The sequence below is a fragment of the Rhinatrema bivittatum genome, chromosome 1, assembly GCF_901001135.1.
Source record: "Rhinatrema bivittatum chromosome 1, aRhiBiv1.1, whole genome shotgun sequence".
Taxonomy (NCBI): domain Eukaryota; kingdom Metazoa; phylum Chordata; class Amphibia; order Gymnophiona; family Rhinatrematidae; genus Rhinatrema; species Rhinatrema bivittatum.
The window spans coordinates 324,566,647-324,638,735 of record NC_042615.1 but is presented as its reverse complement, the minus strand read 5'-3'; the positions used below and the strand labels follow the sequence as shown (position 1 = coordinate 324,638,735).

The 72,089-nt window shown below is 42.6% G+C and overlaps 1 protein-coding gene across 1 annotated transcript; it reads left to right on the top strand.

The window, feature by feature from the left end:
- Positions 1 to 26,259: 26,259 nt before the first annotated feature.
- On the top strand, positions 26,260 to 28,074 carry TIGD2 (tigger transposable element derived 2). The gene has a single exon (XM_029609464.1). The coding sequence runs from the start codon at positions 26,260 to 26,262 to the stop codon at positions 28,072 to 28,074; it is 1,815 nt and encodes a 604-aa protein (XP_029465324.1).
- The last annotated feature ends 44,015 nt before the right edge of the window (positions 28,075 to 72,089 follow it).

Sequence of the window (72,089 nt, the reverse complement as noted above, 5' to 3'; positions counted from 1 at the left end):
TTGCAGAGGCTGCAGTGTGAGGACTTGGACAGCAAGACATCTCATGATCAGGAGTTAGACAAGGTGAGCTTTCTTTGCATGGAATGAAGTTTCTTGCATATATCTACAACTTATCTATCTATACAAATTTTCTTATATACAGATTGTCTATGTTCCTTAAGTCTGGTAGGGCCTGCTGTAATGGACAACCCCTTGCCACACACCTCTAGTTTTTTAAGATCTAAATGTCTTAGCCTGTAACAGCAGCTTGTTTACAGAGAGACCCAATGGTGTTGGGATTCAAGGGAGATTTGTAGCAGGAGGGCTTTTGATGTAGCTCATTTGGCTACTGTAGTGGAGGTCCAGTGGAATATCATTGAAGCATGAAAAAAATAGTTGGTTTTCAGTTACATGCAAGCAAAGATTATGACCCTGACTCAGATGCACCAGGCCCCAGTTTTCAGACTCAGGTATGGTGCCAATCTTCAGTGTTGCCTGACAGTCCAGAGGCAGCAATTTATTCAGAAGAGGATAGTTCCTATCAGTCTGCTAATGTCAGACAGGAGGAAAAATGGAAGAAGAAGGACATGAGGGGTAGAAGTAGTCAGAGTTGGAGGATGAGAATGATCCCACTATAATGAGTCACATACGCCAGACCTTTTTTCACCAGAGGAGAGTTAGGAGGATGGATGTCCAGGAGAAGAAGAACAGACTAAAGCCCATGTCTGAATGTGAGATTGCTATACGTTTCTGCAGAGAACCATTTGCTTGTCCAAAATGATTGCATTACAGACCTCACTAGGGAGCTTACAGTAGGAAATACAAAGCATTAAAGTGTTGCAAGAAGAAATGTAGGGAATTAGACAGATATTGTGGGAGGCAATGCATGAAATTAACATTGTTTTAAAGATGCTTGAGCACTTGCCTCCATGGCAGCTATAGCCAGCATGGTCAAATTCCTGGCAATCACAGGCCTCTTGATTGTCACTTCTTTCATTTCCCCAATCAGCATAATTGTTATATCATCCTGCATCTTCATCACCAGCAGGGATGCCTCTTCCTCCAATAGTTCACCATCATCACCAAAAATTCCTCCTCCCCAGTATGATCCCAGGCATGTACAAGTCCACATGTCTCCACTGGCCCTGCTTTGTCTTGATTATCCATGCCCCCTGCTGTGCTCCCCCACATCAGAGCTAGCAGTCTTTTTTCCTCTGGCCCCCAAAACAGAAACTCAGGAGCCTGGCTTGCCTTTAGGGTCTCCTTATATCACTGTCTGTTGACACAACCTTCAGTGAATGTGGCCTCTAAGGCTACAATTTGTTGTGATTGTATTCCCCTTTGCAAAAGCCCTAGACTTGGTCAGTCTAAGCTGACAGAGGCCATTCCCCTCCCCCCACCAAAAAATAGGGGATATACCAGAAAAGAAAATTTCAATGTCCAATGTACATATAGCTCCCTTCAAGTCTAAATAAATGCACATTCCCCTTCAATTTATTTTTGTATCAAAGTATTCATTTTACACACATCCTGATGGTGATTCTAATGCTGTATCTCCTTCATTTCCTCCTCTTCAATGCCATTTGCCTCCTCCTCACCATCATTTTCATTAAGTACTGTAAGATGTGCAACTTCCTTCTCAGGAGTACACAGGCAATGGGTTTTGAAAGGTTATTCAGCATGCAGCAGACCAAAAATATTTCAAAGACTTTTGTGGAGTTGTAGAGAAGACACCCCCCTGACTTCTTAGGCAGCAGAAACATGTTTTGAGTTGCCCTTGTCTGCCTATGGGCTCACTTGTAGAGTTATTTGCTACAATGTAAATTTGTTCAAGAGGAATTATGAGCCAGCTATTGAGTGGATATGCTCTATCACCTGTGGGGCAAGGCAGAGAAGAAGAGATATCCCAAGCTGTTCTACTGGGTGGCTGGCCCATGGTAGTGGCCCTTCTTGGGCAAAGCAGCCAGACCATCTAGAGACAGAGAGAGAGAAAAGTGCAGAGGTTAATTAGAAAGTAGGTGTAGTGAGAGCTGCATCCATACCTAAAAGCCATCACCAGTGATGTAGCCAGCTTGGAACCAGTCATTAATTCCTGACAATGAAAGATCATGGAAGGACCTCAGAAACCTGGGCACTATATCAATAATAATAATACACTTGGCATTGTAAATCACTTGCATGCTTAGGGAGTGGAAGCCCTTGCAGTTGAGGGTTTAAAGGATAGGGTGAAGGGTCCAAGTCAAATGGGGATGTGTAGGATGAAAAACTTGAGAAGTCTTAAAGACATTGCTATTAACTGTACAAATTGGTGGACTAATTACAAAATGGGGAATATGCGTTGCGCGACCATGTTTTAAAATGTCTGACAAATGCATGAAGAAACCACCAAGGTCTTATGGAAGACACACACTTGCTAGCTGTGCTCAAGTAACCTCTTAAAACAAGAAGCATACTTATACGTGGATGGTGCATTTTAAAACATACATGCACAAGTGTGCGATCAATTAAAAATTCTAGCATAGGATCCAAGATGGAGGATCTAGCCAAATGTGCATGAGGCTGCTCCTTTCACTCCTTAATTAAACTCTTTCAATATGCCTTATACAGCGAGGAAGTGGCAAGCCAAAGAGTGAGAGACTCTAATCGCTTCCCCTGCCTTACCTCTTCAAGGCCCGATGGACGCCCATGTTATCTGGGAAGCCTTTATGCCGGGAGTTTGTTCACAGTGGGGTGAGCGGGAGGAAGCTGAACCCACCGCCCCACAGGAACTTCAGACAACTCTGTCCCCAGCAGATCAGAGACCTCCACTGAATCCGGCAGAGGCGCGATTTACCACCCTTCCACCTCCCAGGTGGGTGAATAAGCGGAGGAAGACAGTTTGGGCCTGGAGAACAGGAGTGATTATGGAGACCTGTTGTGACCACATATAGAACCAGCCAGCAATGGAAGCGCTGCAGCCAGCACACTCGTTTGTCTGAAAGAGAAGTACTTAAAATTTGTTTTCCTCCTAAAAAAGAACTGGAGAGCCTGAATAATAATGTCTCTTGATATTATTTGGGACGCTATTCAGGCCATGAATGATAATTTGTTTCTGCTTGTTTTGCTTCTCAAAAATATGGATTTCCTTTTTTAAAAAGTTGAAAAAGTGGTAGAAGAAAATAGAACGTTTTGTTTATCTGTGGAAGGAGAGCTTAAAGAAGCTTCTAAATTATAGCAAAATATATTAAAGAAAACCACATTTTGTTAAATCAGATGGAACACTTAGAAAATCAGATTAAAGGGAAAAATCTTAGATTTATAAATTTTCCTAAAGATCCTTTGGTAAGTCCTCGAGATATGTGGAAAAAATACATTGTTCAAGTTTTAAAAATTCCTGAATCTACTCTTCCTCTGATGTCTAGAGTATATTACATTCCACCCTTTAGGAAGAATACTAATATGAGTAAGGGTTTCCAAGTTCTTATGCCTACAACACCTGAATTGGATATCACAAACATCTTAGAAACTACTCAAAAAGATCGTTAAACCTGCAACATTGATCGCTTCATTCTTGTTGGAATCTGATAAAAAGTAGATCCTACGAATGTTTTTTCACCACTGCTCTGAGATGTTTCTAGATTTGAAAGTTGGTGCTTTTCCAAACCTAGCCAGGTCTATTCAAACAAGAAGAAAACAATTTCTGCAGATAAGGCCCAAAGTTTTACTTTTGGGAGCCTTATTTCTATTAAAATATCCTTGCAAATGTGTAATTAAACTCCAAAATGATACATTTTTCTTTTCTCTCCTTTACAGCTATCACATTTTCTGAAAGAGAAAGTGACAGTTATTTCTACTTCTTCCCCTTTAACCTCCAAGTGAGTGCATATTTGTCTGCAGTTTGACCTAATCATAAGTAATAGCTTCCTGTAATTCAGATCCTATTTTCCTTTGTGGTATAGGATACTTCTCTGAGTGTGACTGGATCCCCAAACTTGAGGACTTAATGTGCAGAATAATTAGTGATTTAAATTTGTTTTATTTCCTAATGTTTGTTTTCTTATATCTGCTTACAAATTCAAATATATTTCTTGAAGTGTATTGTGAAAATTCATAAAAAAATTTAAAAAATTCAAGCATATCCTTGCTTGCATACCGATACACGTGTATAGGCAAATGCGCACTCATTTTAAAATTGACCTCAGTATGTTTGCTCAAGTAAAGGTTTAAAATTAGGAGCACAGATAAGTGCAGTAGGCATATGTTAAATCATATGTGCACAGCTGTGTGCATGATTTAACATTTCAGCCTATGTCTACTCATGCTCATTTTGAAGTTACCATCTAAACCTAAGTCTTTAGAAGAACCATTTAAGAAGAAAACCTAGGGGTGGGTAGAAATAAATAACTCGTACAGGTAAAAAAGTTCCTTAATTTTTCCCTGGTATGGCGAGATGTGAATATTATAATTCTTGGTAGTTTTGATTATTGGGTATTATTTGATGTGTCTGTTTTGAAATTTTTTTGGGTGTTTAGAATATTTTTTTAAAAATTGCATATGAGTTTATAATTATTGGATATTCTATTGTTTCAGCTGTTTTATAATATTTATTCTTTTTATTAGTATGGTGTTACTATTATGATTGATGTTTTCTATTATCAGGTGTGTGGGAGTTCTATTCCTGGTGTTTAATTTGCAGTGTTGCCTTTTCATCGAAAGGATTGTTACTATTTGAGTGCTTGCAGTTAGTGCTATTTTGGAATGGAACATCTACTATATAGTAATTATAATTCAATTTACACATGGCTTTCTGAAGACCAAGCCCTTACCCAACCTGTGTTACAATAGGCTTAATACCATTTGAATTCCAAATGTCCTTTTTTTTGCAGGTTTTTCTGTTTGGTGCCACAGCAATACATGTAAATATAATGGAGGTAATTTTCAAAGGAGTTTCATGTATACATGTAACATACTATCGTGGCAATTTTCAAAAGTCATTTACTCACATAGGGGCTGATTCAATACCGTGCGCTAACTGCTGCACATGGCCTATCATGCGATTGGACATGTGTTTTGGGCATGCACCATAACCCCTGATCCCAATATGGGGATTAGCGCATCCAAAATGTGCGTCCAAATCTCCATGTAGCTAATAGCGCTCATCACATGGAAATCCATGTAGATGAGGCTATTAGCTAACCCCCGCAGTCCAATAAATTTTCCGCGCAGCCAATCACCATTGCAATGCAGCAAATCTTATGCTAACCCAGAGCTGGCATAAAGGTATGCCATGTTCAAGGGGGCATATAAAAAAAAAGTTAAATCCTGCTTTCTGAGATTACTCCTAATAGTATCATAACAATACTATGTAGAAGGAACCAAATAAAGCAGTATTTATTTTTAAACAAATTCTTAAAAAAAAAAAAAATTGGACTTCCAATATACACACAGGATACATGGTCCAGTCCATGAATCATGTGTTTGTATATGCAAGAGAAAACAAATGCTTGTAGATTTAATGTGTTTTCCCAAATGGCTTGACAGACCACTTGACAGCCACCTCTCCTGTGCACCCATTTCTGAGGAGATGCTATGAACATACATTTGTCCCTAGCATCTCCTTTTTAGCATGACCCCTCATTTTAATATTGGTTCAGTAGCCCAGGAGAGGTGGCTGGGCATGCGTTAGGAAAATGGGCGCTGAGCATTGAGAGCCCAATGTCTGCGTACATTTATTGCAATGGCCCCATAAAGTTTTACTCAAGTAAATAATTTTTAAAATCAGGCATTAATTAATTCCAGCACATTCATCCCAGCATACTCCATCATTTGGCATTGAAGAGCAAAAAAACAAAGTGACCAAGAAGAGCCACTTGGTCAAGGTCCTGGCATTGGGACCTGACCTCCAGGTTGGGTTGCAACGTCAGGCCTGGATCTGGGCCTAGACCCCGGCATTGGGACCTGGCCTCTGGGTCAGGTGGCAGCTTTGTGCTTGGGCTTGAGCTCCAGCCTATGCTGAGGCCCAAGCTTTGGGACTCAGCCTCTAGCCTAGGCTGAAGCTCCGGTGTCAAGATCGGCCTCCGGGTCGGGTTGTGGTGTTGAGCTTGATTCTGAGCTGAGGTCCTGACATCAGGACTCAGCTTCCCGGTTGAGTCACAGTGTCTAGCCTGGTTGTCAGGATCCAGTCTCCAGCCATGATCTAGGCACTATTGGAAATAGCTGGCTACCTTAAAATTAATCAGGTAGCTTTATCCTGCTAACTTGAGGACAGCTCTATGGCTCGACAGCCAGCTAACGTTTGAATATCAGAATTAACTGGATTACTCAACTCTTCCCAGTTTTGCCTCTGAAACACTTCTAACTAGGGTAGATTTATAAAAATGTGATTTTTATTGTGGGAGAGGGCCAATATTGAAGGGGGCATTCTTGCGATATTGAGGCCCTCCAACAAAATATCATGGCAATTTTGTGTCATAATTTTTTTATTCTTTGGACTGGGATGAGAGGGGACTGCTGAAGGGGGTCTTTGGAAGAGGGGATTGAAGGCAAGGAGAGGCAATACTTTTGCATACAAAGGGAGAGGTAAGGGAAGGGGTGGGTCATCTCTAGATGGTTTCACTTGTACTTTTTTGCATTTTTTGGAAAAGTGATGGACTGGGTGGGTGGGATCTCCAATGACCCCTGGAGAAGTTTTTGAGATTGGGAGGTATGTTTTGGGCTGCTTGGCCTTTAAGTTTACCCATGGGACTATCGGGGACCCATGTAAGCATCCCAATGTTACTGCCGGAAAACACCACCTCCTTCATACATGATAATATATTAAGGTTAATTATTTTCAAAGACAGCCAGTTTTTTATTAGCGTAGGATTAAATAAGCATGAGCTACTTTAGATAAATTTGCAAAATTAATGTATGAAAATGCTATACAAAACAGCTCATTGTAATAGGTTCGGGTTTCAAGCCCTAATATTTTTATGTTCAGGCTTGTGAACCCTTGGGCCAACGGGAGGATGGTATACCTTAGGAGGAATATCCGTAGGTTCTCTCATCGGGTGGCAAGGCAGAACAGAAGATGCGACCAGCTGACCCTCGGCACTGGAGACTGAGGTGACTGTGGAAGCAGATGAAGAGTCGTGACATCAAGAAGAAGAACGGAGTCTTCTCCACTGGAAGTCCGCGGTCCCCCCAAGAGGAGCCCATAGGGATCTGGACTGCTGGGACTTAGGTGGACCTTTGAGAGGTAAAGGAGTCGAGAGTTCGGTGCAAGGGCTAACTGGAGCTTCACCCCTGGAAGTCCCCCCGGGAGGAGCCCATAGGGATCCAGGTCACTGGGACTTAGGTGGGCCCTTGGAGACGATGGTCCAGAAGAAGTCCGAGGTCAAGGGCCAGGGGGTCATCGCTTACCAGTCCGAGGTCTTATACCAAGGGATTGCCGCTTGCCAGTCCGAAGTCACACACCAGGAATCACCGCTTGCCAGTCCAAAGTCACACACCAGGAATCACCGCTAGTCAATCCGAAGTCAGGAACCAGGAACACCAAGACAAGACAGGAACAAGGATCTGAAGGACAAGAACTCACCGAAGCAAGCAGACCTGACTACGTGGGACATTGCCAAGCCAAGGAATGAGCAGAGGAAGTCTCCTTATATACTTCCTCTGCTTTGGCTCATTGGAATCAGCTGCAGGTAATTAAAGGGACGAGGTCCCTTTAAATCTCAGAAGGAGGCGCGGCCTCGCGCCTAAGATGGTGGCGGCCATCTTGGATTGGGCCGTGGAGGAGAGCTGCCTGATGCCACGTGGGAAGAGCAGGGACGGCTCCTGCCCCGGCGGCCAACTCGGAGGCCCGCACCAGTGCGCGGGGACAAAAGGGACCGACAGCAGGTGTCTCCCCTGATGCTGTTGCGGCGGGTCACTGTCACGGTGAGGTAGGGGATGCGGCCGCGGGCACCTGCGGCCACAGAACACAACAAATATTGCATGTGTTATACAATATTTATCATTCATTAATTGCTGTTTAATGTGTGTTGTAGCTATAACACAGATTAGTGAATCTAGGCCTTAGCCAGCTACATTCTAGCTGGTTAAAATATTATCCAGTTAGAATTTAGCTAGATAAGTCTCTAAATCTTCATTTAGCTGAATAAGTTCCAAGTTATCCAGCTAAAAGCTGTTGAATATGGACCTCATTAATTGTTAGTGTGAGTTTGATTTGAAAGAAAATGCTAAATCAATTACAGTGTGTGTTGATTTAAAAAAAATGCTAGGTTAATTCTTATAGGTTTTTTTTGTTGAAGGGACCCCTAGGCCGAGGTGGAGTTGGCGCAGCCTCTAGGGAAGAGCCCTGAAAGTCCCTACTGCCAGCAGGCAGAGCTGGCTGGAACAGAGACTCAACTGTAGCTTCAACAGTACCAGCCCTTGTTCCCCTTAGGTTGAGCCGTTGGGCTGCCAGGACCAGCTGGCAGGCCACTGTGGTGGTGGAGATCCATCAAGTAGAAGAGGTTTCAGGCTAGCATGGTCAAGAAAGCAGAATCAGGACAAGCAATGGAACAACAGAGACAGTTTCAGGCTGTGGTCAGAGGAAGGTGGAGTTCACTCAGTGCCATGGTTCAGGCAGTAGTTAGGGCAAGCAGAGTTCAAGCACTAATGGTAAGCAGGCAATGTTCAGAGGCAGTGAAGGTGAAGCAGCATTGAGGTCCAATCCAAAGTCAAAGCCAGAAGTCCAATCCGATAAGTTGAGGAACAAAGAGGAGGAAAGAGGATGAGAAACCTTGGGAGCAAGACGAAATGCTGAAAACAGGCAAAGGGAAATCTGACAATGAAGACACAGATGCAAAAGAAAAACCAGACAGCCAGGAACCAGGAACTGGACACAGGAACTCAGGAACAACACACAGCAGAATCGGGAACCAGGAAGCAAAGATAAGAAACCAGGAACGCAGAGGCAAAGCACTTCTCCAAAGGAATCAACCTATTGGCGAGGTACTGGAGGGGGCGTCCAAGCAGGGACATCATCAGAAGGCAGCCGTAGTCCATTCCCATCAATGGTCCTTTAAACATGAGGCAATTTGGTGTGCGCAAGCCTTAGGAGCATTTGGGAAGGCAGTGGTGCAGCAGGCAGGTTGGGTCCAGTGTCTTGTTGTGGCTACATCGGGTTGTGGTAGATGGCCGCGTCATAGAGAGAGGGACCAGGCCCAGCGTCGGAAGGTAGGTGGACTGCCAAGTTTAAACCTTTTCCCTTCCTCACTCACCCTAATCCCGTTCTTTGATTTAAAGACAATTATCACAATTAAGAGGACATGAGGATTGTTTTTCATGAAAAGAATCAAGACAGGGAATTACATAAAACAATGGAGTAATCCAGCCCTTATTATGAGATTAATTGTGGTCTCCTTGCATGTAGGTCATTACCAAACTAACATTAACGGGTGGATTTTAAATGCCCTGCTCGCGTAAATCCGGGCGGATTTACGCGAGCAGGGCCCTCGCACGCCGGCGCGCCTATTTTGCATAGGCCGCTGGCGTGCGCAGAGCCCCGGGACACACGTAAGTCCCGGGGTTTTTTTAAGGGGGCGTGTCGGGGCATGTTGGGGGCGGGGTCGAATGACGCGGCGTTTCGGGGGCGGGACGCAACATTTCAGTGGCGGGACCGGGGCGTGGTGCCGGCCCGGGGGCGTGGTTGAGGCCTCCGGACCAGCCCCCGGGTCGGATGACGGCGCGCCAGCAGTCCGCTGGCACGCGTAGATTTACGTCTGCTTCTAGCAGGTAGGGGAAGGGAACGGAGGCAGGCTTCGCGGTTCGGCGCGCGCAGACTGCCCAAAATCGGCAGCCTTGCACGCGCCGATCCAGGATTTTATAAGATACGCGCGGCTATGCGCATATCTTATAAAATCCAGCGTACTTTTGTTTGCGCCTGCTGCGCGAACAAAAGTACGCGATCGCACTCTTTTTTAAAATCTACCCCTAAATGCACAAATACAGTTTTATTTATTTATTTATTTAAAAACCTTTCTATACCGTTGCTAAGTTAAATACCATCGCAACAGTTTACAGGTAGGCACATATTTAATGAGGGTAAAAGCGTACAATAGTACATTCTAACAGGTGCCGTTAAAGGTTCGGTTACAATATATCATTAGACATAGACATTTAGCGAAGTAGTTCATGACAAGTTGTACCAAGGTACTTACAAGGGTAGTTTTATCACACATAGTATTATAGTTATGTTTGTTGTGGTATAGAGCTCATAGACTAATCTATTGTATCAGTTAAAGGACATACATTAAAATAAGCATCCCTACTCCTTTAGCATCCTTAAGTAACAGCTAATAATATTAAAATACAGTCAGCAGTGAGATGAAAGTCTTCCATGTATGACTAGTGAGAGATTATATCTGTGCACTCGATGCAAAAAGCTTCTGGTCCTCAGAGAAGCTCTGATCTCTGGAGGCTAGAATGGCACCCCTGGAGGAACTGAGGCTGACAGAGGTATATAGAGGAGCATTTCATGGACATAGTAGTCAAATCTCAACTTCAATCTGGCAAACCTTGTGCTGCCTTAAAGAAGTATGGTCACCTGGAAGGAGAGCATCACCTTGATGTAGCAAGCAGGATTCTGTAGATAAGACCTACTCTCTTGGTCATGCAGTTTCCTGTTGCACTAAGAATGGGTCTCCAAGGACTCGTATCCAGGAGGGAAGGATTACGATGGCCATCATAGCTGGTGATTTGATCATTAGGAATGTAGAGAATTGGGTGACTGGAAGACATGAGGATCACTTGGTAACTTGCTTGCCTGATGCAAATGAGGCGAACTTCACATATCTAGGAGATATAATTTTAGAGAGTGTTGGGAAGGAGCTGGCTTTCAAGGAAAATATATGTTAAGCTGTATGCTGACTAGAGCTCTGAAATTGGTGTGATTAATTAGGGATGTGCAAAGCCCGAACCTTTCAATTCAGGCTTCATTTTCGGCCCACCGCAGGAAATATCGTATTTACGCGGTTTGGGCCTTTGTGATTCGGGGGGACCTGAAATTTCGGAAAAAATACATTCGGGTTTCTGGGTCCCAGAACCAGGACGAATTAGGCAATTTTGTTGAAATTGCCTAATTCGTCTGTGACGATAGCACATACCTAGTGATTATAAATGTTATGAATAAATAAATAAACAATTATACAGAAAGATGAAGGAAGGGGGTTCTCAAAGCCAAATTTAGGCTCTCAGGTAGAAAGTTGAAATCCAGAATCTCTAGGGTAGTATTCTCAGAAATGATTGGCTTCTATGTGCAGGACCCCTGAGGTGGGCAGAGTTTGAGAGTACGGACTGCGCTACAGGCCAGTAAAGGATTATCGCGGGCCATTGTCTTAAAGGCCACCAGCAGCTTAAAATATCCCCCCCCCCTGCTGCCTGTTGAAGTGGTCAGGCAGGTGAAAAGCATTAAAAAAAAATAGAATAAAAAAGTTGCACAGCAATGCTTGACATCCTTTCCAAACCCTACCCTTGTCAACAAAAGTAATCCCCTTCCTGTTCAACCCCCCTAATCAGTTCCCCAGATTCAAACTCTTCTCCCTGTAAAAGTAAGTCGTCCCCCCCCCCCCCCCCCACTCTAGCCCATCTTTCAGACCGCCTCCCATACTTTACAATAGCTCCTGGATAGAATAGTGGTGCCCATGGTAGTCTAATGGGGCCCAGAGCACACCCTATGTTCTGGGCTAGTCACTGCCATCTTGCAAAATTGGGCTGGCTGGCTCCATTATGAAAAATGGTGACGATCAACCCAGAGCCTAGAGAGCATTCTGCGACCCACTAGTCTACTAGGAACTATTATGAGGTATGAGGGGTCCTCAGGGTGGGAAGGGGGTCAAGTGAGACTCTCTTTTATTGTGGGGGGGGGGGGGGGAGATGTTTGGTTTGTGGGACCGATGAGGGGGTTGGATCCAGGGGTGTTAATTTTTTTTGTCATGAGTGTAGTTTGGGAAGGAAGGATATCACTATGTAAATTTTTTATTAAATATTTTGCATTTTTCCCCTGCTGGGCTGCCTCAACAGGTGGTATGAGGTGTCCATAGGTCAACTTAGACCCTTAAGTGAGATTTTACATGTGTGTGTGTGGGGGGGGGGGGGGGGGGGGGTGTTGGGCTGCCGTTGGCTCTTTAAATTTCAGCGCTAGACCAAGACCATTGGGATGTGTGTGTGTCCTGATGTTCCAGGGAAAAGTTAGTTCCAACTCCAGAGTTGTAGCTAACTTTTAGGGGAATTAATACAGCTTGCCTTATTTAAGGCATGATTTGTTATTTTATTTGATTGAAATTAAGTAGGAATGAGCTGATTTGCATGTATCACAAATTATATGCATGTAAAGCAGCTCATTTCAATATGGGGCCGGTTTTTAGGGAAAATATTGCACAATATTTCTATGGTAAATATATGTTGCATTTTTTTGTACATTATTTTCTTATTGTAGCCTAGAAAAATATATACCCCATAGCTGGTTAGGTTTCAAAGTTATCCAAGTAGGTTTACCTAGATAACTTATCTGGCTAACTTTAGTCGGATAAACTATCCATTATACTTTTAAAAAAATAGTGGTCTCATAATAAATACAATTCAGAAATAACACAATACAAAAATATGAATTTAAATATAATTCACACAACAAATTCCTAAATGATAGGGATCTGAGACAAAATATCTTTGGCCAAATTTCATTTTGGGTGAGTTATTAGTTTTTGGGGTTTTTTTTTAGATATTTGTTTCAGCAAAGAGTACAAATTATGGGGCAGATTTTAAAACCTGTGCACAGGCACAGATTTGTTCGTGCAACCCGGCGCGAACAAATCTATGCCCAATTTTATAACATGTGAGCGCAGTCGCGCACATGTTATAAAATCCAGGATCGGCACGCACAAGGGGTGCACAATTGTGCAACTTGCGTGCGCCGAGCCGCACAGCTTGCCTCCGTTCCCTCTGAGGCCGCTCCAAAATCGGAGCGGCCTCAGAGGGAACTTTCCTTCCACCCCCCCCCCCCTGCACCTTCCCCTACCTAACCCGCCCCCCAGTCCTACCTAGAATCCCCCCCCCTTACCTACCCCAGTGTGTGCTTTTTGTCAAAAGAACAAAAAAAACAAACACATTTTTAGTTTTGGGTAGGCATTGTCAATTAGTTTTGGATGTAATAAAATGAAGCGAAAATGGCCTAATCGATTTAGGATTGCCCTTAATTTAAATCAAACGTGCATCCCTTCTAAATAATTTAAAACTAAAAATAACAAAATTCTAAACTGAATCTTTTTACTCCCACTAGGGCAAGCATCAGCTTAGGCAATTTTCTCAGTTTCTTTAAAACACCATGCAAATAAGAAATATATCACCTATACATTGTTTTTTTACAAAACTGAATCTGTAAACACACAATTATAAATAAATCATTCCTCAAAATTTACCATATATGAATTAGTGACAGCAGGTACTGTGATAACCCCTATTGATATTATCTTTATTTGTTTATAATTAACTATGAAATACAAGCAAGTTTTGCACTAGTGGGAGGCAGGCAGGCAGGGCCCTAGCTGCCAAGAGCAACATGGCTCCAGGCCCTACTCACCTCAGAAATCCTGTAAACATGACAGGGAGAAAAGGGGGAAGGAAGTTCGAAAGACCAGAAGTGGAGAGGTTTCCCTCACTGACCGTACAGTTCAAATCATCTCCAGGAAATCGTGATCTTCTGGTTGGTGGTTTGTCATGGAGTTGTAGTGAAGGGGGAGGGGTTGTGATGAGATTAAGAGGATTGCTGGTTTGCTGCCTCCTTTTTGATCCCATAGCTGAAGAGGCTTGGAGCTCAGCAAAGGCAGGGATCAAAAGGGGCATAACTAAGGATTGCTCATGGTGGAATTTAGAGGCCTGGCAGGGCTGGTTGAAGCCTGTGTGACTTGGGGAGAACCATATTGAAGGTGGAGCCAGTGGTAAGAGTTTTGGTGAGGGAGGAGGGTTTGTGGCTAGCTGTACAGTGGAGGAACGTGATGCTTCAGCAGCACCTGACTGCCGATCGTGGTAGGCAATGCCGGCTACTTGTGGAAGGGGGAGGTACCTGGGGCATGGTACCTGGGGCATGGCAAGAAAGGTGCCTGAAGTAGTAATAGCATCAAAGGAAGACACAGTGAAGGGTTGGAGGAGGCATCAGCAATAGTGAGGCAGGCACAAGCTGGTGAGATCTGGGAGTTGCTCAGTAGGAGTAGAGATGGGCTGGTACTGTGGAACCACACTGCTGGGTGTCTGAAGCTGTCGCTGATCAGAAGAGGGGTAGAGCTGATGAATGTGGCTGATCTTGAAGGAGAGGAAGGGGGTAGGGTTCAGTATGAAGGAAGTGAGTAGTGGATGAAGCCAGGGGAGGAGAGGAGGAGGAAAGAGGTAGGGTGAGCATTTCAAGGGCTAAGAGAACATCATGAAACAGGGAATATCAGAAATGGGAATTGGAGATCAGGAATGGCACAGGAAATCTTGGGGATTGGGGAGTTATGGGGTGAGGGGTGATGGGCTTATGGGGGAGTTTATCCCCAAAATGGACAAAGGGAACATTAGGGGACAATTTGTAAAGTTGAAGCAGAGTGAGTTGAAAGGAGGGGGAAGTGATGCCAGGCACTGAAGTGTGAAGATAATGAGGGGAGGGCTGGACAGTGATTCAGGCTTTTGTCCTGTTTCAGTGGATTGATGCCAAGTAATGTTTGATGAACTCCTGTAGGAGCATATCTGAAGTTTCACTACTGTAAGCAGCAAAATATGAATTCTGAATTCACAATGGATGTTTGACCTGTGTTCCAGAAACTTAGATAAACTTTGGCTAGAAACCAGTATGTGACTGAGTTATCTGGTCTGCCAGCACAACTGGTGCTGGCAGACCAGATAACTTAATTAACTAGGAATCTCTCCACAAACAGAACTGACCTAAAACAATATGGGGCAGATTTTCAAAATGTTATGCGCACCCGGCTTATTTTCAAAAGGCCCAGCAACGTGCGTAAAGTCCCAGGACGTATGTAAGTCCCAGCGCTTGAAAAAAGGGGCAGGGAGGGGGCAGGGTAGTCCAGGGGTGGGGCTGGGTCAGAGGCTCCCGGCACAGCAGCCATTTGCTGCTGTACCGGGGATCACACGCTGGCAGTTGGCCGGCACGTGCAACTTACTTCAGCCACAGGACTGAAGTAAGTTTTAAAATAAAAGAAAAACAAAGAAAAAGGTAGGGGAAAGGGCGGGGGAGGGAAGGGAAGATGGGGTGGGGGAAGGGAACGGGGAAAGGCAGCGCGGCTCAGCACGGGCTCGATGCACCCAAGGTGCACAATTGTGCACCCCCGTTGCGATTCCCCCCTGCTGCTGCGCTGCAGGAGGTCTCTTACCTTCCTCCAGAGGCCGCTCTGAAGCCAGGGCCTCGCCTGCGCATCATCCAGGACTTGCTCCAGGGCCTGAGAGGCCTAGCTGCTCCTGAGGCATGCCGGTGGCTTGCAGCCTCAGTGTTTGGACTTCCTGTTGGGCGACGCCCTTCCCTAGGGGCTGGCCCGCAGCTCTCTACCCTAGTTATAGGACCAGCGATGGGCGGTCCTGGCAAGCTCCTCCCAGGGAGTTGCCTTCTACCTCCAGTATTTAAGGACTTTCTGTTCACTGTGTCTTTGCCTTCGGATCGGGCTCTACAGTAGTCTGTAACCCTGCCGATCCAGGTCCTCCGTGGCTCCGACTCCTGCTTGTCGTCAGCCTGCCTTGACTCCGGTCCGTGACTCCGACTCCTGCTTGTCTTCAGCCTGCCTTGACTCCGGTCCGTGACTCCGACTCCTGCTTGTCTTCAGCCTGCCTTGACTCCGGTCCGTGACTCCGACTCCTGCTTGTCTTCGGCCTGCGGATCAGGTCCTACAGTCGTCTGTACCTTGCTGATCCAGGTCTTCCGTGATCATATGCTTTGATGGATCCCTGTCCAGTGTCTCTGCCTAGATGTTTGTTCCTGTGCCTGCCAGCCGTAAGGACTTCGGATGTGAGTATCCCAGCATCGGAGTTCCTGTTCGCCTGGGTCTTCCCCGCGCCCTCCTTCTCAGCGTGGTCCGCGACCAGCCTTCCTAGGCTGTGTAGGGCGCGTCTGGGACAGGGTGGTCCGCGACTCAGTCCCACGGGTGGGCTGAGTAGGGCGCCCTGATGGACAGTGCAATGTTCCCGTCCAGCCTTGTCTTCAGTGTCTGCTTCAGCCTTTGTCCGGATGTCTACCTGTCTCTGCCTTGACCTGGTTCCTGAGCCTTCTGTCCTGTTGGGCCCTGGAGTGGCCAACAGGAGGGATTCGTCCCACGGGCTCTTGAGCTTCTGCCAGCCGAGGGGGCTTCGGATGTGAGTATCCCAGCATCGGAGTTCCTGCTCGCCTGGGCCTTTCCTGTGTCTCGCTTCAGCCCTTGACCTGATGTCTCCGTCTTGCTTCAGCCTGCTTCTGCCCCGTTTGATGTCTTCTGTTTAAGGACTCTGTCTGCCCTCATCTCTGTCCGGCCTGCTGCCCATTGCCGTTCCCTGCGGCAGGTCAGAAAGGGCCGGGAACAGTCGGAGGACCGTTCATTAGTCAACTTCCCCGTGTTGGCTACCATGGGCATGCCGGTCCGGCTGAGGGCCGGACTTCCTGCTTCTGTTCCTGCCTGCCTGGCTCACCATGCCTGCTCAGCTCACCTCCCACGGTGTGGCCTTGGGCTCCTCCTGGGGTCCTGCCGTGGCCCAAGGGCTCACCACCCGCCCGAGATGACCGCGCCCGCGCGCGCTCGTAACACCCCCTTGCGCGCACACATAGACATATGATTTTATAACATGAGCACGCCTGTTATAAAATCGCTTGTCCATGTGTGCACGCTGGGTAGCGCTCACACATGGACGTGCTCATGCAAGTTTTAAAATCTAACCCTACAGGTATATGTGAGTAAGGGCAGACATAAGAATTGTAGCAGAGACCAATTCTGCCTGGGAATAAGACACATCAATCCTGAAAGATGATAATATCAGATAGGTCAATTTGCAGGTGAACTCAGTCACACAGCCAGATCAGCTCCCTGGGCAAGAAGTCACAAGACTGGATCATGGGCTAAGATCACACACAAGATGATTCACTGGCAGAGGAGGGGGGAAGCAGTCCAAAGGAAGAAGAGACCCAATTTCTACTTCAGTGTTAATTGTGCATGAGCTCATGGATATACATATCTTGACTTTTAAAAATAGCATGAGAGAAAGGATCAAGAGGGAAGCAAGGAAGAAGATCAATTAACACTATCAGAAGATGAAGCCCAAGCCATTACTCTCAACAACTTTGGACTCAGACAAAAGAGATGCTTATTAAAGCAGAACTTCGAGCAAAGAAAGGATACGATGCTCATCACTTTAAGGCTCCAGACTTCAAGCCTGGTGATAAAGTCTGACTTTCCACGAAGCATTTAAGACTTAAATTTCCTTCAGCTCACTTTGCTCCTCACTTCGTTGGACCATTTCCCATTCTCCGATGACTGGGCAATCTCACCTACAGTCTGAAGCTACCATCTTCATTAAAGATCCACAGTACATTCCAAGTCTCACTATTGAAGCCATTGATCCTTAGTGAGTTCTCCAACAAGATACCTGAAGCTATACCTATAGATACAGAAGAAGACATCAACTACAAAGTAGATGCAGTTCTCGATGTGAGAAGACGAGGCAAAGTATGGGAATACCTCCTGTCATGGGAAGGGTATGGCCCTGAAGAAAACTCTTGGACACCAATGTCTAATATCCTGGATAAAGGGATGCTACAGGACTTCCATAAATTGCATCCTCAAAAGCCAAGACCTGGTAGGAAACAGCGTGGAAGCCCTTTGAAGGGGGCTACTGTTGAGCCCGTCAGTACTAGATGTGGTCATCTCCCACAGCTCCCAAGGATCCACCAAAACACACTTAACCATAACAGTTCCTGGATGGAATAAATAACTGCTTCATGGAGCCATTAGTTCAGGAACTAGTGACAGAGGGAGCTATTTTAGTGGAATACAGGATTTGATATGAGAGGTAACAGTGGTAGGATCACTTGGCAATAGTGATCATAACAAGATCAAATTTGAATTAATGACTGGAAAGGGGAAAATATGTAAATCTACAGCTCTAGCACTAAAATTTCAAAAGGAAACTTTGATAAAATGAGGAAAATAGAAAAAAACTGAGAGATGTCACTACAAAGGCTGAGTGTATAACAGGTGTGAGCATTGTTTAAAAATGCACTTAGAAGCGCAGTCCAGATGTATTCCATGCACTATGAACAGTGGAATGAAGGCCAAATGATTGGTAGCATGGTTAAAAGTCCAGGTGATAGAAGCTATTTAAGCCAAAAGAACTTCCTTCAAAAATTGGAAGAAGGATTCATCTAATTGCAAGTTAAATGTAAAACATTAATAAGACAGGCTAAAAGAGAGTTTGAAAAGAAATTGGTCATAAAGACAAAAACTCATTATAAAACCCTTTTAAAATATATCTGAAGCAGAAAGTCTGAGAGGGAATCAGTTGGACCGTTAGATGATTGAGGGGTTAAAGGGGCACTTAGGGAAGATAATGCCATTGCAGAAAGATTACATAAATTCTTTGTTTTCGTGTTTACTAATGAGGATGTTGGGGAGATACCCGTTCTGAAGACGGTTTTCAAGCGTAATGGTTCAGATGAACTAAACAAATCGCAGTGAAACGGAAAGATATAGTAGACCAGATTGACAAACTGAAAAGTAGCAAATCACCTGCACCAAATGTAATACACCCACCCTAGCTTTGTTGAAGGAACTCTCATATCTTTAGGGTGGGAATCTGAGTCATTGCCATTTGGATTATTGTTATACTGCTGTAAGCTGTATAGCTTCCAGAGTCATGGAACTTTAATTTTAAAATTTTATTTTAAGGTGTTTCATAGAGATTAGCCTCAAAACTTGTACAATTTAATGCATCAATAGCAACCTTCAAGATTGTTAAGATGTTTTAGTTATTCCTTCAAAGATTAAATTGGACTGTACAAGAAGCTTTGCCTTTGCATACCAAGGTAAAATGTTGTTGAACTTACTGCTACATGATATTCAAATAGAAGTTAATGACCATACTTTTTTTTTTCTTTCAACAGGCTATCTAGATGATCAGGCATTTGATATAGATGATTCCATAATAATTAAACTGTTTCAAGACTTATTTACTGTATTTGTTAGAACAATGTTATTATGTTTTTTGTCATCATTTAATTTTTTATGTAAATTATTATTTTATGTATGTTTTATCTTCTACATCGCTTCGGCCTTTTTAGTGTGAGGCGATTAATAAATTCATTCATTCATAAGGTAGTGAAGAGGCTTTTTACACAAGCTTTTAACTAATCTAGAGACTTTTTCTTAACGGGTGACTATTGATTTTATAATGTATTCTTTTATTCTTTATGTTATGTGAGTGATGTTTATTTTATTTTAAGTAATTTATATAATTTTATTTATATTTATAATATTTAATTTTATTATAATTGTTAATCACCATGATCCTATTGAACATGTGTCCTATCAAATCAGAATAAACTAAATGGATGAGCGACTTGGAGGGGCTGTTACATCTGAAGCAGTGTGTGCAATGTGGTGCACTCTGTTGTTGGGCCTCTGATATTGAAGCATAGTGTTTGGGGTTACCATTTATGGTGGGGGTCTTCCAGAGAGATCCTAAAGCCCCAGGTGGGGTTGAAGGTAGTTTGCTGTTGGGTCATGGTGGGAGGGACACCCAGGCACTGGGTATGGTCAGGGGTGGAGTTGGAGTTTAGGTTAAATGTTTGTATTATAGCTTGGCTCAGGTTAGTTTGCAAATAAAGCTGCAGCTTTTTATGACCCATAATGGTGTATTTATGGTTTATTGTATGTGAATGTTGAAGGGTGAGTAAAGCCCATGTTATAGCTATTCTAACCAGATTCATTATGCAATTTGCTGGTGAATGGATACTGTTCAGGTGATGATAATAGAATATGACATTGTACACACTTTAAAATATTATGTATACTATGAAAAAAACAAGGTTATTCTAGCAGTCTCTCAAATCACAGTATTGTTATTATGTTTGTATCCATCCTTGTGCCATTACTCTGTTCAGTCTCTACATGAACTTTGCATATTGACTTAGCCCTACAGTATCTAATCATAAAAACCCATATAAATAAAATTGTTGTCTCATTAAGATCTTCTCTTCCTTATATTTTTAGCTCTAACTAGTTTGCTTCATTTATAGAAAGAATCACAGAAGAGACAGCTGAGCGGGGGGGGGGGGGGGGATATGATAGAAATCTTTAAAATCATGAAAGATCTAGAATGGGTAAATGTGAATCCATTATTTTCTTTTTCGGATAATAGGACCACGGGGCATTCCTTGTTGTTAGCAAGTAGCACATTTAAAACTAATTGAAGAAAATTATTTTTCACTGAACGTACAATTAAGCTCTGGAATTTGTTGCCAGAGGATGTGGTTAGATAAGTTCTTGGAGGAGAAGTCCATTAACTGCAATTAATCAAGTTGCCTTAGAGAATAGCCACTGCTATTACTGGCATCAGAAGCATGGGATCTACTTAGTGTTTTTATCCTTGCCAGGTACTTGTAGAATGTTGGGCTTCATGGATCCTTGATCTGACCCATTATGGCAATTTCTTATGTTCTTATCATTTGAGAGGCATCTCACTATTCTCAAAATTATTTTTCTAATTGTTAATGAATTCTAGTTGACTAATATTTCCTACTCTAGAAAGTAAAAAATAATGGTTATCGAAGGCCAAATGTTTCTTCTCACAACTTTTTCTATATCTATTTGACAAACTCTGAGATCAGGACATCCACTGTTTTTAAGTATTCTCAGTGCACTTCAGATCTGGGATATAAATATTAATACTATAGAATCTGAAATGTTAAAAAAACAAAACATATTTAAGAAGGAAAAACCTTTTCAGTGATTCATCATACCAAGTATCCTAGTAGATTATTTGTTCCCCAGCATTTGTGTGAAAGCTACTCTATCATCAAGCAGATTGATCATTTTAGATTACCAAACAAAACAAAAAAAAAATCATTCAATTTCTTCCGAAATCAAGAGTATCTAGGGATAGAAGCACTGATTAGTTTTCATATCAAACAAGCACTGGGCCTTTATTTATTTAATTAATTTTGCTTATTTGGATTTTGAGCATGCATCTAGGAAATAATTTGTTCAATGTCATGTTCACACATTGTCATATAAACAACGTCCTCACAGATAAAGGATAAACCAAAGAAAAACACTAATGGAAGGTAGGCAAGGCAACTACTTTAAATTCAGAAGCAGGCCTATAGGAGCAGTCTTCGGAAGCCAACAGTGGAATGAACAACAAGATACTGTAGCCTAAACAGCCAATTATAGATTCAGCCAAAACACCTGCCAAGAAACTAGTCAGGGAAGGCAACAATCATAAACCCAGAGGCTGGTTCTAAACAAAATCTATTTAGGCATCTGGCATCTGGACCAATTGTTAATAACCTGCCAAATGTGTGGCCACAGCTGTTGACTTTAAAGCTGAAGTAGATAGTGCGAAAAGACTATAGGGGTCAGAGAAAAGCCCAGAAAAAGGAATATAAGCCAAATAACTACTTTAATGATGCATCAGGCAACATTTCAAGCAAACATATAAAGTGCCAAACCTGCCAGGATTAGAGTTTTGAAAATTCACTTTTATCTAAATGGCTGTGAAAAAATACATATCAGATTATGAATATTAAACTGAAAATATTTGCCTTGGTTTAGCATTGCCTTTCTCCAGTGACCAATAAAGAAAATAAATATTTACAATAAAGCTCAACCCGAACTATGTGGCAAGTACAGTAGTAACTTAATGGTCTTGCTCAGTGTTATAGCTAAAGAATAATTTATGAATTAGTAGAAGATTCAATTAATGTTAGATAAACAAAAAAGTCCCCTGAGAATGCATATTAGAATAAGGTTGAAATAACACATTGATGACATTATCTTTATCTGGACAGGTGAGGATAATGTTACAATAATTAACAAGGGGACAGGAGAATAAGGAATTTAATTTGCATTTGCATACATAGTATCATTCCTAACTGATTGATTTTCTTGATGTCACCTTGTACAGAGAAGATGATATGATTCACAGCATGCTGTTTTGTAAACCCACCAAAAAAAAAAGAAAAATCTTTTGTGTCTCCAGTTGTTAGCTACCCGATGTGATTTAATTCTCGGGGAAAAAAATGTATTATAAAAAAAAAAAAATAGTGATGGATTTTCAAACTAGATATACAAATAGAGGTTATGAAAAAGAAGACATACAAAAAGTAATTTATAAAATGGAGAGGGTCAATTTATGAATTCTGCAAAGGGAGGAACATTTTCAAATGATTTAACTCCAGTAAATATGCAGTCACCCAGATAAAATCATTGGATGAAAATTGTCCTCTCCATGGGTAAAAATTGTGTGCTGTTTCACAGTGTGCATACTTCTACCAGGGCTACAAAGGGAAGGGGCCAACAAGCAACATGTGAAAATTCACCTGAAGGCTCATGATTACAAATTATCTATAGGTTTGCATGCAACCTGCATAATTTAAAGATGCCCATTCAAAGATTATAATTGATAAATAGAAACTGGTGATATTAGATTTATGACCACTTTTAAACCATATCATACATTAGAAAGCAAAAACTGAATTAGCATCGACCAGTGCTCACATATGACGATCAGATGATTGTACCTTAGGCTCCTCCTTTTACTTTCTGATGAGGAAAGATCTGAAGGATTGACTCTCTTATATTGGCAGCAGACCTGATAATGAACTGGAAGCATGACTTTACCAAACACAATTTTTGTTTGTAAATATAGGAGATATTCTGTATGTAGATACTCCATGGATATAAAAGATTTCTCTGTGTGACTGAAGTCTACTTAAAACATGTGTGGGCCGTTGTTAAAAGCAGACCATCCAATGCATGAAATGAGGTTATAAAAACAATGAGAGAAAAGCATGTGAAATGAATAATAACAAAAAACAATCCTTTATAAATGAATGAAGATAAATGGACATCTTTAAAATGCTAGTTAATAACAAATAATTTATCTGCATGGGTCAGATAGAGTACAAATGACGGTACAAGCAAATGATCTATGACACCTATTAATGGAATTTAATGTAATATTTAATTTATGGTTTGTCATTGATTTTGGGTATCATCTGTGAAATACAAAAATAAAATTGGAGACTAGATCATACTATTATTATAAAATAATGTGAAAATCAAGCTACTAAAATGTTTGTGACATGAAGGAACCTTTATATTCCATATGTTACTTAGATTAATTCAAAATATTCTGAGATTTACAAGTTTAGGAATTATTTTTGGATCAGTTTATTATTTGCTATAGATATTGTTTAAGTAATGTGATTATTTTTGATATAAATTGTATGTACAGAAATAATATGGAGGTACTTTCACCTATAAAACCTGATACTTTGAATCCTACTATGATTTTGGAAACATCTGAAGGAAACATTGTTACTCCAGCTACTTTAATTGTTTCCTTTTTATTAGAATCTGATAGAGATTGGATTCTCAAGATGTACTTTCGAGATCGTATAGAATTTATCCTAAATATAAAAGTAAGGATTTTCCTGATTTTGCCAGACAAACACAGAAGAGGAGAACATAAGAACATAAAATAAGCCATACTGGGTCAGACCAAGGGTCCATCAAGCCCAACATCCTGTTTCCAACAGTGGCCAATCTAGGCCATAAGAACCTGGCAAGTACCCAAAAACTAAGGGGCGGATTTTCAAAGGCCCGCGCGCGCCGGCGCGCCTATTTTGCATAGGCCGCCGGCGCGCGTAAAGCCCCGGGACGCTCGTAAGTCCCGGGGCTTTTGTAAGGGGGCATGTCGGGGGTGGGGCCTACTGACGCGGCGTTTCGGGGGCGGCGTGGTTGCCTCCGGACCAGCCCCCGGGACCGGAGGACACAGCGGGGCTGCTGGCCGACGCGCGCAAACTTTGCTGACAAAGGTAAGGGGGGGGTTAGATAGGGCCGGGGGGGTGGGTTAGGTAGGGGAAGGGAGGGGAAGGTGGGGGGCGGGCGAAGGAAAGTTCCCTCCGAGGCCGCTCCGAAATCGGAGCGGCTTTGTAGGGAACGGAGGCAGGCTGCGCGGCTCGGCGCGCGCAGGCTGCCGATTTTGCGCAGCCTTGCGTGCGCCGACCCCAGATTTTATAAGATACGCGTGGCGACGCGCGTATCTTATAAAATCAGGTGTACATTTGTTCGCACCTGCTGCGCGAACAAAAGTACGCACTCGCGCAACTTTTTAAAATCTGCCCCTCGGTCTATTCCATGTTACTGTTGCTAGTAATAGCAGTGGCTATTTTCTAAGTCAACTTAATTAATAGCAGGAAATGGACTTCTCCTCCAAGAACTTATCCAATCCTTTTTTAAACACAACTACACTAAGGGGCAGATTTAAAAAAAATACGCGAGTGCGTACTTTTGTTCGCGCACCAGGCGCGAACAAAAGTACGCTGGATTTTATAAGATACGCGCGTAGCCACGCATATCTTATAAAATCTGGGGTCGGCGTGTACAAGGGGGTGCACATTTGTGCAACCTGCATGCGTCGAGCCCAGAGCGAGCTGCATGTTCCCTCCGAGGCTGCTCCGATTTTGGAGCGGCCTCAGAGGGAACTTTTCTTCACCCTCCCCTCACCTTCCCCTCCCTTCCCCTACCTAACCCACCCCCCCGGCCCTATCTAACCCCCCCTCACCTTTGCGCGCGTCGCCAGCAGCCCCGCTCCGTCCTCCAGTCCCGAGGGCTGGTCCGGAGGCCTTGACCATGCCCCCGGGCCGGCGCCAGGCCCCCGGGCCTGCCCTTGAAACGCCGCGTCATTTCGGGAACACCCCCGGGCACGCCCCCTCCCGCCCCTTTTCGAAAGCCCCAGGAATTACGCGCGTCCCGGGGCTTTACGCGTGCCGGCGGCCTATGCAAAATAGGCGCACCGGCACACGCGGGCCTTTTAAAATCCGCCCCTAACTGCACTAACCACATCCTCTGGCTACAAATTCCAGAGTTTAATTGTGCGTTTAGTGAAAAAGAACTTTCTCCGATTAGTTTTAAATGTGCCACATGCTAACATCATGGAGTGTCCCCTAGTCTTTATATTATCTAAAAGAGTAAATAACTGATTCACATCTACCTGTTCTAGACTTTCCATGATTTTAAACACATCTATCATATCCTCCCTCAGCCATCTCTTCTCCAAGCTGAAAAGTCCTAACCTCTTTAGTCTTTCCTCATAGGGAAGCTGTTCCATTCCCCTTATCATTTTGGTTGCCCTTCTCTGTACCTTCAAAGCAGGAGGGTAGGCTATCTAAGAAAGCCGTGAGGGCAACAAAGTAGATTAGACGCCAGAGATGTCTGATTATAAATTTTATTGATGGAGATGTCAATAAAACTTCTAATCAGACATCTCTTGATGTCTAATCTACTTTTTTGCCTTCTCTGTACCTTCTCCATCACAACTATATCTTTTTTGAGATGCAGTGACCAGAATTGTACACAGTATTCAAGGTGCTGTCTCACCATGGAGCGATACAGAGGTATTATGACATTTTCCGTTTTATTCACCAATCCCATTCTAATAATTCCCAACATTCTGTTTGCTTTTTTGACTGCCGCAGCACACTGAACTGACAATTTCAATGTGTTATCCACTATGATGCCTAGATCTCTTTCTTGGGTGGTAGCACCTAATATAGAACCTAACATTGTGTAACTATAGCATGGGTTATTTTTCCCTATATGCATCACCTTGCACTTATCCACATTAAATTTCATCTGCCATTTAGATGCCCAATTTTCCAGTCTCACAAGGTCTTCCTGCAATTTTTCACAATCTGCTTGTGATTTAACTACTCTGAACAATTTTGTATCATCTGCAAATTTGATTACCTCACTCATTGTATTTCTTTCCAGATCATTTATAAATACAGTGATACCTCGGTTCTCGAACGCCTTGACTTTCGACCAAATCGGTATTCGACCAGGAGATTCGAGAAACTTTTGTCTTGGAATCCGAACAAATATTTGGAACTCGAACTTCCGAGATGAGCCGAGTTGAGCCGAATGGCGTTCATTCGGCCCAGCGCGCCTTGCTTGCGTCATCAGTGTGAGTGCAGAGAGAGAGTCACGCTTTGTGGAGAGAGTCACGCTTTGTGGAGAGAGTCACGCTTTACACTGAATTTAACCCTTAGACATGGGTCCAAAGAAAGCCAGAAGTGGTAATGCAGACAAAGGTAAGCGGAAAGCTGTGAGAACAACTATTGAGCTGAAGAAAGAAATCATTGCCAAATATGAACAGGGCACACGTGTTTCGGATCTGTCTGCTGAGTATGGCATGCCAAAATCAACCATCTCTACTTTCCTTAAGAATAAAGCTGTTATAAAGGCTGCCAATGTTGCCAAAGGTGTAACGCTGATAACTAAGCAAAGGCCTCAGATAATGGAGGAAATGGAGAAGCTGCTCCTTATTTTCATTAAAGAAAAAGAGTTAGCAGGTGACAGCATCAATGAGGTCGTTATTTGTGAGAAAGCACTACAAATATTCAGTGATCTGAACAAAGAAACACCTGGTACAAGTGGTGAAGGTGAAGGTGCTTTCACGTTTAAAGCCAGCAGAGGTTGGTTTGAGAATTTCAGACATAGAAGTGGCATACATCGCGTCACTAGGCATGGGGAAGCAGCTAGTGCAAACCAGGAGGCTGCTAATAACTTCATTAAAGAATTTAGTGACTATGTCAAGGCAGAAGGGTTTGTTCCTGAGCAGGTGTTCAACTGCGATGAGACCGGATTATTCTGGAAAAAAATGCCAGCCAACACCTACATAACCAAAGAGGAGAAAGCGCTACCAGGGCACAAGCCTATGAAAGATAGGCTTACTCTTTTGTTTTGTGCAAATGCAAGTGGTGATTGCAAGGTAAAACCCTTGCTTGTCTACCATTCAGACAATCCCAGGCCATTCAAAAGGCACAATGTAATGAAGAGTAAATTGGCTGTGATGTGGCGGTCTAACACCAAAGCTTGGGTTACCAGACAATTCTTTACAGAGTGGGTGCGTGAAGTTTTTGCACCTCGAGTGAAGGAATACCTGGCAGAAAAGAAATTGCCTTTAAAATGTCTATTAGTGATGGACAATGCTCCTGCTCACCCCTCAGCTTTAGAGGAAGATCTAGTTGATGACTATAGCTTCATCAAAGTAAAATTCTTACCCCCCAATACAACCCCTATTCTGCAACCCATGGACCAACAGGTCATATCCAATTTCAAGAAATTGTACACAAAGGCCCTCTTCCGGAAGTGCTTTGAAGTGACAAATGACACACAGCTAACTCTGAGGGAATTTTGGAAAGAACACTTCAACATCCTAAATTGTGTAAACTTGATTGACACTGCTTGGAGTAATGTCACTCATCGCACATTGTATGCGGCATGGCGAAAACTATGGCCCGAAAGGGACAGTGAGGGTTTAGAAGCTGAGTCAGCTCCTGTCGTTGATGAAGATGTTGCTGTGGTTGATGATATTGTGGCCATAGGAAAGACCATGGGCCTTGACATTCAACAAGATGACATCAACGAACTTGTGGAAGGTCACGCTGCTGAGTTAACCACCGAGGAACTGATGCACCTACAACAACAGCAGCAGAAGGATATGGTGGAAGAAATTTCTTCTGAAGAAGAGGAGAGAGTGGAGGATATTTCTAGTGGCCTTATTCATGAAATGTGTGCAAAATGGACAGAAATCGCAAACTTTGTTGAACAACATCACCCTGATAAAGTGGTAGCAAATAGAGCAGTTAACATTTTTAATGACAATGTTATGTCCACTTTCCGCAAAATTTCTGAAAGGAGAAAAAAACAGCAAAAAATTGAAAAATTCTTCCGTAAAGAAATCAGACAAGCAACTGCAGAGAAAGATTCTGATTCTCCTCAGCAAAAGATACAGAGAACAGAAACACCCGAAGAGCAGTTACCCTCTGTTTTTATTGAAGAGGACTCCCCTTCAAGACAATAAAGGTTGGTACAGGTACAGTAAATGAAACACAATTTACTGTACTTTACAGTACATTTTATTTTATTTTTTTTAATACATACTGTACACTTTTATTTCTTGTTGAGACTCATGTTTTTCTACATACTGTATTATATACAAATTAGGCCTATTGGGTTTCATTGCTTCGGTTCTCGAACAATTTGGTTCTCGACCGTCCTCCTGGAACGAATTATGTTCGAGAACCGAGGTATCACTGTATATTGAAAAGTAAGGGTCCCAATACAGATCCTTGAGGCACTCCACTGCCCACTGAGAAAATTGTCCATTTAATCCTACTCTCTGTTTCCTGTCTTTTAGCCAGTTTGTAATCCACGAAAGGACATCACCACCTATCCCATGTCTTTTTATTTTTCCTAGAAGCCTCTCATGAGGAACTTTGTCAAATGCCTTCTGAAAATCCAAGTATACTACATCTACCGGTTCACCTTTATCCACATGTTTATTATCTCCTTCAAAAAAGTGAAGCAGATTTGTGAGGCAAGACTTGCCTTGGGTAAAGCCATGCTGACTTTGTTCCATTAAACATTGTGGGGCAGATTTTAATACCTACGCATGGGCGTAGATTTGTCACGCAACCCAGCACACATAAAAATACGCACTATTTTATAACATGCAACTGCAGCTGCGTGCATGTTATAAAATCCGGCGTCGGCGTGTGCAAGGGGGTGCACACTTGTGCACCTTGGGCACGCCGAGCCCTAGGGGAGCCCCGATGGCTTTCCCTATTCCCTCCCGCCCCCCCCCCCCCCCCCCACCTTCCCCTCCCTTCTCCTACTTAACCCACCCCCAGTCCTACCTAAACCCCCCCAAACCTTTGTTTTGCAAGTTGTGCCTGCCTCTGGGCAGGCGTAGGTTGTGCAGGCTGCCCTATGCCCCACCCCTTTTTTCAAGCCCCGGGACATACGCGCATCCGGGTCTTGCACACGTTGCCGGGCCTATCCAAAAAACGCTCAGCGCACGTAACCCCAGCTGGATTTATGCACGTAGGGCTTTTAAATTCTGCCCCTGTCTTTCTATATGTTCTGTGATTTTGATATTTAGAAAACTTTACACTATTTTTCCTAGCACTGAAGTCAGCCTAACCGGTCTGTAGTTTCCCGGATCACCCCTGGAGACCTTTTTAAATACTGGGGTTATATTAGCTATCCTCCATTCTTCAAGTACAATGGATGATTTTAATGATAGGTTACAAATGTTTACTAATAGGTCTGAAATTTCATTTTTTAGTTCCTTCAGAACCCTGGGGTGTATTCCATCTGGTCCAGGTGATTTACTACTCTTCACTTTGTCAATCGGGCCTACCACATCTTCTAGGTTCACCGTGATTTGGTTCAGTCCATCTGAATCAGTACCCATTAAAACCTTCTCCGGTACGGGTTCCTCCCCAATATCCTCTTCAGTAAATACCGAAGCAAAAACATAATTTAATCTTTCTGTGATGGCCTTATCTTCTCTAAGTGCCCCTTCAACCCCTCAATCATCTAACGGTCTAACTGACTCTCTCACAGGCTTTCTGCTTAAAAAGTTTTTACTGTGAATTTTTGCCTCTGTGGCCAACTTCTTTTCAAATTCTCTCTTAGCCTGCCTTATCAATGTCTTACATTTAACTTGCCAACACTTATGCATTATCCCATTTTTTTCTGTTGGATCCTTCTTCCAATTTTTGAATGAAGATCTTTTGGCTAAAATAGCTTCTTTTACCTCCCCTTTTAACCATGGCGGTAATCATTTTACCTTCTTTCCACCTTTCTTAATGTGTAGAATACATCTGGACTGTGCTTCTAGGATGGTATTTTTTAAGAATGACCACGCCTCTTGTACACTTTTTACCTTTGTAGCTGCTCCTTTCAGCTTTTTTCTAACTATTTTTCTCATTTTATCAAAGTTTCCCTTTTGAAAGTTTAGTACTAGAGGCGTGGATTTGCTTACTGTCCCCCTTCCAGTCATTCATTCAAATTTGATCATATTATGATCACTATTGCCAAGTGGCCCCACCACTGTTATCTCTCTCACCAAATCCTGTACTCCACTGAGAATTAGATCTAAAATTGCTCCCTCTCTTGTCAGTTCCTGAACCAATTGCTCCATAAAAATGACATTTATTCCATCCAGGAACTTTATATCTCTAGCATGTTCCGATGATACATTTACCCAGTCAATATTGGGGTAATTGAAATCTCCCATTATTACCACACTACCAATTTGGTTAGCTTCCCTAATTTCTCTTAGCATTTCACTGTCTGTCTCACCATCTTGACCAGGTGGATGGTAGTATACTCCTATCACTATAGTCTTCCCCGATACACAAGGAATTTCTACCCATAAAGATTCAATTGTTCATTTAGTCTCATGCAGCATGTTTATCCTGTTGGACTCTATGCCATCCCAGGCATAAAGCGCTACACTGTCTCCCGGGTTCTCCTCTCTGTCATTTCGATACAGTTTGTACCCCGGTATAGCACTGTCCCATTGGTTGTCTTCTTTCCACCATGTCTCTGAGATGCCAATTAAGTCAATGTCATCATTCACTTCTATACATTCTAATTCTCCCATCTTACTTCTTAGACTCCTGGCATTAGCATACAAACATTTCAAAGTTTGGTTTTTGTTTATATTTTCATTCTGCTTTTTAATTGATAGGGATAAATTAGAATTTTTTAGCTCAGGTGAGTTTTTATTTACAGGCACTTTGACTACTTTTCTTATTATTGGAACCTCACTATCGGGATGCCCTAATTCTAATGCATCATTAGTATCCTTTGAAGATACCTCTCTCATCGAACCATGTGCCGCTGAGCGACTGTCGGCTTTCCCCTTTGTTCTAGTTTAAAAGCTGCTCTATCTCCTTTTTAAAAGTTAGCACCAGCAGTCTGGTTCCACCCTGGTTAAGGTAGATCCCATCCCTTCGGAAGAGACTCCCCCTTCCCCAAAAGGTTTCCCAGTTCCTTGCAAAATTGAATCCCTCTTCCTTGCACCAAAATCTCATCCACACATTGAGACTCCAAAGCTCTGCCTGCCTCTGGGGACCTGCATGTGGAACAGGGAGCATTTCAGAGAATGCTACCCTGGAGGTTCTGGATTTGTTTCTACCTAAAAGCCTAAATTTGGCTTCCAGAACCTCCCTCCCACATTTTCCTATGTTGTTGGTGCCCACATGTACTATGACAGCCGGCTCCTCCCCAGCACTGTCTAAAATCCTATTTAGGTGACAAGTGAGGTCCGCCACTTCGCACCAGGTAGGCATGTTACCAGGCGATCCTCATGCCCACTAACTTCAGTTAGTGAGCCAGAATGACTCACTGCTCTCTTGATTAACAAATGTTGGTACCTAATCAAACCAAATCACACTACATTAACACCTTTCCAAGGTGAGTAACTGAACTGAACTTTTCAACCTTTTTACTTAGGTATATACTGCTCCTAGCTTATTTCTAGCATCTGGCTATTTTTTTCTTTTTTTATTTGTTGTTGTTTTGTTTTTAATATACAAACACTCTAACTTCTGCTTACTAGCTGCCTTACAGACTATTAAAAATAAACACACTAACTACTGCTTTCTAGCTGCTTTACTGACTGACTATTTAAAAATACAAACAGTCTAACTTCTTTTTATTCGCTGCCTTACTGACTATTAAAGCACAAACTCACAACAACACTAAATAATGGGGCAGATTTTAAAAACTTGCGCGAGCGCGTACATTTGTTCACGCAGCAGGCGCGAACAAAAGTACGCTGGATTTTATAAGATACGCATGTAGCCGCGCGTATCTTATAAAATCGGGGGTCGGCGCGTGCAAGGGGGTGCACATTTGTGCAACCTGCGTGTGCCGAGCCCAGCACACGCTGCCTGTTCCCTCCGAGGCCGCTCTGATTTCGGAGCGGCCTCGGAGGGAACTTTATTTTGCACCCCCCCCTTACCTTTGTTGGCAAAGTTACGCCTGCTTTCAGCAGGCGTAACTTTGCGCATGTCGGCCAGCTGCCCCGCTCCGTGGTCCGGTCCCGGGGGCTGTTCCGGAGGCCGCGGCCATGCCCCCGGAATGCCCCCAGGCCAAAACCACGCCCACATCGCCGCCCCCGAAATGTCGTGCCCCGCCCCTTAAACGCCGCGTCGCCCGGCCCCGCCCCCCAACATGCCCCCTTCAAAAAACCCTGGGACCTACGCGCATCCCGGGGCTCTGTGCGCGCCGGCGGCCTATGCAAAATAGGCACGCCGGCGCACAGGGCCCTGCTTGCATAAATCCAGGCGGATTAACGTGAGCAGGGCTTTTAAAATCTGCCCCAATATTCCCAAATAGTTAACTTCACCCCAATACTTTTAAAAAAGAAAATGTCCCAAGCAAAAACTTACTGATTCCTTTCAGCTACCAGCAAGATGATCCTTTCCTCTCAGTGCTCCCCAGATTCTTCAACTTGGGGCTTTTTTGTTTCTTAAATTTCCTTATAAATGTGTGATTAAATATTGTGATGTTACTTATGCTTTCTTTCAACATCTCAATTAACTGCTTTCTTGAGTAACCTAAGTTCCATCTCCTTTTGCATAGATGGCGCATAGACTGGCCAGTAATAAATTATCTTGTTGTAAGTGGCTACCCCTTTTAAGCTAGTCTTTTCTTTTTTGATTGTTAATTAATTTTCCTTGGGTTATATGTTTGAATCCCCCTCTTTTTTCGAGGACTTGAAGTTAATGTGTGAATTGATATTTTCTTTTGTAATTTTCATTTTTCTAGACAAATATATCTCACACTGTATCTTGCCATTCAAGTGGAATCTTGATAGATTTTTGTAAAATTATTAAATAAATAATAATAAATTGTATATACAGACCAAAACATTTTGAGGTCGATATTCTATGCTACTTAACCAGAAAATTAGAGACTTATTCAGCTACATGGTGGAGGCTGAATATCCAGTCCTGTTCAGTGGCTGCAATTTAGCTGGATAAGTACTTATCTGATTAAGTAGTTAGATGGATAAGTGTTGGGCAGAATATGACATTCTTGGCAGGAGCTACTTATCTGGCTAACATAGCGATATTCAAACGTATCCAGTTATGTTAGACAGATGTTAGATCTGCTCAATAGCAGGTCTACAATTAGCCAGATAAGACTTATCTGGCTCTCTGGCAATCTCATCAGGATATCCAGGGGCATAGCTATGCTGCTGAATATCCCTTGTAAGTTATCTGGATAACTCTTATCCGGCTAACATTCTTAAATATTGATCTTTGAATATCTACCCCTCTGAATCGTATGAATCATTTGAATTGTGGGATTAATTGACTGTTATGATATTGCAATTTTGTAATGGTTTCTTTTCCTTGAATTAGACAATTGATTTTTGAATAAAGAAATTAGTTGAACAATGCAGGTAAGATAATTCATTTCAACAGAAAAGTGATATTATTGAATTGTTTAGCAGTTTAGATAAGGGGCTGATATACTAAATAGAAAAATCTTTTCACAAAAGGGGCTTTTGCTTGAAACATTTTGTGAAAGGCTTACATGCTTACAAAAATGTGAACATGTGGGCATTTTGTGTAAAATGTTTTGCAAAAATCTCTTTTGCTAAAAATGTTTGCAAAACATAGAAATGATGGCAGAAAAGGACCAAATGGTCCATCCAGTCTGCCAAGTAAGCTTATGTTAGTATCTGCTGCACCATACAAGTCACCCCCATGCTTATCAGTTTCCAAGACTGTAAAATTCAGGGTCCTCGTTGGTTGCTGTTTGAATCTAATTCCCCTTTATGCCTTGCCATTGAGGCAGAGAGCAATGTTGGAGTTGCATCAAGGATAGAAACCATTACATCAGCAAGTTACCCCATACTTATTTGTTTCCCCAGACCATAAAAGTCAGGGCCTTCATTGGTTGCTGTTCAAATCCAATTCGGCTTTCCCCCCCTGCTGCTGAAGCAGAGCCATGATGGAGTTGCATCAAGACTATGAAGGTTTATAGGTTAAGGGAAGTAAATGCTGCACCAGCAAGTTACCCCCATGCATTATTTTCTTCATTTCCAACCTCTAGTCTTTAGGGATCCACAGTGTTTATCCCATGCCCCTTTGAATTCTTTCACAGTTTTATCTTCACCACCTCCTTTGGAAGAGCATTCCACCCTCTCCATGAAGAAATATTTCCTGACATTGGTTCAGAGTTGTCCTCCCTGGAGTTTCATTTCATGACCCCTACCTCTACTGATTTTTTTCCAATGGAAAAGGTTTGTTGTCTGTGCATTACTAAAACATTTCAGGTATCTGAACATCTGTATCATATCTCCCCTGCACCTCCTCTCTTCCAGGGTATACATATTCAGATCCTTCAGCCTCTTCTCAAAGGTCTTCTCATGCAAACCCCACACCATTTTGGTTGCTAATCTCTGGACTGCTTCTATTCTTACTTTGTCTCTCTTGAGATATGGACTCCATAACTGAGCACCGTACTCCAAGTGAGGCCTCACCAAGGACCTGTACAAGAACATTATCACCTCCTTTTTCTAACTGGTTATTCCTTTTTCTATGCAGCCCAGCATTTTTCTGGCTTTAGTTATTATCTTGTCACATTGCTTTGCCATCTTCAGATCTCCAGAAACTATTTACCCAAGAAACCTCTCTTGGTCCATGCACATCAATTTTTCACCCCCATCACATACAGTTTTTTTTAATTACCGTACCACAGTTGCATGACTGCACTTCTTGACATTGACTCCCAGCTGCCAAATCTTCAACTACTCTTCCAGCTTTCTTAAATCCCTTTTCATTCTCTCTACTCCTTCAGGCATGTCAACCCTATTGCATATCTTAGTATCATCTGTATATAGACAAATTTTACCTTCTATCCTTTCCACAATGTCGCTCGCAAAGTTATTGAACAGAACTGGTCCCAAACCGAACCCTGGCACTCCACTTTACACAGTTTTCTCTTCAGAGTAGGTTCCACTTACCATTACACTCTGTCTTCTATTGGTCAACCAGTTTGTAATCCATACCACCACCTTGGCATTCACTCCCAAGCTTCTCATTTGAAAATATTTGCTGAAATACAAACAGATCCCATCAAGCACTCTTCCTCAATCCAATTCTCTAATCACCCAATCAAAAAATCAATCAAATGTGTCTGACAGGACCTTCGCATGGCAAATCTATGCTGGCTCAGGTCCAGCAACACACCAGATTGTAGATAGTTCACTATCCTTTCCTTCAGAGGTATATTCATTAATTTTCCCACCACTGAGATGAGGCTAACAGGTCTGTAGTTCCTGGCCTCCTCTCTGCTACCACTCTTATGAAGTGGGACCACTACTGCTTTTCTCCAATCACATGGCCCCACTCCCATTTCCAGGGATCTAATGAATATGTCTTTCAATGGACCTGCCAGCACAGCTCTGAGCTCTCTCAGTATCCTGGGGTGTATCTCATTCAGACCCATGGATTTGTCTTCTTTCAGATGGCCTAGCTCCTCCCATAGATTATTTTCTGTAAACAGAGTTTTGTCTACTCCATTCCAATCTACGTTCTTGTTAACCAGCAATGGTCCTTCTCCAGGATCCTCTTTAGTGAATATCAAGAAGTATTTGTTTAATATTTCTGGCATTTCTTTGTCACTCTCTACACATTGCTCCTTGTCACATTTCAATTTCACTATATCACTTCTTACCTCCCTCCTTTCATTGATATATCTTAAACATGTTATGTGTCCTCAATTTACCTCTTTGGTAGGGATGGGCTACGTTTTTATCTGCTGGGTTGGGCTTAGTGTTGGGCAACCCATGGAAAACTTCATTTTCCAATGGGTAATTTTTTTATGTCGGCAATTTTTGACAGAAAAAAATGGAAAAAACCCCACCCCAACCCTTCTAATTTAGTTAATTACAACCCCTCCACCCTCCCGACCCCTCAAAAATGTGCCTAAAGTCCCTGGTGGTCCAGCGGGGGTCCCGGGAGTGATCGCCTGCTCTCGGGCCATCGGCTGCCTTTAAACAAAATGGCACCAGTGGCCCTTTGCCCTTATAATGTGACAGGGGCTACTGGTGCCATTGGTTGGCCCCTGTCACAAGGAAGGAGCAGTGGATGGCCCGTGCCATTTTATAAGATGGCGCCAGCTGTCCATTGCTCCTACCATGTGAAAGGGGCCAACCAATGGCACCGGTAGCCCCTGTCACATGGTAAGGGCAAAGTGCCACCAGCGCCATTTTGTTCATTGGCAGCTGACGGCCCAAGAGGGGGAGATCACCCCCGGTACCCCCGCTGGACCACCATGGACTTTAGGCAAGTTTTGGGGGGTCTGGAGGGTGGGAGTGGGTTGTAATTAACTAAATTTGAAGGGTTGGGGAGGGTTTTGTTTTTTTTAAATAAATGCACCCCTCCCCTCCACGCTAACCTGAACAATTAATTTTCCCCGAAGTTCGGAGAAAATCCATCTCAGGATTCGGGTCCTCCGACCCATGCCGAATTGGATAATATCTTTGAAATTTTCCAATTCGGCAAAAATGATTGCACATCCCTACTCTTTGGCCATCCTTTCTTCCGCTTGACCTTTTGTTTTCCTTATTTCTTTCTTAATCTATCTCAGTTTTGACAGGTATTATTCCCTGTGTTCCTTTTTTTGGGATCCTTTATACTTCTTGAATGATATTGTTTTTGCCTTTATTTTTTCAGCCATCTGCTTAGAGAACCAGATGGATTTATTTTTCCTCTTACTCTTGTTTACTTTTCTAACCTACAGATTTGTTGCCTTTTTTGCTCCTTTTAACTTGCCCACTGTTGTTCTACCTCACCCATTTTCTCCAAGTCTTGCAGTTCTTTCTCCAGGTACGTCACCATTTTCACAAAGTCCTTATTTTTGAAATTCAAAATTCAGGTCTTCATGTGACTTCTCTGTGTCCTATTCACAAAATCAAACCACACCATCTGATGATCATTGGTGCTCAGGTGATCCCCTAACTGAACATTAGAGACATTGTCACCATTAGTGAGCAACAGATCGAGTATTACACCCTCTCTCGTAGGGTCCATTACCATTTGTTTGAGTAGAGCCCCTTGAAGGACATCCACTATCTCTCTACTTCTCATGGATTTTATAGAAGGGATTCTCCAATCCACATCTGGCAGATTAAAATCTGCAGCAACAACACTTCACCCTTCTTTCCTTCCTTTTGGATGTCTTCAATGTGTTCTCTGTCCAGTTCTTTTGTTTGAGTTGGTGGCCTGTAGATCACACCAGTAAAAATAGAAACACCATCTTCTTTTTTTAGAATGGTCCACAATGCTTCTTCTCTACTCCATGCCCCTTGCAATTCAGTTATTTGTATATTGTTTTTTACATAAAGAGCTACTTCTCCTCCTTTTATGTCTTCTCTGTCTTTTCTTAGCAAGCTATAGCCCAGAATGGCCATATCCCAATCATGAGAATTAGTGAACCAGGTCTCCATAACAGCAACAATGTCCGAATCCACCTCCACCATTAGGGCCTACATGTCTGGAATTTTGTTGCACAGACTACAAAGCATTTGTAGTCAAAGCTTTCCAGCTGCTCTTCACATTCACCTTTTCTGCTTTTTTGAACTAATTGATTTTGTTACTGTCTCTTCTGGTTTTGCTTGGGGGTGACATGCCAGATTCACTGGCCACCTCCTGCCTCCCCTGTAAACTAGTTTAGATGTTTGATAATGTATGATCTGCATTTTTCCCTTTTTCAATTTTTCTTTCCTGCTATTGACAAATGCAGGCCATCTTTACCATATAATCTGTTATTGCTCCATACACAGCCCCAGCCTCCAGTGTATCCAAATGCACATTATTTTTACCAGGTTTTGAGCCAGGCATTGATGGCTCAAAACCTGGTAAAAATTTTGCAGAATGATGAATCCTGCAAAAACGGGGGGTGGGGGGAGGGTAAAGAGGGGGGCAGGCCTGCGAAAGTCCACAACCTTCGCACCACAGCGGTATGATTTCAGGGGCCACGGTGTGCCGGCTGCCGGCTTTCGCACCAAATAGTGCCACCGTGAAAGGTGGTGCTATTCGGCGCGCTACTGCCGACGATAATGTTTGTAACATTATCGCTGGCAGCAAAGACACCGCCAACTCCACCCCTCCCCACCCCGACTTCTCCCCTCCCCACCCTCACTCATCCCCTTCCCCTAATTTGCATGATATTGCATGCGAAAAGGCCCTTTTCGCATGTGATAGAGGCTTATCGCTCGTGATACAGCCGTATCACGAGCGATAAGCCTTTAGAAAATAGCCCCATATATTACTACCTCATTTCTGGTGAAGGGGAGGGGAATGAAGGGCCATATGTTCCCTTTAAAACATGAAGGACTTTGATGGGACTCCAGCAACAGAAATGTTTTGTGCATTATCACAGCCTGAAATGAGAATAGTTTCTAGATGTGGCAATGCAAGGAAAATGTTGTACAAAAGTGAGCTATGGATGTAACTGAGCTCATTTGCATCTGTAGCAAACTTTTGCAAATGGCCACTACTAACCCATGAAAACTATCAAGGATTAGTACATTGGCCTCTAAGGCTTTTTATTTATTTTTTTAAATATTTTTTTAAATTTTTATTTATTGAATTTTTACCATAATTACAGGTAATTTTAAAGCAAAATACAAATAGGGGTTGTAATTTTTACTTCCAAAGGAAAAAATGGAAAGAGAAACAAAAAAGAATTAATTTGATTTGCTAAATTGCAATCTCCTCTCTTATGTAATATTAAACAAATAAGGGAATTCCAAGACAGAAAATACATAAGCAGAATCTCAATAAGCAATAACATTTTAGCAATTTGGAGGCTGTCATGTTACTATTATCTTTACATACTGTAATTGAAAATGCATATTAACCTGGGCATTCTGAGGTATGTGCATCTAAAAAGTTACACAATTGTTCAGGTTCAAAGTATACATTTTTCACACCCTGCATATTCACTATACACTGACATGGGAATCTAAGATTGAATCTAGCCCCCATACCCACTACTTTGGCTCACATGGATAGAAATGTTTTGCTACATTCCTGAGTGGAACGTGTGATGACCAGAAAAACCTGGACTAAGGGGGTCATTTTCTAAGGAGTTACATTCACAAATCACACTAACGTGATTGGAAATTCTTAATTTAGTATTCAGGGGGCAGAGTTGATGTAAAGTTATCGTGTGTGGTGAAACAGCTACAACCCTTTCATTTGTGATACAGGCCAGTAAAGGGTTATTGTGGGTGGGTGGGGGGGAGAGAGAGAGAGTGAGAGTGAGAGAGAGAGAGAGAGTTCCTATAATGCCTATTCCCTAGACAGGTATTTGTATCCCTATGGGAGGGCCACCTAGTAACTCGAGGTGGGGATTAGGTATGAGCATAGGGGGTTGGGGGCCACTTTCACATTCAACATGAGACCTACGGAAAGAACAGTGGTCTCTAGTGAAGATTTGCTGGCCGTCGGAATGAGGATACTCACTCCAAGAAGAGATTTGGGCAACGTTCTCTCAACCTAGCTTGATGGACACTCTACCTGGGCAACAACAAGCTAGGTTGAGAGAACGTTGCCCAAATCTCTTCTTGGAGTGAGTTTCCTCACTCCGACGGCCAGCAAATCTTCACTAGAGACCACTGTTCTTTCCGTAGGTCTCATGTTGAATGTGAAAGTGGCCCCCAACCCCCTACGCTCATACCTAATCCCCACCTCGAGTTACAAGGTGGCCCTCCCATAGGGAATACAAATACCTGTCTAGGGCATAGGCATTATAGGAAGTCTCTCTCTCTCTCTCATTGTTGTGGACTGCAAAGATTGATTGGTTGTTTTATCGCGGTGCACGATGTTTTCGCGATTTGCGACTCCAGTTCCGCAAATGGCAAAACCATTGCGTGCCGCAATGTTTCCCCGCTGCACAAAAAATGCCTTATTTGCATAGGACACGCCCCCTCATGCATTACCACTGCGATATTGGAAAATGAGGCCCTAACTGGCCAAAAAACGGAGATTTTCTATTTCGAAAGAAAGCTTTCAATATCATTTCTCTGTCTTGAGAAAAAACACTTTGTAGAAACAAAGTTTCTCGTCTGGTTATATTTCTGTAGATGTTTCCAAGAACTGTGTCAAATCCAAGTCAGGTTCAGGAATCTGTTCAGACCTTTCCGGATCAACAGTTTTAGTCATGTAAACTTTGGCTAAAGTAGGCATCACTTTTTCAGGAATTTTCAAAACTTCCATTATATATTTTTTTAAGCATTTCCAGAGGAGATATCAGCTTTGAAGATGGAAAATTTAAAATATACAGATTTTGATATCTAATGGAATTTTCTATGTTTTCCAACTTCAGTTATTGTATTAAATCCAACTTAAACAGCTGTTCTTGATTTTGTTGCAAAAGAGTAACTTGAGAATCCAACATTGCAATTTTCTGAGTATTCAAAAGAATATTTGATTCCATAGATTGAAATTTACCCATTAAATTAGAAATAACATCGACTAATGAAGAAATAGATTTTTCCAGCACCATTATTGCAACCCAGATGGAATCCATGGTAATCTCAGTAGGTTTAGGAATAGCAGGGCATAATACATTTTACACAGTACCTTGGAGTTTCCTGTTGCACTTTCAATATCCCCAACGTTTTGTGTTCCCTCTAGGAGTAGAGGCCCTCACTGCAGAGGATGCTATTTCTTCTGCTCCCTGTGCTGGGCCCTCCGGAAACCCCATGGCTCCAGGCTCAGAGACAGGGCCAAGGGTTAACTCAGTCCCACCTACAACAGGAAATATCTCTCTGTCGCCCATTAATCCTCTCGTTGTCACAAAAACTTCTGAGGGAAATGGGGGGTAACGGAGCTCCAGGGCTTAGAGTGACCTGCATGTACGGCAACCGCTCTGCCCATTCCTCCGGATTCGACGCCAAGGACTCCCTTGAAGTAGACGTATCCACGACCGGGAGCATAAACCCCTCGATGGTAGGTTGCGAAGCATCAGGAACTGGGATACTCGCCCCTAATTTCCTGATCCTCGCTTTTCTCTTTGAATGTGGCATAACTACATAGAAAAAATTTAGGGGCAATAGCAGATCTCTGCTTTCCCGTGTCTCTCAATCAGTAGCCAACTTGGAATAACCTAATTTTGGTGGCATTGAGGAGAGAGAAGAGTCAAAGAAAGCAATCTTACTTACAGGAAATATTGAATTAATTCCTATGTTTCATAGGTCCTCCCGGGTCCACAATGTTTCACTAAAGCCGCGCGCCCGGCTTCGGCAGCGCGCCGGCAGCTCCTGCTTACCACAGGAGGGGCCAGATTTAAGGCCTTCCGGTCCCTCCTCAATGATGTCAGTAGAGCGACCCTCTCGCTGTCAGGCCGGGATAGCATCCTCACCCTCAGCCGTTAAGTCAGGAAACAGGCACTCTTCTCCAGGTCTCTCCTCTCTCCTCACCCCATCTAAGGCTTTTTAAATGAGGTTTATATATGCTTTGAAGAAATCCCCTAATGAAGCAAACTAGTGTTTGCCCTGCTCTGGACTGTTTTAATAGTGTTTTTAAAAAGGAATCCTTGAGGTGAGTATTTGCATGGTTATGTTATTTGTCCAATAGTGAAGACTCCCTCTTCTCTGTGGAAGGTACCAGTTTCCCAAAGAATTTGGTATTTACCCAACAGTTGTGTGGGAGTTCTAGACTGAAAAACATGCTATAGCTGAGAACATCAGGAATGGAGAGCACTATATCTTTTGCATGCATGTAGAGCACCTTGTTCTGAGACAGAGGAAAATGCCCCTCCCCCACCTTCCCTTTTCAAGTCATCTGGCTTGATGTAAAAAAATAAAAATAAATAGGAATTTGCGGTTAAGTTCATGCAAATAGAGCTATTTTGTTAAATTAAAATAATGTAGGGCGAAAAATTTATATTTAGCATCTGCAAGTCTTACATGTTAAATCTTTTTACTTTCTGTATACTATTTTCAATAAAAACATAAAGCACTGTGGCTCAACAATACAAGAAGTATTTATACCAATTTTTATCATTCCGTATTACCTTCTTATTTCATCCTTAGTTGCAATGGAGGAGTTTGGGGAGAGAAAGGAGCAATATATCAGAGTTTCCCAGAAATAACTCTTAATAAGCAGCAACTAATATTTTGTTCTACTCTCTCAAATAATTTTTGCCAGAGGTGCAAAAATAACAGTTCTATGACTTAATTCCCTCTCTGACAGCCCAATTTGTGTAATCTCCCCAGTTGTACACCTTTCCTACTACTCAGGTATTACTTTTATATAAACTTCATTATCTTTCCTTAGCAAATCCATTTCTATATAAGTATGCAGATCTACAGTGACATCACAGCTGTGATAATATGATATTGTGATATACAGTAGGTAGGTGATGCATTTTCTAATGGTTTAGCCAGCTAACTTTCATAAGGAGTTTGCTAAATCTGATGTTAAACATTTTCCCCTTCTGAATGGATACATTTAGAAGCTGAACTTACTAGGCAACTACATTTAGCTGATCTAAAAATGGGCTTCTTCACATAAAACCTGCTGGTGCTGAAAATGGTTACTGGCTGAGTTTAGTGAGTGATCTTAGACACTTCTAGCCCATTTGAAATTAAACTTCTTAGTAAATAGACTGTAGTTTTTTTGCTTCTGTGGCAAACAACTTTAGCATGAAGTATAGGAATTATTGTACTTACAGGTGAATTTTCAAAAGCTTGCATGCAGAAAAATGTGCATATATGAATGTAAATAGTAGGAACTTGCACACATGCTATTTTATAAACATTAAATATACATGCATAAATAATGGTTGCATGCAAATATGCACATATGAAAAAGGGGCAGCCTGGGATGTTCCAGGGTAGGGCCAACATATACAAGTGTAAGTTGCTATTTTAAGAAACACCTAAGGGGTAGATTTTAAAAGACCTACGCGTGCCGGGCCTATTTTCAAAGGCCCAGCCACGAGCGTAAACCCCCGGGACGCGTGTAAGTCCCAGGGTTGCTGAACGGGGGCGGTCCGGCGGAGTGGGGCAGTCCGGGGTGGGGCGGGGCGGTCCAGGGTGGGGCGGGGCTAGAGGCACCCAGCACAGCGACCATTTGCTGCTGTGCCATGGGATTGCGTGCAGGCAGGGTGCTGGCGCATGCAAACTGCGCCTGCTCGAAGCAGGCACAAAAGGTAAGACAAAGATTTTGGGGGGTTAGGATAGGGCTAGGGGGACAGGAAGGTTATAGAAAGGGTTAGGAAGGTTGGTGTAGGGGGTAGGGAAGTTGCCTCCCAGGCCTCTCCTAAATTGGAGCGGACTGGGAGGGAACTGCGGAATGCCGCGGGCGTCTGCGCGCGTAGATTGCACAAATGTGCACCCCCTTGCGCACGCCGTTTCCCATTTTATAACATGTGCACATCGGAGAGCGCATGTTATAAAATCATGAGTCCATGTGTGCACGCCGTGTAGCGCGCACACAAGGATGTGCACACGCAAGCTTTTAAAATCTACCCTTAAGTGAGTAGATTTGACAACCTACTTGTATAATTTCATACCTGCTAATTATCTTGCAGAAGTGATTATCAAAATTCTTTGTACTATGGTATTGGCTGGTTGGGAGGTCTGGGTGAACTGGATGGGGTTCAGGCTGAAGAACCAGGAGGGTCTCAATGACCTAAAAATGGACTGGGCGAGGTGGTAAAGGAATCGGCAAACTGGTTCATTTTCTTTATAAGAACATAAGATTTGCCATGCTGGGGCAGACCAAAGTGACAGCAAGCCAAGCATCTTATTTCTAACAGTGAGTAATCCAGGTCACAACTACCTGGATGGATTCCTAAGTTTAATAAATTCCATGCTGCTTATCCCAGGGACAAGCAGTGTATTTCCCCCAAGTTCACTTTAATAATGGTTTATGGGCTTTTTTCCCAGGAACTTGTCCACATCTTTTTTTTTCAAGCCAACTACACTAACAACTTTTACCACATCCTCCAGCAACAAATTTCAGAGTTTAGTTATGCATTGAGTAAAAAGAATTTTCTCTTATTTGCCTCAAATGTATCACCTAGTAACTTCCTTGAATGTCCTTTAATCTTTGTACTCTTTGAAAACATAAAAAAAACGATTCACATTTACCTGTTCTAAGTCACTCATTATTTTCTAGACCTCTATCACACCTCCACTTGCTCATCTCTCCTCCAACCTCTTTAGCCTTTCTTCAAAGGTGAATTGTTCCATCCCCTGTATCATTTTGGTCACATATTAAAAAATTTGCCAATATCCATATGTAAATAGGGACTTGCATGAATAAGTCCTGCTTAACTTTCACATGGAAAATTATCTGCACATATAAGTTTAAAATAGATTTGAAAAATATTTGCATTTTTGCGTCATGTATGAATTCATTGGTTCAGTAGCACTTTTCTGGATAAGTATCACTTTTTGAGACTTATCCATCTGTCTTATACTTAGCTGAATAATAAGTAATACATTTTTATATAACAGGCTGAATTTTCAGAGGCATTTACAACCTTAAAAATTGGACTTTTGAAAATTTCCCATGGAGTAGTATGTGTAAAAGTATGTATTGATGCATTGACGTAACTAAGTGCATACTTTCACATGCACAGCAAAGAGGCATTCTAGGGGGGGGGGGTGAAGTTGGGGTGGGGTTAGACCACCAGGTACATGTAAAAGGTTTTTGAGGGGGTCGGGAGGGTGGGAGAAGCAAAGGGGTAATTTGTAAAGGGTCGGGGTGAGTTTTTTTTTATCGGGCCATCGGCGCCATTTTTATCAGTGGTAGCCAAATTGGCGCCGATGGACCGAGAGCGGGAGATCACGCCGGGACACCCCCCCCCCCCCCACTGGACCACCAGGTAATTTAAAATTTTTGGGGGGGGTTCGGGAGGGTGGGGGAGGGTAAAGGATTGGTTTTAAAGGGTCGGGTGGGTTTAGGGGTTGTTTTGGTGTACCGGTTTTCCCGCCCTCCCCCCAAATAATTCCCGTACTCGATTTAACGATTTTTCACAATAAATCAAGGGAATTCCTATTGTATCGAGTCCCTTACCAATTAATGACGATTTTAAAATTATTGGACGATAATTTAAATTGTTAAGAAACGATTCACATCCCTAATATGAATATATCTGGGTGGCTTTTAAAATCTGCTCAGCATGTGCAAGATCAATATATCATGATTAACCTAATTGATGCGTGTGTCGGGCTTACAAAATTCACTTGTATGGTATTATCATAGTCATAATCTTTGTATGGGTACTAATATCTGCTTCACAACTACCATCATACAATGAGAATGTTATGGTCCCGGGCCATGCCCGGTCCCTCCACCTACCTTGGGGGGCGGCCCGGGCCATCTCGGGGCTTCCTCGGGCCTGCAGGCCCTCCAGCATGTCTTTCTCCCTCCTCGGGAGAGATGCCGATGGTCCGGCGTGGCTTGCCCCGCCCCCTGATGCGCGCACGCGGGGAGGAGCTCCTCTTAAAGGGGCCAGCACGGGAAAACCCTCTGTTCTGCTGTGGATGATGTCAGACGCCCTCAGGGTATAAGTACCCTGCATCTAGATCACTCCAGTGCCTTGCAGCAAGGTTCCTGGTCTTCGGCCTGCTGTTGCTGCGTTCCTGGTTTGTTCTTCATCCCGCTTCTGCTCTGCCCTCCTTGCTGGAATGATTCTTCTGGACTCCGACCCCTGGACTGGCTTTGGACCGCTCTCTGGACTTCGACCTCTGGTTTGGCTTTGGACCACTCTCTGGACACCGACCCCTGGACTGGCTTTGGACCGCTCTCTGGACACCGACCCCTGGACTTTCTGCGGACCGCTCTTTGGACTCAGACTCCTGGACCAACTTTTGGATTACCTATGACCTGCTGGAGGCACCAGCCATCTGGAACCCACGACCTGCAGGAGGCGCCTGCATCCAGACCATCTTCCACCTTCAGGGAGTCGCCTAAGTCCCAGCGGCCGTGTCCCTATGGGCTCCTCCTGGGGGGACTTCGGCTTCCAGGGTGAATCTCCAAAAGTCCCAGCGGCTGGACTCCTAAGGGCTCTTCCCGGGGGAGTGCCGGTCTCCAGGGTGAAGATTCTTCTATCACCAGGGTCCAAAGTCGTCCATCCTCCCAGTGGGTCCCGAGTCCTTGGTCGCATAGGACTCCACCGTAGTCCAGTATCTCAGCTTGCTCCTAGCCTCCGAACCGCCTCCTGGTTGGGACACTTGCTGTGGACCCCTACAGCACTCCATCCTCTGTCCCAACCGGCCCAAAGGTCCACGAACACAACAGAGAAGACAAATTTAGAGGGCCTTTCACTAACAATTTGCTAACTTCATAGAGTGCCCCCAAGTCCTTCTATTATCTGAAAGAGTAAATATCCAATTCATTTTTACATTTACCAATTCTAGAGCTCTCATGATTTATTAGACCTATCATATCCCCCTCAGCTGTCTCTTCTCCAAGCTGAACAGCCTTAACCTCTAAAACCTTTCCCCTTTATCATTTTCGTCGCCATCCTCTGTACCTTCTCCATCACAACTATATATTTTTTGAAATGTGACAACCAGAATTGTATACACTACTCAAGGTACAGTCTCACAAGGTACAGGGAGGCATTATGACATTTTCCATTTTATTCTCCATTCCTTTCCTAATAATTCCTAACATTCTGTTTGCTTTTTTCATTGCTGTAGCATACTGAACCAATGATTTCAATGTATTATCCACTATGACACCTAAATCTTTTTCCTAGGTGGTAACTCCTAATATGGAATCAAACACCATGTAACTACAGCATGTATTATTTTTCCCTATATGCATCACCTTGCACTTGACTACATTATCTTTCATCTGCTATTTGGATGCCAAATCTTCCAGTCCCACAAGGTCCTCCTGCAATTTATCACAATCCACTTGTGATTTAACTGCTCTGAATAATTTTGTATCATCTGCAGATTTGATTACTCACTTGTCATATTCCTTTCCAGATCATTTATAAATATATTGAGAAGCACGGTCCAATACAGATCCCTGAGACATTCCACTGTTTACCCTTTTCTGCTGAGAAAATTGACCATTTAATCCTACTCTCTATTTTCTGTCATTTGACCAATTTCTAATGTATGAAAGGACATCACCTCCTATCCCATGACTTTTTAGTTTTCTTAGAAGTCTTTCATGAGGGACTTTGTAAATCCTTTCAGAAAATCCAAATACACTACATCTACTAGTTTACCTTTATCCACATGTTTATTAGCCCCTTCAAAAAAATGAAGCAGATTTGTGAGGCAAGACTTGCCTTGGGTAAATCTATGCTGACAGTGTTCAATTAAACTGTGTCATCCTATATGCTCTGTGATTTTGATCTTTAGAATAATTTCCACTATTTTTCCTGGCACTGGTCAGGCTCACTGGTCTATAGTTTCCTGGATCGCCCTGGAGCCTTTTTAAATATTTGGGTTATATTGGCCATACTCCAGTCTTCAGGTACAATGGATGATTTTAATGATAGGTTACAAATTTTAACTAATAGATCTGAAATTTCATTTTTTAGTTCCTTCAGAAGCCTGGGTACATACCATCCGGTCCAGGTGATTTGCTTCTCTTTAGTTTGTCAAGCTGGCCTTCTAAATCTTCCAGGTTCCCAGTGATTTGGTTCAGTTCATCTGACTCATCACCTTTGAAAACCATCTCCGGAACGAGTATCTTCTCAACATCCTCATTAGTAAACACAGAAAAAAAGAATTAATTTAGTCTTTCTGCAATGGCCTTATCTTCCCTACGAGCCCCTTTATTCACTTTGTCATCTAATGAAGCAATCAACTCCCTCACATGTTTCCTGGACATATTTTAAATAGTTTTTATAATGAGTTTTTGTCTCTACAAACAACTTCATTTCAAATTCTCTCTTAGCCTGCCTTATCGATGTTTTACACTTAACTTTGACAATGCTTATGCTTTTTCTATTTTCTTCAGATGGATCCTTCTTCCAATTTCTGATGGATATTTTTTGGCTAAAATAGCCTCTTTCACCTCAGCTTTTAAACATGCTGGTAATCATTTTGCCTTCCTCCCACCTTTCTTAATGCGTGGAATTCATCGAGGCTGTGCTTTTAAGATTGTATTTTTAAACAATATCCATGCCTGTTATTCACTTTTAACCTATGTAGCTTCACCTTTTAAGTTTTTTTCTAAGTTTTTTCCTCATTTTATCAAAGTTTCTTCAGATGCTGTGCAGGTAGGAGCTTCTTCAATAGATGTTATCTGTTGAAAAGGATGTGCTAAGGAGGTAATGTTTCTAGAGAAAATAAATGACTGCTTCATGAAGCACTAGTAATGGAACCATCAAAGGGAGAGATATTCAGACCTAGTCCTTAGTGAAATACAAGATATGCTGCGAGAGGTAATGGTGTTGGGGGCCACTTGGCGAATAGTGATCAATCATAACATTACCAAATCTGACTTAATAACTGGAATGAAAAGACTAAGGAAATTTACTGTGACTATGATAAAAGGGGAAATTAATAAAATGAGGAAAATAGGGGAAAAAAACGGAACAGCTACAAAGGCTAAGAGTTTACATCAGGCATAGGTATTGTTTAAAAATACCATTTTGAAAAGCCAGAATAGCTGTATTCCATGCATTAAAACAATGAAAAGAAAGTGACATGATTGCTGGCATGGTTAAAAGGTGATGTGAGGGAGGCTATTATATCCAAAAGAACATCTTTCAAAAATAGTAAAGGGATCCGAATGAAGAAAACAGGAAACAACATAAGCACTGGCAAGTTTAGATGCAATGCTAAGCCAATGTCCAATAATAAAATTTTAATAAACATAAAAGTACAATAAGCTGATTCTATACAAAAGGGAGAAAAAAAACTTCAGAACTGAGTATACATGTGTAATCAAAAATTTGGAGCATACTAACTTGTAAACATAGGTAAAAAATGTCCCCTTCCGAAAACATTTTATTAGAAAATGTACTTTAATTTTATATGTTTTGTATTGTGGCTTTTACGTTTTTAGACTTATATTAAAAAATACTTATCTTGAAGAAATGAGTTGTCTCAACAATATTATATATAGCTGTGCACCAAGTTAATCACTTTGAGACGATGGTAGCTATAAATCACTGAAAAAAAGAACATGAGTTGCAGATAACTAAGCCTGCCATCATTTGAAAAACAGGAGTCGGCCAGCATTTCACATGTGGTTGCTTCAGAGCTAGAATTGAACACAAAATAAATATTTAGAAAAAACAGCATTGCCTATTTCAATGCCCAATAAATCATGCAATGCTCATAAGTTTTAAAAAAGTCAGCCAAGCTCTAAACTGGAGAGAATGCTTTCAATACAAACTTTCAATGTAAAAGCACCCAGACATGTGTAGTGAAAACAAACTCTAAATAATTGATAGTGAATTATTTGTAACTTAAAAATAATATAATTATTGACCAAAAAGAGAAGCTCACTCAATAGAGTCATTTAAACTAAAAGGTTCTCCACTGTTGTGAAAAGAGTCTGATGGTGAACCCCTGGGCCGGCTAACTGGAGCGTGGGCTCCAGAAGATGGTAAGGAAGCCGGGAGGCGGAACAGAGCTGGAGCAGATGACGTGGTCTTTGCCCTGGAAACCCGAGAGCCCCCCAGGAGGAGCCCGTAGGGGTCCGGGCCGCTGGGACTTAGGAGATCCGGTGGTCGAGGCTGGCTGAAGACAAGAAGAGTCGAGATGCGGTCCGGTGGTCGAGGCAGGCTGAAGACAAGAAGAGTCGAGATGTGGTCCGGTGGTCGAGGCTGGCTGAAGACAAGTCAAGGAACTAGGGATGTGAATCGTGTCCTCGATCGTCTTAACGATCGATTTCGGCTGGGAGGGGGAGGGAATCGTATTGTTGCCGTTTGGGGGGGTAAAATATCGTGAAAAATCGTGAAAAATCTAAAAATCTAAAAATCGCAAAACCGGCACATTAAAACCCCCTAAAACCCACCCCCGACCCTTTAAATTAAATCCCCCACCCTCCCGAACCCCCCCCAAATGAGTTAAATAACCTGCGGGTCCAGCGGCGGTCCGGAACGGCAGCGGTCCGGAACGGGCTCCTGCTCCTGAATCTTGTTGTCTTCAGCCGGCGCCATTTTCCAAAATGGCGCCGAAAAATGGCGGCGGCCATAGACGAACACGATTGGACGGCAGGAGGTCCTTCCGGACCCCCGCTGGACTTTTGGCAAGTCTCGTGGGGGTCAGGAGGCCCCCCACAAGCTGGCCAAAAGTTCCTGGAGGTCCAGCGGGGGTCAGGGAGCGATTTCCCGCCGCGAATCGTTTTCGTACGGAAAATGGCGCCGGCAGGAGATCGACTGCAGGAGGTCGTTCAGCGAGGGTTCCGGCGCCTCGCTGAACAACCTCCTGCAGTCGATCTCCTGCCAGCGCCATTTTCCGTACGAAAACGATTCGCGGCGGGAAATCGCTCCCTGACCCCCGCTGGACCTCCAGGAACTTTTGGCCAGCTTGTGGGGGGCCTCCTGACCCCCACGAGACTTGCCAAAAGTCCAGCGGGGGTCCGGAAGGACCTCCTGCCGTCCAATCGTGTTCATCTATGGCCGCCGCCATTTTTCGGCGCCATTTTGGAAAATGGCGCCGGCTGAAGACAACAAGATTCAGGAGCAGGAGCCCGTTCCGGACCGCTGCCGTTCCGGACCGCCGCTGGACCCGCAGGTTATTTAACTCATTTGGGGGGGGTTCGGGAGGGTGGGGGATTTAATTTAAAGGGTCGGGGGTGGGTTTTAGGGGGTTTTAGTGTGCCGGCTCACGATTCTAACGATTTATAACGATAAATCGTTAGAATCTCTATTGTATTGTGTTCCATAACGGTTTAAGACGATATTAAAATTATCGGACGATAATTTTAATCGTCCTAAAACGATTCACATCCCTACAAGGAACTAGAGTAGTGAGAACAGGAGCAGGTTCGGACAGCGGAGACAGGAGCAAGGCAGGAACAGCTGAAACCGGAGCAAGGCAGGAACAGGCAGGAATCGGAGCAAGGCAGGAACAGCTGGAACCGGAGCAAGGCAGGAACAGGCAGGAATCGGAGCAAGGCTGGAACAGGCAGGAACCGGAGCACGGCAGGAACAGGCAGGAACAGCAACTTAGTACTCACTGGGAGCGACCTCGTTGCAAGGCAAGGCAGGAGAGGCAGATGCTGGTTTAAATAGTCTGCCGGCGTCTGACATCAGAAGGAGGGTGGTTCAGCACTTCCGGGTGCTGGACCTACAAGTAGCGTGCCTTCGCGCACGCGCGTTCCCCAGTAGGGGGAGGAGTCGGCTTCGGGCCTCGGCGGCGTCTCCACGAGGGAGACGCCGCTGCCATGCGGCCAGGCAGGCCTCTCTCTTCGTGGCTCGCGGCTTGGCCGGAGGGACCGGGAAAGAGGTAAGGACCCAGTCGCTAGCCTGGCGACCGGGACCGCAACACCTACTGCCAAAATGGAATATCCACCTTTGTCCTAATTGAGACAAAAGTCTCTCTTTATCCCCTTTTCTTATATCACAATTGGGGCCTCATTCTTTTGTGTTTCTAAGCAGCTTTTATGTTCCAGAATGCATCTTCTTAAAGTTCTCATAGTTTTGCCCACATAAAACAAACTACGTGGCAAAAAGTAATGTACACCACATAATCTGAGGAACACATAAGGTATATTTTAAAAGGTTTCGCGCGGGAGTACGTGTGCGTGCTCTACCCGTGTTCTACACCCAATGCTCTACACCCAATTTTATAACTTGCGCACGCAGGCACGTGCAAGTTATGAAATCAGGTGTCGACGCGTGCAAGGGTGTGCACAATTGTGCACCTTGCGTGCACCGAGCCGCGCTGCCTTCCCCGTTCCCTTCCCCCTAACCTGACCTTCCCACCCCTTCCTCTAACCTTTACCCCCCCTAGCCCTACTCTAACCCCCCTCAAAAATTTTGTTTTACCTTTTGCGCCTGCCTCTGGGTAGGCGTAATTTGCACGCACCAGCCGAGCGGCAAATATGGCCGCTATGCCGGGAGCCTGGCCTCGCTCCTCCTCGCCCCCAAACTGCCCATGTCCCGGGACTTACATGCGTCCCAGAGCCTTACGCACGTCGCCAGCCCTTTTTAAAATAGGCCCGGCACACATAACCTTTTTAAAATCAGGCCCATAATAAACACATATCTCTTTTGATCCATCAGACTGATGAAATCTTTCACTTGAGTATTAGTACGAATAACACAACACCCATATTTATAGCAACCCCAAAGAGGATTTCCACTTAATATATGTAATGCTGATGTTGGCAATGTGGGTAAGAATGATGGTGAAATGTATTTCTTTAACTTCTTTCATCTAGTGTATGAAATCCATATCGTTTGATTTTTAAAACAGGGATGAAGCAGTAACACAGAGTGGTCCATATTCAAAATCATTTAGCAGGATAAATCAGAAATTTTTCAGCAAAATGAAATTTGGGCTCTTATCCGGCTAAATTATAGCTGACTAAGGGGGTCATTTTCTAAAGGGATCGCATGTGAAAAGGGATTTTCTTCACGTGAAAAGTCCCTTTTCGCGTGCGATACCTAGATTGGGGCGGGTTCTGGGCAGCGTCGGCACCAGAAGGGGAGGAGTCGCGGCAGCACCGGGGTGGACGCCGTGAAGACATCACTGATGGCAAAAAGGTAAGGCCCCTTATCGCCGTCAGTAATGCGCCCAATAGCACCTCCTTTCACGGTGGTGCTATTGGTTTGCGAAAGCCGGCAGCGATAGCACCGCGGTGGTGTGATCGCTGCCGGCTTTCGCAGGCCCTCCCCCCGCTTCGTCTCCCCACCCCCTGGTACCGTGCAATTCACAGAGGCCTGCGCCGTTAGAAAATCTAGCCCTAAATTAGCGTAATTCTGGGGCACGTATCTGGGAAGAGTTGAATTAGCTGACTAAGACCTAGATTCATCATTTTGCTATAAATATAGCAAAAATAGTTCTCACAATAAAAAAAGGGGCTAAATTCTTTTATTTTTTATGTTATACCCAGTGGACCTGGGTGTGCACCGGGGCACATACGGTAAGTATTTATGTGTACATCTATTTGCCATCCACCCAAATGCTCAAGCTTCACCCAGACCATGCCCACACCATGCCCTTTTTTGAAATCAAGTGAGATGTGCATGCAGCAGACGATATGCATGCATAAGGGAGGCTTTTAAAATTCAATGGGCGCATGCAAGCCTGACCTGTGTGCGCATCTCCCGATTTAGGCATGCACCGGCCTTTTAAAATTCACCTTTTAATTTCTATTCTGAGGACACTCAACAAAGTCTTCAATCTGGGAAAGAGACATTTCATGGGAGTCTGTAATTCTTTTTGCTAACCATTTTATGCTATCAAGCATATTATAATAATAATATGTGTAAACCCGTTATTTGTATGTAGCCAGTTACTCAGTTAAGCTGTTATAATGTTCTATGTCACTAAAAGGTTCGCCTTAGACATATTGTTATATGTAAACTGATGTGATATGCCAGATTGAATGTCGGTATAGAAAAATAAATAAATAAATAACTAAATAAATAAAATAACCAGTCTTTTTGGAATCTGGGAAACTTGCTGGTCTAAACCATACCGAGGACCACTTGCAAAGATAGGGGTAGATATTCAAAAAGTGCATGCGCGCTACCCGGCCCACTCCCATGGACGCAAGATTTTATAACATGCACACGCTGGCACGAGCATGTTTTAAAATTCCAGGTTAGCAAAGCAAGGGGGGGTGTCTAATTTTGCAAATACGTGCAACGACACATTGGGGCCTTCCCCAGTTCACTGCCGATCTGCTCCAATTAAGGAGCGGCCTGGGAGCGAACTTCCCAACCCCCTACACTAATCACCCTTCCCCTTCTCCTATCCTGCTTTCCGCCTATCCCTATCCTAACTACCCCAATTTTTGTTGATTTAACTTTTACTCCTGCCAAGGAGCAGGAGCAAGTTGCACGCACTGGCAGAGCAGCATATGGCTGCTGTACCAAGCATCTCTAGCCCCGCCCCACCCCCCCAGACCGCCCCATTTTAAAGCCCTGGCACTTATATGCATCCCGGGGTTTACGCGCGTGGTCAGGCCAGTTTGAAAATTGGCACGGCGCGCATAAGGCTCGGCCACGCGCATAAACCCTGGGATTTACACGCGACGGGGTTTTAAAATCTACCCCATAAATTGGAGAACGGTAAATTTCATCTTATCAAGGCAAGAACTGTTGTGGACATGCCATTTCTCCCATTTAAGAGCTCTGACTATAAAGATTTAATTGTGGACACTCAATCTGAGCCTCTGTTTATTTATTTATTTTTAACTTTTATATACCGACATTCTTGCATTAAATGCAAATCATGCCGGTTTACAGTGAAACAGAAAAAGCAGGAGAAAATTCCTTAGTCGAATACAATGAAAGCCTCTAAAGTCTTTTGTGGCATTCACATCCCTTAAAGCTGATATAGACTTGTTACCTCCCCCTGGGCAACAAACTGAGAGTCAACCCAGCCATCCTGGGCCTTGGAGGATTTAGAACTCCTCCCCACCGGTTGGAAAAAGAATCCTGTCCTGACTGTGTCAGAGTGGGAGAAAGGCAGAGGATTGCCATCAGGACCCTCATGTGCCCCTGTCCTATTAGCCCCTGAACTAGAAAGGGGTTTACATACATATAAAACAAAATGGAGGATAAAGATGATCCCTGAGGTAAACTCATTAATACCCTTCTCCAGATGGATCATTTTCCTCTAGCTTTTCTCTAATGATCAAAGTTTTATAGATTGCTGGAATATAATTCTGAATACATTTTTTTTTAGACCTAATGGTCTTAATTATTGAAACCATTAAACAACTCAGCAACCACCAAATAGAAGAGAAGCTAACATCATTAAAACCTTAATCTGCTATTGATTTATTTGATTCTAAGTTTGAGGAGTTGCAGAAAACTGTGAATCATTTTAGGAATGAGTTTTGTAAATACAAGCTAGCCAAACTTGCTCTCAATGAAGAAGATTATGAAAAGTATTCCATCCATACACCCTTGTATTCAACCAAATTACAAAAAGAAGAACGACCATAGGGCCAGATTTTAAAAGGGTTACGCGCGTATATCCTTGCGTAACTGGCCTTATGTGCGCCGGGCCTATTTTAAAAGGGCCAGGTGATGCACGTAAAGCCCCGAGACATGTGTAAGTCCCGGGGCTTGCAAAAAGGGGCGGGGACAGGGCAGGGACAGTCCGGGGCTGGGCCAGTGGCCTCTGACACAGCGGCTATTTTCCACTGTGTCAGAGGATCGTGTGCCGGCAGGCTGCCAGCGCATGCAACTTGCGCGCAAAAGGTTAAATAAAAATTTGGGGGGGTTAGAGTAGGGCTGGGGGGGGGGAAAGGTTAGGGCAGTGGTTCTCAACCCTGTCCTGGGGACCCCCCCAGCCAGTCGGGTTTTCAAGATATCCACAATGAATATGCATGCGACAAAATTTGCATGCACTGCCTCCATAGCATGCACATTTTCTCTCATGCATATTCATTGTGGATATCCTGAAAACCCGACTGGCTGGGGGGGTCCCCAGGACAGGGTTGAGAACCACTGGGTTAGGGGAAGGGATGGGGAGTGGGAAGATCAGGTTAGGGGGAACGGGGGAAGGCAGCACGGCTCGGCGCACGCAAGGTGCACAATTGTGCACCCTTGCGCGCGCCGACCCCTGATTTTATAACTTGCACGTGCCTGCCCCATAATGTTTATTTTAAACATTTCTCATCATTGGAAGATTCTTCAGAGATTGCTCAACAGAAAACACAGAAAAAGAAAAAATTATCATGAAGACCATACTTTATAGACTTGTTAGTCTGACATGGCAAGCATTTCACCAATCAATGGCTGCTTCAGGGGTCGTTATTTTTGTAGAAACAGAGGTAAATTTTACATCAAGCATTTCCAGTGGCAATCCACCTATCAAATACATTCTGAAGTTTATTCCTCCTTTTTCACAGAGAGTTTATAATTATTGAGTGACATTTTTCTGTAGTTGTTATTTCTCTTTGTCACTGTTTCCTGTGTTTTATTTGTATATTTGTATTTTAACATATAAGGGTTTTTAATTTTTTATGATGTAGTGTGCTAAAATATCAATATTATTAAGCAAATGTAAAACTGTTATCTCACCTATTTAATAGAAAGAATCCAACCAAGTGTAAATAATGATAAACAATACATATTAGATTGGTCTGTGAATCAGGCAGCAGCATCGTGCTCTATAGGGCAGAAGATTCAGGTTCAAATACCCCATCTGTCATAGTCAGTGGTGCCCGGTTGTGTTGTGAACATGGTATGTGCAGGATCAGTGAAGAAAGAAAGATGACTGTCACTACTGGGACAGACTTTGCTCACCAATGAGCACCCCTCCATCCCTAGAATCTCAAAGGTTCTATTTCCTTCATCATGTACGGAGAGAAAGGGATAGCAAAAAAATCCAGTGAAAGAAAATGGGGGATAAAAGATGAAAATAACCACACCAAAATTATATTTTTTTCTATCTGTATAGTTGAGGTGATCCAAAAAAATGTTAAATCTTATATTAAACTCCCCTTAAGAGGATTTACTACTGGTGTATCTAATAGTTTCAGATATGTGATGACATTCATTTTCTAAGATAGCAACATTGACCTCTTTCTCCCTGTCTATATACCTGATAACATCAGTTTCTTTTTCTTTGTCATAAACAAGTGAAGAACATTTGCTAGCTCGGTTTCTATTAACTCTCTCTTTCCACAAGGATATCACCAATTCTGTCCATTTGTTTTTCTAGAAATATGCCTTTTGCTAATATTACTGAAATATAAACTAAATGGTTAGCTAGATCCAATGTCTTTGAACAGGAAGAATATTAAACATTTTGCTCTTAAGAACTAATTATTTGGTTAAAACAAAGTTAATTTTAACAATCAATATTCATTATGAACAAGGAGTTTAAATTTTATAGTACTTTATGAAATTCTATGTTCAGTATATTGTGCAAATTTATAAAAAAGTCAAACATCACAGTAAATATATGTTCAAATATATTTAATAGAATCTTTCATCAAATTCTGTATTAACAGAATAAAATCTGGGGTCAAATTCTAAGCCAAAATTATACAGAAAATTACAAAACCCCACCAGCTTTTTAAACAAACAATTCCTCAATTTATTTATTTTTAATAATACTATTTAAATCTGGTGCTAGAAGATATGGGATTAATTTATTTGAGCATATAAATTAGCATATAGTGTACATACATAAGTAGTATCTTCTCACGTAGTCTGTATTTTCTAAAAGCTAAAAATATATGTGTATTTTCACATTCACGCATACTTATACACATGTAAAAAAGGGGATGAAGGAAAAGAGGATGATTAGAAAGAAGGTTGTCTCTGATAATTTTTATGAGAATTAATTGACCCAAATGTGAGATCTTGAAATAGATAATATTATCCATTCTGATTTGGTTGGATATTGGAACAATCTTTCTCCTGCAGTTTCTGATGATGTTTACCACAAAAATAAATTTTAGTCACAACTAAGAAAGTTCAATGTTCCTGGTTTACAGACGAGCTTTTTGCTTTACACCATGCAGAGAGAGAAAAAGAAGAAAGAAAAAAGTAATGAGACAATGCAGTTATTTGTAGAATCTCTTGCCAAGTATATGTCTAGGATTTATGAGATGCAGAAAGATTGCTATAATCAAAATATAAATCTATCTTTGATTAATTTTCAATTGTTATTTAATACAGTATGAAAGCTACTGAGTGGTCTTAAAAGGGACCACCGGTGATACAATAATAGGGCGCCATGACTGCCTTCCTGTGGCGGGCCCTTTAAGAATGCAGACATTGGGTGCATGCGCCTAGAGGAAGCCGAGATGAACAACAGCAGGGTGGTGGGGGAGCCGAATAGAGTGGTAGTAGTTTGAAGCAGCATCCAAGCCATGGGAGGCCTCAGGCAACATTGGGGTGGGTGAGGCAGCTCACGGGGCTGTCCTAAGAGCTGTCAGTCATATCACTGGATATAGTTCTATCTATCGTCCAACCTCTAAGGTATATACACTATAGCTAAAATTACTGAAAAGTGGATACTGATTCAGTTGAGTGAATACCTAGAAAGGTATTTTGGATATATATCAGTATGGTTTCCAGAAAACTCATGGAACTAAAATGTGTTTGTACTCATTATTAGATAGTTTGTACAAGGATATTGATGTAGGAGCTTCATTATTGCTAATCCAACTTGATATAAGCTCTGCTTTTTGACACTAAGGGGTCATTTATCAAAGTGCTATATGGTGTTTTTGCATGCATTAAGCAACTTTAATGCATGCAAAAATGCCTTTAATGAATGTGAAAGCACCATAACGCATGGTGTGATGCAAATGAGAATAATAGGAGGAGATTGGGGCCAAGCTCACAGTTGTGCAAAGCCATATCTCATGGTTTTAACTACACCATTTTCATAAAGCCATTTGATAGGGCTTTAGCAAGTGTTGCGATGTTTTCACAAATGCTGTTTTAAGCTCCTGGAGAGTCAGTCTAGGAGAGAGAGAGAGAGAGACAGAGAGAGACTAGGTGACTAGGTGGGCCTCATATAGAGGTATAAATACCTACCTAGAAGGGCATTATGGCTAGTCTCTCTCTGTCTCTCAAAACTACTAAACATGGTGCTCCCAGTGGTTGTATGTAGAAAATACAAAAATTCTGGCACTTATCACAAAATGCAAAAAAGTTAGCACTTCACATAGGTATTAGTGCAAATTGCGATAAACTACCTATTACCATAAAGCACACCCCTTTTCCTATTGCATGTGATATTTAGTGCATTTTGGTAAATCCAGCCTAAGTTATGAGATAATGTTAGATCGCTTAAGAGCTTTAGGGATTGGATTAATCATATTATGCTGGTTCAAATCATTTAGGAATAATAAAAAACAGCAGGTAAAAGTTGTGAATAACTTATCCTCTTGGAGAGATGTGGTATCTGGGTTACCTCAAGGATCTGCCTTATCGGCAGTTTTGTCCAATATATCTTTATAGCTAATAACAAATAAGTTGAAGAAACTAGGCATAAAATGTAATTGTATGCCTATGACATACAGTTATTGATTCCTTAAGGTACTGGTAGAACAATACGAGAAACCAATGTGGCAAATGGTACAAAATTAGTAAACCAATAAATGAAGAATAATATGCTGGCATTGAATGTGTAAAAAATGAATTTCCATTGGATAGAGTACGATTGAAACTCCAGTTGCTTCCTCCCTTTGTATGGATAATATGAGGAATGGTGTCCATAACCTTGGGGTGTAACTAGATTCAACGTTAACATTTCACAAACAGGTACAGCTGGTTGTGAAGGCATGCTTCTATCAGCTTAAGTTGATAAAGCCATTGAAACACTATTAGGCGAATTTTTTAAGAATTGCTTGCGTAAAATGGCCCATATACACAAGTGTATGGGACAATTGTGCACAACTCATATTTTAAAAGTGGCAAAATATGCATGTGCATGAGCAACTGAATACATGTTAAAAAGGGACATGTTAGGGGTGCTCTGGGGTGGTGCCAACATTTAAGTGAATGTAGTCATTTTAAAACCTGCCAAAGTGATGTAAGTCTTTTACTTCCGTATATTTACTGCTGCTCAATATCAGGTGTAAGTGATCATAAATATTTTAAAAGTGAACAAATGACTGGGTGAGTGGTTTGGTGACATGAAGGGAATTCAGGCTGAAAAGCCAAGAGAGTGTTCCTAACCTGCAGCTAGACTGGTTAAACTGGTGGACGCATTGTTAAAATGGTAATTTCCTTCTTGTGCACATTTTACAAAATTTGAGGAATTATACATGTAAGAGCTGACAATTCATAAGTAAAATATATGTTTAGATCTCCTGTAAATGATCAAAATTAGGAGCACAACTACACATGTAGAGCAGATGTGCGTCACTTATTCAGATACATTTTGACTGCCACTTAACTAGATAAAGTCTGAAATACTACTACTTACCTGGCTATGTAAGATAGGCAGGTAAGTGGAAAAACAGTACGTATCTGGATATGTTCAGCATTACATGTCATATATATTTTAGATATGAATTATATTATTGGGTAGATTTATGTTTATTTTATATTGTGTACATGCTATTGTGCGAATGATTCAAAATACATGAGCATACGCACTCTCGTCCATATATCTGCGTATGTTGATGCTCACATGCTTGTTTAAAAGTTATCCTCAATATTAATAAGAGTGGTCTCTGAAGTGTGGTACAGACCCTAGTTCTTTGTAAGATCGATTCTTGCAATTCGCTTTACTTTGGTCTGCCAATAAATGATTAAGAATGTTGAATTTTATCCAAAATATGGCAGCATAGTTAGCCACAGGAACAAAATATAGATATTATATTAGCCCTTATTTGTATCAATTTTATTGGCTCCACATGCAATTTAGGATTCAATTTAAGGTTCTTGCATTTGTTCACAAAATAATACATAGTGATATTGTAAATCATTTAAATTAATTGATAACTCATTTTATAACTTCATGGGCTCTGCAGTCCACTGAGTCACATCTTTCTTTCCCACATTTTAAAAAGTATAATCAACTAGAGAGAGATCTTTTTCTTATGCTGGTCCTTTATTACGGAATCCATTACCTAAATACCTACTGCTCTGAGAAGAGAAATTGACTATTTAAAGTTTAGGAAACAACTTTAGGCCTATTTATTTCAAAAGGTCTATAATTAGTTAATCATTATTCTTATTATTACAAGATGTCTTGAATCTGTTGTCAATTGTGATTTTAATTGTGAATGTTTTACTATAATCCACCTTAGGCTTTGGAAAGGGTGCAATAAAAGTGATTTTTAAATAAATACATAAAAATACATACATTTTCCATGAAAATATAAGGTTTCTTTAGTAGTGAAATCTTTTTGTTGTCTACATGTGATTCACCATCTTTAGGATTTTGTTGATGTAAATGATCTTGCTATTGGTATTCATTATTTGGAAACAAACAGATTAAATTATTGCAGCTCTATTTAAGCTTGCTGAAAGTTAGTCTTGAACAATTGCATACATTGCAAAATACAGCTTCAAAGTTGCTGACAGGAAAAACACAAGAGTTATCATATCACTCCAGTATTATGCAAGCTTCACTAGCTGCCGATTGAAGACAGATCCCATGTCAAGGTTCTTTCCTTGATCAATAAGTGTCTTTATTCAGGAGTTCCAAAGTGTCTGGATGATTGCGTGCAATCATGTGCCTTCCTGAGCATTATAGTGTTCAAAAGCTGTTGATGCCATGGTAGCTCTTCCTTTACTAGCCAATTTTAGTTCAATGAGAAAATAGATTTTTAGTTGTACAGATACAATTTACTCCTAATTTATTTATTTATTTATTTATTTATTTATTTATTTATAGATTCTTTTATACCGCGGTACGTATAGACATACATCACCTCGGTTTACAGTGAAACAATAAATTAGCAACAGGCTTTACATGTAACAGTTTAAAAAACAGTAAAACATTTGACAGCAACAGGCTTTACAGAAACAAGGGTTTTAAAGATAATATGCATACATCATTAAATATCAAACAATAAAATATAAATAACCATGTATTCGCAGGAGCAAATTAACTGTCAGCAGCGAGACCAATGTGCCATGTAAAGAAACAGCCACATTTTAAAATGACCACGCACGTAGAAAACGGGGGTTACCCTAGCTTTTTATAAACCACATGTATTTTATACGCGTGGGTTATAAAATATGCATAAATCTACCCTGTAACATTTGTGTTGTATTTACCAGAAAATGAAAATTACACTGAGTAAATTTAGTGTTAGTTTATAGTGGAAAATTGAGAATTAACTAAAGCATATATATACCTGATCCAACGGTACACTGGGGATTTACTTAGTTGAAGAAAGGAAAATTATAAATCCGATGTTTGATGTAGCTTGTGTGAAAGTGTTAGAGTTCATATTTCTTACCTATTAGAATTTGTTCTCTTGCTTCTGTATTCCATCATATATCTCTTGAAATCCATAAAAAGGACTTCAGGAGGTACATATTGATATATTAAAATATCTGGTTAATTAAATATAAATCTAATTACATCAATTCTATTCAATCTCACCCATCCCACCTGAGTTTGAAAAAAAAATCACTCATCTCATCCTTTCCTAATTCAGGCCTGGATTTAACTAAATGCACTAAATATTGCCTGCGATAGGAAAAGGGGCGTGTTTTATGGTAATAGCAGTTTATCGCAAAGTGCGCTATCTTAGCATAGGTATTACTGCAAACTGCGATAAGTGCCAGAATTGAGTGTAGGGGGTTAGGGGCCACTTTGACATTCAACGTGAGACATACGAACAGAACAGTGCTCTCTTGTGAAGATTTGATGACCTTCGGAGTGAGAAACCTCACCCAAAGATGAGATTTGTGCAATATTCTCTCATCCTAGCTTGATGGACTCTCTACCTGGGTAACATTTTGAATACTGGCAGCTGATCGCCTTTGCCCTCACTATGTCACAGGGGCCGACCTTCGGTACCTGTGACATAATGAGGGCAAAGGCGATTGGCGCCATTTTGAGTACTGGCATCCAATGGCCGGAGTGCAGGAGGTCGCTCCCGGATCCCCGCTGGACTTTTGGCAAGTCTTGTGGGGGTCAGGAGGCCCCCCAAGCTGGCCAAAAGTCCCTGGGGGTCCAATGCGGGTCCCGGAGTGATCTCCTGCCCTCGGGCCATCGGCTGCCAGTATTCAAAATGACGCCGATAGCCTTTGCCCATACTATGTCACAGGGGCTACCGGTGCCATTGGTCAGCCCCTGTCACATGGTAGGAGCACAAGATGGCGCCGATGGCCATGTGACAGGGGCTGACCAATGGCACCGGTAGCCCCTGTGACATAGTAGGTCAAAGGCTATTGGCACCATGATGAAACCAGCACCGAGGGTGTGAGAGTGCAGGGGATGGCTCCCGGACCCCCCGCTGGACCACCAGGGAGTTTTGGTAAGTCTTTGGGGGGTCAGGAGGGTGGGGGTTTTTAGTTAATTTTAATTTTAGCTGGGACACGAATAGAAATTGCTGTATTAATGCATCGGGGTGCCATACGGCCAAATGCAACGTATCTGCTCCCCGACGAATCTGAATCCCGAATGCAACATATGACGTCCCTCTGCACATCCCTACACAACAGTCACTTTTATTGTGGAAAAGGAAAATAGACTGCTGTACTATGTGCACTGCACTTCTAGTAAATCACACACACACAAGTGCAGAAAGAGACAGAAATGAAAACCTGCAGTGCTGTGAATTTCCAGTTAGAAGTAAAGAAAACACCCAGTTCTGTTTTCCTATCTGCAGGAGACAATGAAACAATGTCTCTCTCTACAGCCCTCTAAATCCTGTTGTTACTATAATTCTAACATTAAGAGAGATCAGTGTGTATCACATTGACAAATAATTTGGGCAGCTGCGGCTCCCCATCATAGAGGGGTAGGTGGTGCGCTACCACTGTTATCAAATTTAGAATACACAACAATCAACATTGTGAATACACAATAATAACCACTTAAATATTGATAAGGATAGAATAATGATGGCTGCAGCTTTATTGGATTGCTAAGTAACAATAAATCAACACCAAAGTACCCGAGCTGTAACAGAGGTCATATCTGAATGACAAGGGGAAAATACAAAGGTATGCGAATTAGCACATGTTGGGGCCTCTCTGGAATAGATATCCTCTGCAGTTCAGCAAAGTCCCTATCCTTCTGAGATGCACATTACATGGATATTACTGGTTGATCTGCCACATGCAAGAAAGGCCTACTGCATTTATTTATCCAGGGACATCTGATCTGATGCCATACAAGGCCACTTGAAGACAAACAGTCCCAAATGAAGTCAGTGAGGTCAGAACTTGATCACTCAATTCCCCCCACCCTTGGGCGAACCTTCTAAGGCTGAGGTACTCCCACCCAATGTGCCATGACAGTAAAATGAGAACATTATTAAACAAAAGACATAAGATGTCCATGAACCTTGTAACTAGACATTAACATCTAACCAGCAATAAATCACAAAGAGAACATAGGTGAGATTTGCAGAGGTAACAGTGTGGAGAGAGGCAGCATAGGGAAGGGTCTCCAGCTGCTTCCTCCCTATTCATCCCCAACCCAACCAATCCAACCCTCTTGCTTCCTCAAAATTGTCCAATAAGCAAGGCAATCCCTCTAATGGCCAGCCCGGGTCTGGACTGCTTCTCACCCTTCCATAGTACATCACTCAGCACCCCTCCAGAAGAGCCATCGCTCTGATGATACCATCAGGACAAGTGGTCACCCCAATAACATCATTGCATTTATGCCAAAATTAAATAGACTTGCCCATACTTATCTGCTTCATTGTTCTCAGCCCATGGCAAGTCTCCATTCTCCCCTCCTTTGGGTGAATGGATGACAAGTTACTTGCTGTGTCCATGCATCCAGGTCCAGCATCACACAGAAATAACTGCAGCACAAAGTATAATTTTCAAAAATCTCTGCACAGGCCCATAAAAATGCATAAAGGGCAAGAGGAGATTTAGTATAGTATTTTATATTCTGCTCATTTTTGATCCACAGAAATTATAAAATATGCCTATACCTGCCTTCAAAAGATGCACATATGTTTCACTATCTGCAAATATTTGCAATGCATTGAAAGTGTGTACTTTTTCTATCTATTTTATAAACTTAGACGCATATATTTTATGCGTGAAAAAATATAACTTGTGCAGGTTAAATCCTGATTTTCATGAAGAATAGTAGCAAAAATTACAGGAGCTGGGTGGCACTTTATAGACTAACCAATTTATTGAAGCATGAACTTTCAAGGACAGAGGCCATTTCATCAGTTGCTTGAAATGATGTTCAGGAGATCATTAAAATATATACAACACAAAGAGAAGCCATTGAATTAGGCAGCACATATTGGGACAGATTTTCAAAGGGTTACGTGCGTAACCCCCAAAAATCTGCTCCTTCCACCCCCTGCATGCCTGTGGTCCAGCAATTGTCCCGACTGTAGATATTTCACTATTCTCTCTTTCAACAGCGACTCCATTACTTTTCCCACTACCGAAGTGAGGCTAACCGGTCTGTAGTTACCAGCCTCTTCTCTGTGAAGCGGGACCACCACCGCTCTTCTCCACTCGGCACCACTCCTGTTTCTAGGGATCTATTGAACAGGCCACACAGCGGACCCGCCAGCTCATCTCTGAGCTCCCTCAGTATCCTGGGATGAACCTCATCAGGCCCCATGGCTTTGTCCACTTTCAGTTTCTCCAGCTCTTCCCATACATGATCTACTGTAAATGGAGTTACATCTACTCCACTCCTCTCCAGTTCCTTGTTAAGCAGCGACGGTCCTTCACCAGGGTCCTCTTTAGTGAACCCCGAACTGAAGTATTCATTTAATATTTCTGCCATTTCTTCGTCTCTCTCCACACATTGATCCTTTCCTCCTTTCAATTTTACTATACCACTTTGAACTTTTCTGTTTTCACTGATGTATCTGAAAAATATTTTGTCACATCTCTTTATCTCCTTGGCAATCCTCTCTTCCGCTTGACTTTTTGCCATCTTGATTAATTTCTTCATCTCCCTCAGTTGTACCAGATATTCTTCTTTCTCTCGTGGGCTCCATTACCATTTGTTTGAACAAAGCGACTTGTAGGGCATCCACTATTTCTCTATTATTATTAGATTCTGCAGATGGGATTCTCCAGTCTACATCAGTCTACACCACTTCTCCCTTCTTTCCTATCTTTTGGATGTCTTCAACCAGATCTCTGTCCAGCTCTTTCTTTTGGTTTGGACGCCTGTAAACCATTCCAATATAAATGGATGCCCCATCTTTTTTTAGGTTGGCCCATAGTGCTTCTTCATTGCCCCATCTTCCTTGCAGCTCAGATGCTTGGATATTGTTTCTGACATAAAGAGCCACACCTCCCCCTTTCCTATCCACTCTGTCTTTCCTTAACAAGTTATAGCCTGGTATTGCTGTATCCCAATCATGAGATTCTGTGAACCATGTCTTTGTGATAGCAACAACGTCCAAGTCCACCTCCACCATTAGGGCTTGCAGATCTGGGATTTTATTGGCCAAACTAAGAGCATTTCTGGTCATAGCTTTCCAGCTTTTCCTGGACTACTTTTGAGACTTTAGTTGAGATTTGTTATTCACTTCACTCTTTCCCTTTGCAGTTGTGCCACTGATGACAGAGTCAATCACAATGAGCTTTTTCCTTTGATTACTGATCTGGAATTTCTGCATGCATTGGGTTTTTTCTCTCTTTTCAGGTAACACTTCAATCTTTTTCTCAAGAACTTCTTCAGTGTTTAATATAGAGAAGGCTTTTTGCACTTGTACTTGATACAGTGTGTGTCTCCGCATCACAGGTCTAATTCTACCAGAGCCCACTGTAATCCTGGTTCCTTAATGTCCCATGCGAGTGGGGTGGTATACTTGTGGGCTGCCCAGCTGTCAAAAATGGGTGTCTGTGGGTCACATGTCTTATCCTACCTGAGCCCAATGTATCTCTCTTTTTTCTTGACTCCTGGTTTTTCTGTGGTAATGGGGAATTAATTCCTGAGTAATGTAATGTGAAAACAAAATAATATGCATACTTTTCATGTTTGTAAAATATCATGTTTGGAAATGCAAGCTATTTATGCAAGTATATACTCATTTTAGAAAAATAACTCCTTAGAAAATTAACTAGAAAGTCTACCTTCCTGTGTAAATGTTGAGAAACTTTTTCCTTCACCCTGCATAACACAGAACTATAGAAACTTAGCTTCTCTCTCACTGAAATCCAAGAGAGAAATTATTCAGAATTGTAACTGTGATCAAAGCTCCTTTCAGATTCATATTTAAAAAGAAAAAAAAAAGAATAATCAATTCATGGTTGAAAATGTGCTTGACTTTGATTGGGCCTCCTTCTTTCTTGTCCCTTTCTTTTCCAACTCTATCTTGTCTGTCTTGTCTTCATTAAAAAAAAAAACCCCAAAAAAACCTGTTTTCCTAGCCACTTAGACTTTAATGGACCTGAAAATCAATGTAAATTCGAAAGAAATACTAAAGGATGCACCAGTGTATATTCAAAACAAAAAAGTCAAAATAGCTGGTGTATATTGGTAATGTTTTAACTTAATGACTGCATAGAATAATGTTCTCTCATGCATTTTCTATTTATTTTTGGAGGAAAAAAGACCGCAGCACTGGTGTTTTTTCTGAACAATTTTATCAGATTTTCAACCAGTTGGTGCAATCATGGATCTTTAAAAAAAACCTCTTAGAATGATTCATTTTATTGAAAATCTATTTTAATATTTTTTTTAAATGTTCTTTAAAAATAATTATATTGAGCATATATACTTATGAGCTATTATATGTTGTACTAGTTCCTGGGCTTTAATGCTTTACTAGCTGTGCTTTACTATTCGGGAAAATCTTTAGTCGATAGTCAATCAGCACTCCGACAATTGAGCCAAGCCGGCTCAGATGAACCAAGCTGGCACTTTTGTGTGTAAGACATATATATTGTAGTCTATAAGTTATCATGTAAACCCGGCAACCAATTACATTTTTATCGGCACTATTACTGGCATTAAATTACTTATCTTAGAAGCAGTTTTTCCTTCTTTAAAATTTAAAGTGGTGCTTTTTAAAGCTGCTGTTATGAGCGCGCCCTCCGGCAGTTGTTATGGACCGAGGGCTGGGAGGCCTTCGGCTATGGTTATAGGCACGGGGGCGCGGTCATCTCTTATGCAGGTGTTGTGAGCCCTTGAGCCACGGCATGACCCAGGGAGGAGCCCCAAGACACACCGCGGGAGGTGCGCTGGTGCGAGCATGGGTAACAAGAGCAGGTCAAGGCTGAAGCAAGAACAGGGGTCCTAGGTCTGACCCTCTACCGGACCTGCACGTCCCAGGATGACCAACAACGCAATGTTGATCGATGAACAGTCCTCCGACTGTTCCAAGCCCTTTCGGACCTGCCGCTGGGTATGGCAATAGGCGGCAGGCCAGATAGAGGACGAGGGAGGATGGAGTCCTTAGAACACAGAAGACTTTGGACTAGGACTGAAGCGAAGACATCACAGATGAGGGCTGAAGCGAAGACATCATAGATGAGGGCTGAAGCGAGACACTGTAGACGAGGGCTGAAGCAAGGGTCAAGAACTGGTTCGAGACTGCGACGCAGTGCGCCCTACACAGTCCACCAACGGGACTGGTCGCGGACCACGCTGGGCTTGACGCGGACTCCAGGAGAAACAATGGAAGCTGAAACCAGGACATGATGAAGGTCCTGAAGAGGCCTGCCCTGGGACGCACCCTACACAGCCCCCCACAGGACTGGTCGTGGACCACGCCAGGCTCAGAGCAGGTTCAAACAGAAACTTGACATGGATGGACGCAGGGTTGCAATAGGCTCTGAAGACCAGGACAAGACTGAAGCAGGATTCGATTCTCAAGGATTAAAAACTATGGACTGAAGCAGGAAGTCTTCCAGAGGGTTGCGCTGCGGAGTTAAGGATGGCCTTGTACCGTGAGGCGCCCTACACAGCCCACTCATGGGACTGGTCTCGGACCATGACAGCAGTATGCCAGGAAGGTGGACATCTATGAACCAAGGCATGGAGGCAGAGACGAAGGCGAGGATATCAGGAACATCGAGAGAACAGAAGACCAGAACATCAGGCACCGGGAACATGAAGACATCTGACGACAGGGACAGATGAGGATCAGGAACCTGAAGACAACTGAAGACCTGGACAAAGAACATCTGGAATATGGAGACGACTGAAGACCTGGACGAAGGACATCTGGAACATGGAGATGAAGCCGTCGAAGCAGAAGAAGACCACAGAGGACCTGGACCGGTCAGAAGACACAGACGACTATGGAACCCGATCTGAAGGCCAGGAGTGATTGAAGAGGAATCCCTTTTATAGGGCTGAAGCAGGAAGACGTCGTCAGGTGGGACCAGCAGCACTACCTGTTGGTGGCCCTTTAAATATAGTGAAGAGGCACGCGCCGGTGCCTAATGGAAGGCCCTGAAGAGCTGCAGCACCGCGGACAGTGGCACCTGGTGGCACAGGAGCAAGGAGGAGCAGGCAGGCCACAGGACAGCCTCCAGGCTGCCATAGAAAGACCCCAAGAATGACGTTGAGGCTCCCTGCCGCGGAGGCAGGCCGGCGGCGGCTCCCTGCCACAAAGGAAGGGTGGCAACAGTGTCTCCCCGGCCACAGAGGGACGGCAGAAGGTCAGCGGTCCCGCGACCGCATGGGTGAAGGTCAGTACTTGACTCTGGCCGCGGAGGAGCGGCAGGCCCACCGGCTCTCTGCCGCAGGAAGGTAGCATGGTAGCCCGACGGCTTCTGAGGTGAGAGGCCTGCTCGCGGAGGGTAGCTCCGCGGGAAGGAATCATAACAGCTGCCTGGATGCCAAGAGACACGAGAAATGCTGACGTTGGCAACGTTTTGCAGAATGCTGCGTCAGGGCAGTGTCTCATCAAGGTAGAGATTTCTAAAAACAAGAATGTCTTTATTAGTAAAAATATTGCAATTTATCTTTATCTCTAACATTTCTTTTACTCACAATTTTTCTCTTGCCGTTTCTTCTATTCTTCGGGCTTTGTATCAATGGTGAAGAGTGTTCATAGCAATGGCAATTTTTAAGGCTACTCACTTGTGACATAATGACATATTCACATCTGTTTTATTTATTTTTATTTTATTTTAAAGATTTTATATACCGACAACTGTTTTCACATCGTATCGGTTTACAGATAACTTAGAACAATAAATATCAATTAGGCATGGCCTTTACAAAGAACAAAAAACAAAAAGGAGTACAACAAGAAACCTAAGAACTTAGTTAATACATTCAACTGGGAGTAGCATAAATTGGGGGGGGAAGAATACAACAAAGTGAAAAAAGGGAGGCTATGTACAAAGGTCTTCCACCACCTTGAAGAAACATTTCCTGGTGTTAGTTATGACTCATCCCCCCTGAAGTTTCCTTTTTGTGACCCCCTAGTTCTACTGTTTCCTTTCCAACAGAAAGATGCAAAGTTTGTGCATCATAAAACCTTTTAGGTACCTGGAGGTCTGTAACATATCTCCCCTGCATCTCCTCAGGTGAAAAATGGTGCAAATAAGTTGCCTAATGTATTTGCATAACTCTCATATAAAATAGCAACTTATGCGTTCTTCTTGGCCCTACCCCTGAACATCCCTGGACCACCCTTTTTTTTTCTTCAGGTAAAAATGTGCATGTGAAATTGAAAATACACGCGGACCTCTGATGCTTATAAAATAGCCTGCACATGAATAAAAGCTGCATGCATACGCGTATATGCTATTTTTCTATGGGTAACTCCTTTGAAAATTTACTCAATAATAGTTACATGTGCATGAGTTTATATGAGTATCAGACAGGTGCATGGCTTTCTAAAGGGCAATTTCTGTGGGTAAAGCAGTACTTTACCTGCAGAAGTCCCTTTGAACATTATTCTCTCTGTGTCTCTGTGCGGGTTGCATACAACTAGTATGGAAAATATATATCATGATAAATAATAACAACAATAATCAAGGTGAGAAAGTCAGAGACTGACTGTCATTTGGATCTGTCTGTGTGGTTATTCATTCAGCAGGCAATTTCCTGGGATCAATTGGTCCATTTGGCTTGGCAGAAAACTCAGTCAGTGCCTCACCTGGACCCTTTCATTCTGCATCTAGGCAGCAATGATTTAAGTGACTGATCTTGCCACCAGTTAATTGATGCAATTAGGAAGGATTTCTTTAGGCTTATGTCATGGTTCTTTTCCTTCCCTTTCAGATTTACATTTATAGACTGCCTTTTGAGAATTCATGCCCCCAGAATGTTGCCTGGTTCCACAGTTTGCTGATCTGACAATGTTCCTAGTTTGAAGTAGTGCATCTGTCACAGTGGGGTTGTAACAGTATTTATGGTGCTGGTGGTGTCCATTTGTCAAACGGACATTATTTGTTCCACAGTGCCCTTCAAGGTGCCTTAAAGTAAATGCTAATTCTCCATTGATCAACAGGCATGTTTTACGTTGCTGGGCAGGTGTCATAGGACAAGTCAGTGACTGCCCTGTGTCTGCTGTACAATACGTAGGCCATTTCTTGCACAGGATAATGTAAATTTGACTCAGCTAGTGAAGCAGGTAACCCTGGGGGGTCCATTGGTGGAACTGAGTGCAGTCAGAACTGATGAGGGTATCTCTGCAGGGATATGCTGGGGGTCCAGACTGGGGCAGTATTTAACCTAGTGCGATCCTATCTACAGCAACTATGATGTGATGGATGGGATACCTGGAAAGAGTTCACACCGACTGCCGCTGTGGTCATATATTTTCATCATGATGAAGCTTTAGCCCTTGATGTTCAAATTATTTTTCCTTGATTATTATAGAATATGATGTGGGCCCTGCGGAGATGATACTGACTCACTGTTGCAGCTGCCTTCCAATGTTATCTGTGTTGCAGGCTTCCCCCTCAATTGAACAACTTAGTTTGAAAGGTCGGCCTTATACAGAGATCAAAAACTGCTTCGAGATTTTGTTTACACTGCGCTTGGCAGCTTACTCTGCCCTGGATAACCCTCCGCAGGGAGCCCTTCACACAACATACGGACACAATTATTGGTTTAAGTATTGGAAACTTTCTGGCATTACTACAAGTTGATTTTCGGGGCCTCTATCCCTCCCAACGCAGCCTGTGTGGTGAAACATGGTCTGTGTCGGGGGGACCGAAACCTCCTTTTAATCATTCATGAATAAAAGGTGGAAACACTTAATTTAATGCTTTTCTTGCTTCATTTTCTCGACTAACCCAATATAAGGATCTGTGAGCTCTTAGCGCTATATCATCCCTATTTGTGGTTTTCACCTA

What these genes read in the sequence shown, in the direction of transcription:
- TIGD2 (XM_029609464.1), top strand. Translation starts at nt 26,260, where the DNA reads ATGGGTCCAAAGAAAGCCAGAAGTGGTAATGCAGACAAAGGTAAGCGG.